The sequence below is a fragment of the Oncorhynchus clarkii genome, chromosome 2 (assembly GCF_045791955.1).
Source record: "Oncorhynchus clarkii lewisi isolate Uvic-CL-2024 chromosome 2, UVic_Ocla_1.0, whole genome shotgun sequence".
Lineage (NCBI taxonomy): Eukaryota > Metazoa > Chordata > Actinopteri > Salmoniformes > Salmonidae > Oncorhynchus > Oncorhynchus clarkii.
In genome coordinates, this window is record NC_092148.1 from 28,402,841 (window position 1) to 28,474,929 (window position 72,089).

Here is a 72,089-nt window from a genome sequence, read left to right on the forward strand (position 1 = left end):
ACTGCAATTTGTTTACACTTGATTGTCAACAGAGATGAGTGATGCACCATTCTAGAACATCTAGAACACATCTATTACAATAGAATACTTTGTTTCCCAGCTTGGGTGTACCATTTGGTAAAAAATCGATACTTACAAGTACAATTATTACATAAAAGCACAACTCAGAACGTGTACGAAAGATACAGTAGTAGGTCTAAATAAACAATTTGTATAACACAATTTCTGTAATTTATCTTTGCCATGTCTCATCGAGTCAAGCATATCGTGTTTTCCTCGTTCTATGTTCATTAAGCCATAACACAAAAGGATGGTTATGTCACTGTACTCAACGTCACCCCATTCAATTGTATTGCCGGTGCATTCATTCTTGTGAAACCAAACTAGCAAGTTGTGCTGAAATTCAGGACATGCATACAGCACGAAGAGGGTGGACGTGCGCTAAACTAACTCATAAAGTCTGCCGACCGTACTATTCATTACTGCAAGCATCTGTGTACATCACTTCCTGTACTAATTCTACATGTGAAGTGTGGCTGAAGAAGCTGCATTTCAACTTCGAAACGCAACCCTGGTGCAACTCGAATTGTGAAAGTGATGTTTAACAATGCCGTTGCCTGGAATAAATTAGTAAAGGAACCATTGCGCTATCCCCGAACAACAGGATTGGATTGGTAAACACAATTTCCTGCATTTAGTTGGTAAGCTGGCCACAGTTTATGTGTATCTAGCTAATAATGCTAACTAGATAGCCAGCTAACGTTACGTTAACAAATCATACCAGTGTATGAAATAAGTTAGCTAGTCGTTAGCAAGCTAGCAAAGTAGAATGAAATGGAGTTAGCGTTAGTTTGCCGTATTTTACAGCTTGTTTCTCCGTCACAGTTGCTAGTTGGTGCGTAGCTAACGTTGTCTATCTAAAATGTTAAGTATTTATTGTGGCCGCTTTAACAATAGTTGTTTAGGCAAGGCTCGAGCCCAGGTAAGTTAGCTACACCAGAAATGGTGGAGTCTTTGGTTACATCATCATGACTCGTACAAAATCTAAAGTAAGACTTGAATGGTCTAATAATGTAAAAACTGATTAGTTTACTGGACACCATAGTGTATGTGTGTCTCTCTCTGTCTGTAGGCTACATGCTATTGTTGCATCTGTTCATGTCCGTGACCAAGCAAGGCATTCTTATTCCAAGGGAATAGCTGGGTGATTTTATTTATTTAACCAGGCAAGTCATTTAAGAACAAGTTCTTATTTACAATAACGTATTTGCTAAATCCGTCATGGTCAGATTTTAAAGAATGTTTTATTTAATTAAACACACTTTAAGTTAAGACTAAAACATGTCTGGATTTTAAGTCAACTGAAAACTATATACATATGTGCATAAGCCATTTGCTACCTCTTAGAAGAATATTTTGTGTAAACATTTTTTTAAGTATTTTGTCATTACCACCGCGACAAGCAAATTATATTAAGGTTTTTTCAAAAGTGTGTGTGCGTGCTTGGTTACTATGTAACGTTATATGAATAGTTACAAGCGGAGCACATGGAGGGAAATTCACATTTTGATGCCGGGAAATGATAGAAAAATAGAGGTAAATATGACTTGAGAATATATTTTTTATTGAGTGTCATTACCAAGTAGTCTATAATTTAGGCAAATGATGTAGTCCTTTTTATTTTATGTATTTAGGATACATTGTATGCTAGCTATTCAACTGGAGTTAGCATGCTAGAATCCCTGCTATTTATGTAAAAATGTCATTACCACCACATAATGAACTGTGATGTTCAGGAAAGAATGTGGTGGTAATGACAAGGTATTAGTTCATACATTTTTACTAACCTTAAGACCTGAAAAGACACATGATCATAATTTAAGTTGAAATTGGACACGTTTGCTAAATTAGACCATTATATTTTGTATTGTGTTAGGATGATTGAGGGATTTTGATGTCTTTATGTGACTTAATATGGTTATTACTGACTAATTATTTATTCCATGCGATGTCCCCTAAATCAACCAAGGAGAGGACAAGGACATACACTATATATACACAAAAGTATGTGGACATCCCTTAAAAATAGTGGATTCTGCTATGTCAGCCACACCTGTTGCTGAAAGGTGTATAAAATTGAGCACACAGCAATGCAATCTCCATGGACAAACATTGACAGTAGAATGGCCCTTACTGAAGAGCTCAACAACTTTCAATGTGGCACAGTCAAAGGATGCAACCATTTCCAACAGTTCAGTTCATCATATTTATGCCCAGCTATAGCAGCACCGGGCAACTGTAAGTGCTGTTATTGTGAAGTGGAAAGATCAAGGAGCGACAACGGCTCAACCGCAAAGTGGTAGGTCACACAATTTCACAGAATGGGACCGCTGATTGCCGAAGCTTGTAAAAATTGTCTGTCCTCGGTTGTAACACTCATTACTGGGTTCCATACTGCCTCTGGAAGCAATGTCAGCACAAGAACTGTTTGTCGGGAGCTTGATGAAATGGGTTTCCGTGGCAGAGCAGCCCCGCACAATCATAAGATCACCATGCACAATGCCAAGCGCTGGCTGGAGTGGTGTAAAGCTCGCCGCCATTGGACACTGGAGCAGTGGAAACACGTTCTCTGGAGTGATGAATCATGCTTCACCTTCTGGCATTCCGACAGACGAATCTGGCGGATGCTTGAAACGATACCTGCCCCATGCATAGTGCCAACTTCAAAGTTTGGTGGAGGAGGAATAATGGCCTTGGGCTGTTTTTCATGGATCGGGCTAGACCCCTTAGTTCCAGTGAAGGGAAATCTTAACGCTCCAGCATACAATGACATTCTAGACAATTTTGTGCTTCCAACATTGTGGCAACAGTTTGGAGAAGGCCCTTTCCTGTTTCAGCATGACAATACCCCCGTGCACAAAGCGAGGTCCATATAGAAAGGGTTTGTCGAGATTGGTGTGGAAGAACTTGACTAGTCTTCAGAGCCCTGACCTCAACCCCCATCAAACACCTTTTGGGATGAATCGGAACGAATGGTCTGTTCTATATCTTCAACAAAATTAAACATGTACAACTGTGACATTGAAAATGTTTAATGGTATTTTTCATGAAATGCCACTTCCACCAGTGTCATTACTGTTACAGTACATATGAGGCAAAGATGTATTAATTAGAATTGATATAGATTACTTTTGCCATATGTGAACCTTATATGCTTGTTAAGATAATTCCTAAAATAATGTAAAATATTACGATTTTAATGTGGTAAATGCATCTTTCTGAGTATCATCAAGGCCTATATGGACATTTAGACATGACAATGATAAATAAATACATGTAATCAACTTCTAAATGGTGAAAAACTTTTAATTTTCTTTAACTAAAATAGCACATTTTTTGATGTGCTGGTAATGACATTAACCCTCGGGTATTTGTGGAAACCAATAAAAATGTTTATTCTTTAAATGGTATGGTCTCAGCCACTACTAGATCTTGTTTCCAGACAGTGAAGAAAATATTCAGAGATAAAAAGCAGTTAGTTTAAAAAAAACAAACATTTAACATCCAAAAGTGCCCGTATTTACAAAATCAACCAGCTATGATGGAATACTTGTATACTCAAGGTTTAGGAGTGTCCTGTGTACAGTTAGATCCATCTAGCAGCCCCTCTGCAAACAGGATTAGGAGGGAGTGAATGTAACTTAAACAACAGTGGTTTGTGTAATCAAGTCTTTTTGCGTTCTATATTTGCCCAGCCATGGCCGTTCGCCATCTGTTGAAGGTGTACACCTGTTCTGTAATCCGTTTGCTTTGGGCAGCATCATTTGAGCTGGGCAAACCTTCCTCCCTACTCTCCTCTCTGTTACCAGAGTGAGGAAAAATAGCCACAAAGACCTCGTCACAAGAGCTGGCAGGTTGACTGAGTGGATTCTGGCTCTAACATTAGACCACAGTGTTTATGGGATAAGAGCCTGCCTGACCTTACCAACGCAGACGTCTGCTGAACAGCTAGATCCTATTTTCTGTCACAGGGTTTCCAAACTTGGTCCTGCCCTAGCACTACACAGCTGATTTCAAATAACCAATGCATCACTCATTGATTATTTGAATCAGCTGTGTAGTGGCAAAACCCAAAACGTGCACCTATGGGGGACCCCAAGACCGAGTTTTTGAAATCCTGTTCTGGTGCGTTCAGTTCGCTTGAACGTTTGCTATGTCGCATAACTGTTTTTACTGAACGACACGTTTCCCCAAAACGTTCTTGAACAGACATTGAGGTACGTTTGCTCCAGTTTTGGAGGGTGTGACTTGAAGCAATAAGTTATGTATTTAAAGGGCAGTGGCCATGCTGACAGAGTTCCTGAACCCACAACCCAACCCCTCCCTGTTTTTCAACAGGTTGTTCAGTACAGCACCGTTTATGATCAATTTAATGTTCCAGAACGTAAAAAACTTACTGAGCTCTGTTCTGTACAGACATGCATGCAATGTGATACTTGGATGTGTCTCTCTGTTTGTGGATGAGACTGCAATGACATGCTTCACCCATTTGGGCTTTGATGCCTACAGTTTGATGCTAAACATGCAAAAACAGGATTTTAACAACATACAAACATTGTTTACACAAGCAGCCAACCAGTGTGATCATTCAATTAATTTCAACAGGTATAGGACACTTTTTTTTTTTAAAACGACCCTTCAGTATTTTGGCAACAAAGCCCTTCATCTACTTCCCCAGAGTCAGATGAACTCATGGAGACCATTTTTATGTCTCTGCATCCAGTATTTATTTTTTTACCTTTTTATTTAACTAGGCAAGAACAAATTCTTATTTTCAATGACGGCCTAGGCTCAGGGATTTGAACTTGCAACCTTTCGGTTACTAGTCCAACGCTCTAACCACTAGGCTACCCTGCCACCCAGTATGAAGGAAGTTGGAGGTAGTTTTGTGAGCTAATGCTAACTAGCGAAAGCGCAATGACAAAGTCTATGGTATCTTCTAGTATGCTAGCAGTTACCATAGACTTCCAGTCATTGCACTAACCCTAGTTAGCAATTGTGCTAATGCTAGTTAGCAACTTTCCAACTGAAAACAGAGCCATAGAAATGGTATCCACAAATTCATGGGACTCTGTGGAAGTAGATAAAAGGCTTGGCTGCCAAAATCCTGATGTATCCCTTTAAGGTACTTGCCCATTAGCCAAGTAAGGAGTAGGCTATTGGCTGCCTGTCAGATATGATCACTTGCATGCAGAAATGAAATATTCTGTATTTTATGAAAGAACCACACATTTTTATGTTGTGTGACAGTTTATACTGAAAACCACCTTCCCAATGGAACAACCACAGAGCAGGTTCAACTTGCACGACTACTCAGTTCACTTGCCCCAGGTGACAAGGCAACCTGTTATGTCAGTTCCTGTTGATACTTGTGGCTGTTTCATTAGTGTTAGCCTTCCTATTTGTTGGATCCATTGCTGACCCTGTTCCCTTTCTGTCCAACCAGGGCAAGACGTTACATTTTGCCCCAACACAATCTAACAATGATGTTGAATCTGTCCCAGGCTGCCATCTATTTGTTTTCTGCCCAGAACTTTGGAATGATAGTAGCGGTGGAAAGGCAACACATTCGCCGTTCATGTGTCTGTGTGACTCTTAGTGCTGTTTTTGTTATATGTTTACGTGGTTATCCTCAGTTTTTTCTGGTTGGTCCCTATGGTTGTCATTGCTTAGCCTCTGAGCCGTGCAGCTTGTCATCACGGTTGCAATGAGGGCTGTCCCAGAGGTGTGTGGTGTGCTCGAGCCACAAATTAACTCTGCACTATGGAAACTACTCAAACTAGTAACTACCCAAGCAGCAGCAAACGGTGAAGGAGAACCAGAAGAAGCTATAGAGATTTTTTTCTTCTCTTCAGCAGTGAGCCTGTCCCAGTGGACTCAAACCTGAGGGAGCAGCTAAAGAGACATGTACCAGCTGCACTGACAATGAATGGCCAGTGTGTTGCCGTGGGTTGCTATGACAAGGGCGCTAGCCCTCATTAATATGCTGACACTTTTTCACACTGTGTATGCTAATGTTTTAATTGCCTGGACCTGTTTAGTTGGAAGAGCTAGCTACTGTAACTTTGGATTTTAATTTTTTTAGAATGTAGGCTTGGCCTTTATAAATGAAGTGGTTATCCAAGTATAAACATTTTTCCCTCGTCTTGGCAGTCAAGTAAAGATAATGCTGTTGTCACAAAGCACATTTTCTGGTGCATATTGATGCTAAGGGCAGTGCAAACTAAGCTCGTCTGGCTCAAGCCTCTTCTTATGTTGATACCACAGACTCTGGGAAGGAGCCTAAGTTTTCTCATGTCCTAGGCTAGCCTATATCACAATGGTCATATCACATCCTCAGGAGTCAAGAACCATCCTCGAGGATTTCAGTTGATCAGTTTAGTAATTGAATCCGGATAGCTTGTTGTGTCGTCACCTTACACCTGAGAGTGGTAGTGAGCCGACGGTGGAGAGCTGTTTCGTCTACTCTTTCCCCTCACATGTTTTCTGTTAGCTTTGTTCAGACCAGTAACTTCATCAGACAGGCTTGACAGGTATAGTATTTGTGGCAGTTTGCTTGGTAATGGAACGCTGGCGGCAGGTGATATGTTGGTAAGGTTCTTTTGACAATCTGAGGTGAAACGTTGCAGAAGTCTACATGACTCTCAGTGGAGCCTATCTTCATTGTGTAGAACTGAATGGTTCTGAATAGAGTGCAAGGATTTGATGGCCTTTTCTGCCCAAGTTCCAAAGCTATATTGGAGCAGATTTGCAGACTACAGAGAACACAAGGTTAAAGCTGGAGAGCACAATCTTGCACAGCTGATGTATGAATGTATCGATAGATGGATGGCTATAGTACGCATTCCCCTAATCAGCCAAAAATGGCATCTCTCCTCACCCTTCTCTTTGTGTCTGGCATCCCGCTCTGCTCCGGCGGGTTAAGGCTTTGATTCACAGGCGGCAGACTCTAACGCAAGGCCTATCAACTGTTTCTACCCCATCCTCTTCCTCCCACTCTTACACCCCCGCTGCTGCTCTGCAGCTCTCCTTTGGGACAGATGCACACCAGATGTTTTCAAGTACTTGGCTACATATTTCCACTTTCCTCCACTCTCTTCTCCTCTCCTAATGCTCTGCCTTGTCTTTGTTTTTTGCTGGAGGGGGGTGGCGCGTCGTCCTATATTTCCCAGCAGTCTGTTGAGCTGGCTGACTGCTCCCCTCCCCGGGACTGCCTGTCTCTCAGTGGGTCCCCTGTGCCGGACCGGCTGGCTGCCTGGCTATGGGCCACGCATGCGCGGGATCCTGAATAACCAGCCACACTGACAGATTTCTATATACATTTTGCATACTTTTCGCTCTCCCTTTGCCCCCCTTTCCCACCTCCCCATTTCTCTCTCTTCCCTCGGCCCCCTCGCTGACTACTATTCTCGCATCCATTCCAGTGTGTGCGAGTATGCATGTGTACATACAGTATACATGTAATATTTATGGCTCCAGGCAGAAAAGGATTGTCCCATATCTGACCTGTAATCTTTCATAGCTGCCATCACTCAGCCTAAAGCGTGTGCTGCACAGTCTGAAGAGGGGCGATGTGAGTAGGTGAAAGAACACCGGAGGGAAGATGTTTGTTTTGGCTGACTCGGGCCTGCATGAGCTTGTCATGCCAGTTCTACCTCTTTGACTATCAAATGTCGAGACTCGAGAGGGAATGTAGCCTGGATTGAACTCTGGTGAGACAAGGGGAAAAAACGAAACTAGCCACTTGCCATGGGCCTGCTCTCTGCTTCCTCTCTCCCTCTCCTCTTGTCATTCTCAGATTCCCTCACATAACATCACATCACAAGGAACAGGGGCATCTAAATCAAGTCACTGGCTCTTTTTATATGCATGCTAAGAAGGCAAGGCCCTGGCTTTGTCAAGAGAGGTGCCATCTGCCAAGTTGTTCTTCTACACTATATCCCAGGCAGCAACCCTACATCCCATTTCAAGTCGGTACAGCCCCCGAGAGCCTTAACCGGGCTGGAATGATACTATACAGACCCTGTTGATCAGCTGATTTTATTCATGTAAACACCTGTGAAACTGCAGTAGACATTGGACATACGGTGGTATAGTATGTATTTAAACCATAGTAAAGTCATGTTTGTTCTAAGGATATACCCACTACACCTATATGGTTGCTGTCTATATGATGCTGCTGGCCACTTATTTGAGAGGACTGACCTGAGAAGTTCAACCTTCCATCTGCTCATATTTCCAGTTGCAAAAACAATAACTCTTCTTCCTCTCCTCACTCCCCCTTTCTAGCTCTCTTCTTCCTGTCCAGTATCTCCTCATTTTGCAGACTCCTTTTGTGCTCGCACTCTCTTGTCTTTCCATTTCTCTCTGTGTTTTAATAAACTTGTTTCCTCTGAGTATGAGGTGACTTGACTGTGGGTTAAAACCTCTTACTTCTACCCCTTCCTTTTTCGAAAATTCTGTTAAAAATCGCGCAACTTTTCAGCGTCCTGCTACTCATGCCAGGAATATAGTATATGCATATGATTAGTATGTGTGGATAGAAAACACTCTGAAGTTTATAAAACTGGTTAAATCACGGCTGTGACTATAACAGATCGTGTGTTTCATTGAAAAACGCAAGAAAAACTGCTCTCTGAAAGCAAAAAATAATTTCCATAAGTCACTTCCACCAGTTGTTAAAAGAGAACAGAATTTAATGGGAATCTGCCTGCAATTCATACAAATTCCGCACGATGGCGCCATTGTCCTAATTTTCAATTGAATTAATTGTTGGAAAATCCTTCCGTCTGACCTCCATTTTCCCAGTCTTCACCCGGATGCAGTTGAGGGAGAGATCAGATGGCATTGTTTTTGAAGTGAAGACCTATTGAAGAGACATCGCCCTGTAATCATTTTGATAGATTATAAACGTTTACTAATACCTAAAGTTGGATTACAAAAGGATTTCGAAGTGTTTTGTGAAAGTTTATCGTCGACTTTTTTAATTTTAAAAAATTACGCAGCGTTTAAAAACGATGATTTTTTCTGAATGACACAACTTCCATACAAAGCTATTTTGGGTATATATGGACCGATTTAAACGAAAAAAAGACCCAATAGTGATGTTTATGGGGCATATAGGAGTGCCAAGAAAGAAGCTCGTCTAAGGTAATGAATGTTTTATATTTTATTTCTGCGTTTTGGGTAGCGCCGGCTATCGCAAAATCTGTTGTTTACGTGTCGAGCTGGCATTTTGGGGGGTGCATGCTATCAGATAATAGCTTCTGATGCTTTCGCCGAAAAGCATTTTAAAAATCTGACTTGCTGGCTAGGTTCACAACGAGTGTAGCTTTAATTCAATACCCTGCTTGTGAATTTTGATCAAAGATTGAGTTGTAACGAGTACATTTAGCATTTAGCGTAGCGCATTTGCATTTCCAGGGGCATACTTGGGACGTCTGCGTGTCAAGTATTCTCAAGAAGTTAAACAATCTATAGTTTTGGCAAGTCGGGTTAAGGACATCTACTTTGTGCATGACACAAGTCATTTTTCCAACAATTGTTTAAGGAGTATTGAAGCTGAAAAGGCGGTAAGGGGGCGAGCTGTTGAAACTGATGTGCTCACAGTTGCAGATCACACACACTCCCATATCAGGGTTTCCGTTATGAAAATGTGGCGCCGGACATTTTGACCAGCAGCACGTTAATTTACCAGAAATTTGAGAAATGTACCAAACCCATATGCATTAGCCTGATTAGGGTGACCACCCACGGTGCTCAGAATGACAATCATATTTAGAATATGGTAATATTAATAATAATCTTAACAGGGAATATTAATTGAGGATGCAAGGACATGTGTCCTTACTGTGCAATTTGAAGATGTTAGAATAACTGTCCACATTTACTTTTCCTCAGCCAATAAGATGAGAAACGAACAAAAATCACTGGCGTATGCATAGGCAGAGCATGAGTTTCAAGTTTGGAGAAGCACATTTTCACCATCAAAATGTAACATTATAATAAAGCATTCCATGCGTCATCGCATTTGCAGACTTATGTAAGATAGCCTACTATTCGTAATGTGACTGGATAGTCATTTAGGCTAATAATATAACTGACTGCTCAATGTGTGGCTGAGCGCGTATGGTGTAGAGAGAGGCCTTAGTTATATCGGATCAGTTTTTTTTTTTTCTTTGCATGGGAAACCTATTTCATGCACTTGATATGACTGGAGACATTAGCAGAAATATATCAGAGCAAAAAAAAAAGTAATCTCACTGTCAACTGCGTTTAATTTTCAGCAAACTTAACATGTGTAAATATTTGTATGAACATAAGATTCAACAACTGAGAGACAAACTGAACAAGTTCCACAGACATGTGACTAATAGAAATTGAATAATGTGTCCCTGAACAAAGGGGAAGGGGGGGGGGGGTCAAAATCAAAAGTAACAGTCAGTATCTGGTGTGGCCACCAGCTGCATTAAGTACTGCAGTGCATCTCCTCCTCATGGACTGCACCAGATTTGCCGGTTCTTGCTGTGACATGTTACCCCACTCTTCCACCAAGGCACCTAGCCCTCACCCTCCGATCCAACAGGTCCCAGATGTGCTCAATGGGATTGAGATCCGGGCTCTCCGCTGGCCATGGCAGAACACTGACATTCCTGTCTTACAGGAAAGCACGCACAGAACGAGCAGTATGGCTGATGGCATTGTCATGTCAGGATGAGCCTGCAAGGAAGGGTACCACATGAGGGAGGCGGATGTCTTCCCTGTAACGCACAGCGTTGAGATTGAGCTTGTTGTCATTGCAGGCAGTCTGATGATGCTGTGACACACCTCCCCAAACTATGAAGGACCCTCCACCTCCAAATCACTCCAGAGTACAGGCCTCGGTGTAACGCTCATTCCTTCGACGATAAACGCGAATCCGACCATCACCCCTGGTAAGACAACTGTGACTCGTCAGTGAAGAGCACTTTTTGCCAGTCCTGTCTGGTCCAGCGACGGTGGATTCGTGCCCATATGCGATGTTGTTGCCGGTGATGTCTGGTGAGGACCTGCCTTACAACAGGCCTACAAGTCCTCAGTCCAGCATCTCACAGCCTATTACGGACAGTCTGAGCCCTGATGGAGGGATTGTGCGTTCCTGGTGTAACTCGGGCAGTTGTTGCCATCCTTTACGTGTCCCGCAGGTGCGATGTTCGGATGTACCGATCCTGTGCAGGTGTTACGCGTGGTCTGCCAATTCGAGGATGATTAGCTGTCCGTCCGGTCTCCCTGTAGCTCTGTCTTAGGCGTCTCACAGTACGGACATGGCAATTTATTGCCCTGGCCACATCTGCAGTTCTCATGCCTCCTTGCAGCATGCCTAAGGCATGTTCATGCGGATGAGCAGGGACCCTGGGCATCTTTCTTTTGGTGTTTTTCAGAGTCAGTAGGAAGGCCTCTTTCGTGTCCTAAGTTTTTAATAATTGTGACCTTATTTGCCTACCCTCTGAAAGCTGGTCTTGTCTTAATGACCGTTCCACAGGTGCATGTTCATCAATTGTTTATGGTTCACTGAACACGCATGGGAAACAGCGTTTAAACCCTTTTACAATGAAGATCTGTGAAGTTATTTGGATTTTTACGAATTATTTGAAAGACAGAGTCCTGGGGAATTTTTTTTATAATGTTATATATATATATATATATATATATATATATATATATATACTGCTCAAAAAAATAAAGGGAACACTTAAACAACACCATATAACTCCAAGTCAATCACACTTCTGTGAAATCAAACTGTCCACTTAGGAAGAAACACTGATTGACAATAAATTTCACATGCTGTTGTGCAAATGGAATAGACAACAGGTGGAAATTATAGGCAATTAGCAAGACACCTTCAATAAGGGAGTGGTTCTGCAGGTGGGGACCACAGACCACTTCTCAGTTCCTATGCTTCCTGACTGATGTTTTGGTCACTTTCGAATGCTGGCGGTGCCTTCACTAGTAGTAGCATGAGACGGAATCTACAACAACACACAAGTGGCTCAGGTAGTGCAGCTCATCCAGGATGGCACATCAATGCGAGCTGTGGCAAGAAGGTTTGCTGTGTCTGTCAGCGTAGTGTCCAGAGCTTGGAGGCGCTACCAGGAGACAGGCCAGTACATCAGGAGACGTGGAGGAGGCCGTAGGAGGGCAACAACCCAGCAGCAGCTCCTCTTTGTGCAAGGAGGAGCACTGCCAGAGCCCTGCAAAATGACCTCCAGCAGGCCACAAATGTGCATGTGTCTGCTCAAACGGTCAGAAACAGACTCCATGAGGGTGGTATGAGTGCCTGACGTCCACAGGTGGGGGTTGTGCTTACAGCCCAACACCGTGCAGGACGTTTGGCATTTGCCAGAGAACACCAAGATTGGCAAATTTGCCACTGGCGCCCTGTGCTCTTCACAGATGAAAGCGGGTTCACACTGAGCACATGTGACGGACGTGACAGAGTCTGGAGACGCCGTGGAGAACGTTCTGCTGCCTGCAACATCCTCCAGCATGACCGGTTTGGTGGTGGGTCAGTCATGGTGTGGGGTGGCATTTATTTGGGGGGGCCTCCATGTGCTCGCCAGAGGTAGCCTGACTGCCATTAGGTCCCGAGATGAGATCCTCAGACCCCTTGTGAGACCATATGCTGGTGCGATTGGCCCTGGGTTCCTCCTAATGCAAGACAATGCTAGACCTCATGTGGCTGGAGTGTGTCAGCAGTTCCTGCAAGAGGAAGGCATTGATGCTATGGACTGGCCCGCCCGTTCCCCAGACCTGAATCCAATTGAGCACATCTGGGACATCATGTCTCGCTCCATCCACCAACGCCACGTTGCACCACAGACTGTCCAGGAGTTGGCGAATGCTTTAGTCCAGGTCTGGGAGGGGATCCCTCAGGCCACCTCATCAGGAGCATGCACAGGCGTTGTAGGGAGGTCATACAGGCACGTGGAGGCCACACACACTACTGAGCCTCATTTTGACTTGTTTTAAGGACATTACATCAAAGTTGGATCAGCCTGTAGTGTGGTTTTCCACTTTTAATTTTGAGTGTGACTCCAAATCCAGACCTCCATGGGTTGATACATTTGATTTCCATTGATCATTTTTGTGTGATTTTGTTGTCAGCACATTCAACTATGTAAAGGAAAGAAGTATTTAATAAGAATATTTCATTCATTCAGATCTAGGATGTGTTATTTTAGTGTTCCCTTTATTTTTTTGAGCAGTGTATAAATATGACATCCATCTAAACTGGAAGATTTACCAAAAACTTAAGTGGCAGTGACCCAACAATGAGAGTGAATATGCACACTCACCAGGGATATGGCTGATGCTCTCTGCTGGTCCCAATAAGATTAGGCTATGGGTCTATTGTTGTTCGCTCAACTAAAAAACAGCTTAGTCTTTTCATTGTTTATACAGCATTAGCCATTTGCTTTCCACACTATTTTCCCTCAATTTGTATTTGAAATATTGTGATATCCCTGGCTGGGCCTTTCACTGACTGTCGCAACTCAACAATTATTTTTCCTTTGAGTTAGCACATTTTTCATACTTTTTTGAAACTCCGCATTGTTGGTTAAGGGCACGTGAGTAATCATTTCAAGATGAAGTCCTACACCTGCTGTATTTGTCGCAGATGATGAAACATTTGATCTGAAATTATCTATTTGGTATTTGCAGCACGCACTGCCAAAATTGGGCGGGCTGGCCCTCCTTCCGACTGTAGGCAATGCGATTTTAAAACAACCTACAAATTGTTTTTTAAGGCTCGGTTCAGCTAATGATCCTCTGTGGCCAAATCGTACTTTAGTAGCCTATTTAGAATTATTTTATTTCTGAAGAGGAGTACGGTAATAAGGCTACATAATTTTGGCAATTAAATTTATTTATTTAAGGAAAGCTTAGCTTCCCCTAGACTTATGGATGTGCTGCCTTTTGATATAGGCTCAATCTACCATCCACCATAGTACAAAAGTTGACCTATTTCATTGGTCAGCTTGTCGAAAGAAATAGCCCAAACAGACTCTGGGACAGTTGTGGGGTGATGGATCCTAAATCCTAGGCTACATAGAACAATGTTAAAAAGTAATGAATCTGATGCAACGGATGAGAACGTTTAGTTTTAAAAATTTGATAAACCTATTTTTTTCCCCCCTTTAACATTATTAGTGCAGCAATGCACACAAGACGACGTGCGATTGTGCATTTGGCTACCAGACAATGAAACATGGTTGATGACCAATAGCACATGAGAGAAATAGGCTACTAATTTCAATGGCATGTGGATGTCTGTATAAAATAAATGCCTCCACGGATATGGTCAGATTTTGTCTATGCTACTTTAAAGCAAGCTAAAACATGCCTCATATGTAGTAAAACGTTCAGGATTTAAGCAATTACGGTGCATTCGGAAAGGATTCAGACCCCTTTACACTTTTACACATTTTATGATATTACAGCCTTATTCATTTTTTTTTATTGTTTCCCCCCCAATCTACACACAATACCCCATAATGACAAAGCAAAAACATAACAAATTAAAAAAATTGCAAATGTGTTACATTACTGAAATATGACAACTACATCAGACCCTTTACTCAGTACTTTGTTGAAGCACCTTTTGGCAGTGATTAGTCTTGGGTATGACACTACACACTTGGCACACCTGTATTTGGGGAGTTTCTCCCATTCTTCTCTGCAGATCTTCTCAAGCTCTGTCAGGTTGGATGGAGAGCATCACTGTACAGCTAAATTATTTTCAGGTTTCTCCAGGATGTTTGATCGGGTTCAAGTCCGGGCTCTGGCTGGACATTCAGAGACTTGTCCCGAAGCCACTCCTGCGTTGTCTTGGCTGTGTGCTTAGGGTCGTTGTCCTGTTGGAAGGTGAACCTTCGCCCACTCTTTCATCAAGGATCGCTCTGTACTTTGCTCTGTTCATCTGTCCCTCGACGCTGACTAGTCTCCCAGTCCCTGCTGCTGAAAAACATCCCCACATCATGCTGCCACCACCATGCTTCACCGTAGGAATGGTGCCAGGTTTCCTCCAGATGTGACGCTTGGCTTTCAGCCCAAAGAGTTTAATCTTGGTTTCATCAGACCAGAGAATCTTGCTTATCATGGTCTGCAAGTCTTTTAGATGCCTTTTGGCAAACTCCAAGCGGGCTGTCATTTGCCCTTTTTCACTGCTTCGTGGCTTCTGTCTGGCCACTCTACCATAAAGGCCTGATTGGTGGAGTTCTTCAGAGGAGCTCTGTCAGTGACCATTGGGTTCTTGGCCACCTACCTGACCATGGCCCTTCTCCCCTGATTGCTCGGTTTGTTCGGGCGGCCATTTCTAGGAAGTGTTTCTTGGTGATTCCAAACTTCTTCCATTTAAGAATGATGGAGGCCACAGTGTTCTTGGGGACCTTCAATGCTGCAGAATTTTTTTGACCTGTGGATGGACAAATCCTTCGACCTCATGGCTTAGGTTTTGCACTGACAACTGAGACCTGTGTGCATGTGTGCCTTTCCAAATCATGTCCAATCAATTGAATTTACCACAGGTGGAAACAATGGAAACAGGATGCACCTGAGCTCAATTTCGAGTCTCAAAGTAAAGGGTCTGAATACTGATGTAAATAAGTTATTATATATTTTGCAAACATTTTTAAAATCCTGTTTTCACTGTCATTTATGGGGTATTGTGTGTGAAATTAGGGGGGAAAAATTTCAATTTTTTTTATAATGCTGTAATAGAATTTGGAAAAAGTCGAGGGGTCTGAACTTTCCGAATGCATACATTCTCATACATTTTCAAAATACATACTTCCTCCAGCTCATTGCAAAGTGGTGTGTGATGCGCTGATGAAGCCTGCCTTCCGTTGCCTATGCATTTGAATGGGAAGCGAGCTTCAATTACCAGTTGATAATCTTTTTTTTTTTAAGTGCAAATGTTTTAGAACACCCACTCATTCAAGAGTTTTTGTATTTTATTTTTACTATTTTCTAATTGTGTATATTAACAGTAGTGAATAATAGTGAAGACATCAACTATGAAATGGCACATATGGAATCATGTAGTAGCCAAAAAATATATACATATATTTGATGTTCTTCAAATAGCCACCCTGTGCCTTGACAACTTTATACACTCTGGGCATTCTCTCAACCAGCTTGATGAGGTAGTCCCCTGAAATGCATTTCAGTTAACAGGGTGGAATTTATTTCCTTAATTTCCTTATTTCCTTAATGCATTTGAGCCAATCAGTTGTTGTGACCAAGGTTTGGGGGTGTATACAGAAGATGGCCCTATTTGGTAAAAGACCAAGTTCATATCATGCCAACAGCTCATAAAAGCAAAGAGAAATGACAGTCCATCGTTACTTTAAGACATGAAGGTCAGTCAATACGGACAATTTCAAGAACTTCAAGAAGTGCAGTCGCAAAAACCAAGCGCTATGATGAAACTGGCTCTCATGAGGACCGCCACAGGAATGGAAGACCAAGAGTTACCTCTGCTGCAGAGGATACGTTCATTAGATTTACCAGCCTCAGAAATTGCAGCCCTAATAAATGCTTCAGAGTTCAAGTAACACACACCTCAACATCAACTGTTCAGAGGAGACTGCTTGAAACAGGCCTTCATGGTTGAATTGCAGCTAAGAGACCATTACTAAAGGATACCAATAAGAAAGAGACTTGCTTGGGCCAAGACACATGATCAATGGACATTAGACCGGTGGAAATCTGTCCTTTTGGTCTGATGAGTCCAAATTGGAGATTTTTTGTTTCCAACTGCCGTGTCTGGTACTGTACTTACTCTGACACTGGAGGTTTCAACCGCCATGTCTTTGTGAGACGTGGTGGGGGTGAACGGATGATCTCTGCATGTGTGGTTTCCACCGTGAACCATGGAGGTGGAGGTGTGGTGGTGCTTTGCTGGTGACAGTCTGATTTATTTAGAATTCAAGGCACATTTAACCAGCATGGCTACCACAGTATTCTGCAGTGATATGCCATCCCATCTGGTTTGAGCTATCATTTGTTTTTCAACAGGACAATGACACATGACACAAAACACGCCTCCCAGGCTGCAAGGGCTATTTTATCAAGGAGAGTGATGGAGTGCTTCATCAGATGACCTGGCATTCACAATTTCCCTACCTAAACCAAATTGAGATGGTTTGGGATTGAGTCGGACTACAGAGTGAAGGAAAAGCAGCCAAAAAGTGCTCAGCATATGTGGGAACTCCTTGAAGAATGTTGTGAAGCTGGTTGAGAGAATGCCAAGAGTGTGCAAAGCTGTTACCAAGGCAAAAGGTGGCTACTTTGAAGAATCTCAAATATAAAATAGATTTAGATTCGTTTAACACTTTTTTTTTTGGTTACTACATGATTCTATATGTGTTCATAGTTTTGATGTCTTCACTATTATTCTACAATGTACATAAAAAAATTCAGTAATTTCATTTATCAGTGTTTAAATTTTTTTTTATTTTTTATTACGGCCAAAAGCCAGCTATCAGAAACCCTGCTACATATATCATTATTATATACACACACACACACACACACACACACACACTCTTGTCCGTTGACTCTCATCCTGTTTTCTGTATCTCTCTACCATTCTGCCAATCCCCGGGCTCTCCATGTGGGATTAGGATTAGAGTTAGTCTGAGGCTGGCGTCTTTAATGAGCACTAATTGATCCATGAGTGCCGACGTGTCGGGTATTCTCCAACGGCCATTGCAAGGACGGAGGATTACGTGAGCACAAGTAGCAGGACCGTTTAACGACCCACGAGCGTTCTATGGTCTGTCTGAGGAGGTAGTAGTAGTACCTAGCGCTAGAACGACCACTGCTTTTGAACTTGATTCCCTTCAGTTTCTATGAGCTTGTTTCTTTCCGCTCCTCGGTTGCTTTCAGTGGTCTGTCGACGAAGGCGTCCGTATTGGAGCCCCTGTTATATGCCTGAATCCTCCTGGCTCTGTTTAGCTGAAAACAAACAAACGGTTTTGTTCCGGCTGTGCATCATTTGTGGTAAACAGTTAGTTTAGTTGGGAAAGATGCTAGCAGCAAGAATGGATTGTTTATAGGATTTAAATCGTAACAACTTCTTAACCACCTACCTCTCTCATTGTCTTTCAGAGCACCATTCTCGTGATTTGGTCCGAGCCCCTGTCTGTCAGGCCCAGTGGACCCCTTCCCCTTGGAAGTGCCTTTCAGCCCAGTGTGTCAGTCAGAATGGGACAATAGCCGCAGTCGCCATCGGACCTCCCCCTTTCTCTCTTTGCTCTCTGTCTGCCCCGTCCCCACACCCTTCCCTTAACACTCGCACATATATATATACACATACACACACACACAGACCCAGCCAGCCCCTGACCATTCCTCCCACTGTACTGGTTTTGGTCCACTCCCTCTTCCTACCGCTCTAGGCAGCCAGCCTTGTCAAGCCAAACGAAACCATAATCCTCTGTAAAATATAGGGAGCTGTATAGGCCTCTATCCTCCCTTTGTTGTTGGTGGCTTTTGTTTAGAGGGCCCCCATGAGAGTAGCGGCTAGAGAACACAAGGCAGCACAACAGCACCCAGTCAGCCGTTTTACTGGAAACAAACGAGCTGTGGTGGTGGTTGGGACACTGATGGAATTCTAATAGCATGATGTTGGGCTGGCATAGCCACCACACGCCATCAATGAACCAGAGGGCCACCAGCAGACTTTGGAGATTGACACATCTCAACTTGTGGTGGGACAAGAGGTTGAAATAAAAACATTTTTATTCCGGATATTTTTTTGCCTCCTTTTTTTGCTTCTCCAGTGATCAGCTAAACCAAAGTGCCTTTCTTGGTTTCTCACTGTGCTTTTACAAATAAACTTGATCTAACTTCATATTACACTCCGATATCTGAAAATAATATCTATAAGAAACATTTCAAGGATTTTGCACTTTTCATTCATACACCTTCATACCCATTGCCTGTTGCACTTGTCATGTCATACAGTTGCACAGTACCGACAGTGCACACTTGTTTACAGTAAAAAACTAGTGTAGGTTGCCAAGACTAACGAAGCCAAACATATCACCAAACCGCTCTCCCAAGGTCCTTTGTTGTGACACAGCCGGTGACATGGCGACGTGGCTACAGTCAAAATGGCGCTACCTGTTCATGTTTCTGGGTGTCCAGCTGGTTGTCATGGCGCTGCTGTCCCGTGAGGGCTACCACAAGCGAGTGTCATACTTCATCAGGATTTTCCGCAAGCTGGAGACCACTGCGACGGGGACGTTCGGTGCCGGCTCTCTCCACGCAAGCAATCACACGGGCGGTGATGTCTACGCCAACTTGTCCCTCCTGGCCAAGGCCCACCACGGCCGGGGCGAGGAAATGCCCTACTGCCCCAAGACGTCTCCCCTGATAGGTGAGTTCACACACAAGTCCTAGAACTGGCAGCCCCATCTTATTTCTCTGAGTTCACCAGCCACTGTCTTCAGTTATCCAGCCCTCCCCCTGTATCTCTTACTTCATTCCCTCTTCAGAATGAAACTGAAAAGGGAATGTTTTTTTATTTTTTATAATGTACGCCGGAATTTCCAAATAATTCCACACATGCCACTGTCCTTGCTAGTTAGCTACTGATCTGACCAGGTTGGATGGGTAGCGGGCTTGCCAAATCCTGGTTGGAGAATTCTGTATTTCCTGCTTATTCTGTTGTGATTCCGGGAGGCCTTCAACTAGGATTTCTGGGATACTTACCAGAATTTTGAGTAGACATGATATGGTGGAACCTTGGCTTCACCTATACAGTCAGGTTTGGATCAATGTTCAATGATGGCCCCGGATAAGAGAAGGAAGGATGTGATTTGACTTTGAGATCAATCAAACTGAGCTGAGACTTGGTGGCGGCTGACCCAACAGGAGAGTTTGTTGTACGCTTCCACTAGAGGGACTGAATATACTTGTGTTCAAATGGTCAGTTTACCTTGTGTCCAACTTCCTACTTTTTTTCATTGAAAAAAAAGTGACAAACTTCAAAGCACATAGGCTACATAGCCTACGCTCGCTCCCCTACGTATTTATTTGGACAGTGAAGCTAAAACGTTCTTTGTCTCTACTGCAGCATTTTGGATTGGAGATGCAATGTTTTTGAGAGACGACAGAACGGCATGGATAAAAGGGTGCACGCTGCATTCTGTGCTGTCACCTCATGTAAAAGTTTTGCTCTCGAGTCCAAAAAACCCTGTTAGAACGAGCATACTAGCATGGACAACCTACTGATTTTTAATTAATTGGTGTGTGTTATGATATAGGTATAGCAATAAAATGCTGTTATGACATCTGGCTTCCTCTCACCCCGTTTCTCTTTTCAGGTGGACCAATCCACGTCATCTTCCCCTCCGGGTTGACACTGGCCCAAGTGGCGCGGAAGAATCCTTTGGTGGTCCGCGGGGGGCGCTACAGGCCGCCTGACTGTGAGGCGCGGCACCGCACCGCCATAATAATTCCCCACAGAAACCGGGAGCACCACCTGAAGTTCCTCCTCTACTACCTTCACCCATTCCTACAGCGACAGCAGCTCAACTACGGCATCTACGTCATCCACCAGGTGAAATGCATATGTGCAGCCACACACACTTTCAGAAGGTTCATTTTTAAAGGGGCAGTCTTCAGTTGCTACATACATTTTTAGGTGTATAAATGAAGATGTACCCATTTTGATTCTTGAACAATATAACTTATACCTCATGAGCTTAGTTCAACTGTCACACTCCATGAGAACCCAAAATATAAGCTTGTTATACGCCAATGTTTGTAAACAAAGTAAATGTAAACAAACACTGTTTAGCCTGAAAACATGGTTAAAATTATGTCATGAATGGTCAGTCCTTGCATCCGTACCTCTATGAATTGGAGTGGTTACACACTTCTCCAGCCCCATCCTTCAGCCTTTTACCAAAATGGGTTTGTGAAAAACTATTGTTTCAACTGCTGATTGCTGTTTTTAAAATATTAATGTTATCAATTGATTGTGCAATCTGTAACACAGCCTATCCATATGAAGATGTTCTTTACACTTCCTACAATTGACCAAAAAACATATTCAATTGGCCTACCTTCTAGCTGTAGTGGTGAGGCCAAGTATACATTCAGCCTAGATCAAAACCACCCTCTGGTGTCCTAACCATGGAATATCACACAGCCTTGTGGTTGAAAGATGCTCACCTGAAGGCTTAATCTTCTTAACAACTTTGCTTACACATTAAACACGCACTTTGTCTTACCCTCACACTGTTAGTCAAGTTGTCACTGCCTGCTTGTTGTTTACCTGCAACATATGAAACCTCTACCACGTTAGAGCCAGGTTAATTTTGAGACGCTAAGGCATTTGTCATTAGAAAGATGTTACAGCATCATGCCTAAAGCATTTATTCATGACTCTGCATGTGTGCAGTATTTTTGCATAACCAGTGCCAGATTGAAGGCTAGTAGCAGTTCAAGCATCTGCATGTCTTCAGCTGTCATAGTTTCTCTCTCACACACACACACACACACACACATACTGAACCACAGGGACAAATACTACTCATTCTATTGACCTCAGTGATGCTCTCAAATGTCATATTTTACCATGGATTAGGTGTAATCCTCTTGAGATGTTTTAAATCCTAATTTTGTGAATATTATTCAACCATTTGAGTATGCTGTACTATTGTATCAATTTTACAGGTGATCCGTTGTACTGTAAATGATCAGACTATTGATTTCATTGTATGTAGATGACACAATTCATTTCCATGTTGAATAGTTGCAGGTGACTAGGGTCTGGTTTCAATTATGGACTCTTCTGGCATAGAGGAACTAGTAATTCAATGCCTGTCGATAAGGGAAAATATATATACTTCCGGACACTGCCCCAACAAATCACGGGGCAGACATGCCAGAGCGCTGTATATCATTAGTGGATCATTTCACTGCTCTCAGGGCAGGTCTGCCGGATTTGACAAGAGGAAGTGACTTTTCATAGCAGGTTAGGAGCATTATTAACGTAGCAGGTTAGCTAAAACGTAAAAATTGTCCCTGACGTGACTTGAAAATATGTAGCTACAACCAGCACTGAGACCAGTCTTGGTTTCCACTAATGCGATTCAAAACCAAAGTTTGCAGGCAAAACCTTTGCAGTGGTTTTATTCAAGCAGATAAAGTAGTAACCTAGGCAGTGACGTAGTTCCTCTATGCCAACAGAGACATTGTAACCAGACCTGTGTTGCCTAGGGTCGGCTTTACGAGACCACTAACAGAGAGTAAACTGTATTAAAAAAAAAACATTATTGTTGTATGGACACTATGTCATTGTGTTGTCATGTATGGAACCACCGTCGTCAGTGTTTACCCTATATTCATTTTGCAGCGGGGTCCCAAAATATGATTTATGCACCAAATGGTCAAAAGTATGTGGAGACCCCTTCAATGTGAATTTGCCTATTTCAGCCACACCCATTGCTGACAGATGAAATAATATCGAGCACACAGCCATGCAATCTCCATAGACAAACATTGGCAGTAGAATTGCCTGTACTGAAGAGCACAGTGACTTTCAATGTGGCACTGTCATAGGATGCCACCTTTCCAACAAATCAGTTAATCTATAGAGCAGTGGAAACGTGTTCTCTGGAGTGATGAATCACTCTTCACCATCTGGCAGTATGATGGACGAATCTGGGTTTGGCGGATGCTACCTGACCCCTAATGCATAGTGCCAACTGTAAAGTTTGGTGGAGGAGGAATAATGGTCTGGGGATGTTTTTCATGGTTTGGGCTAGGCCCCTTAGTTCCAGTGAAGGGAATTCTTAATTGGCAACCGTTTGGGGAAGGCCTTTTCCTGTTTCAGCATGACAATGCCCCTGTGCAAAAAAAACAAGGTCCATACAGAGATGGTTTGTTGAAATCAGTGTGGAAGAACTTGACTGGCCTGCACAGAGCCCTGACCTCAAACCCATCAAACACCTTTGGAATTAATTGGAATGTTGACTGCGAGCCAGGCCTTAATCGCCCAATATCAGTGCCTGACCTAACTAATTATCTTGTGGCTGAATGGAAGGAAGTCCCCGCAGTAATGTTCCAACATCTAGAGGAAAGCCTTCCCAGAAGAGTGGAGGCTGTTATAGCAGCAAAGGGATGACTAACTCTATATTAATGCCCATGATTTTGGAATGTTTGACAAGCAGGTGTCCACATACTTTTTGCCATGTATATCTTTATCTAGCTATCGTTCTGCTGAGACGAGCTTTTAAATGGATAGTCATTAGCTCAATGACTGGAAGTCTATGGGAACAGCTAGCATGTCATTGCGCTACCACTTGCAGCAATGCACCCTGCTACCCTTGCCACCGCTGCTAAAAAAAAATCATAGGGGAAATACTGAACGTTCATATTGAATTATTTATTCAATAATAAATTATATACAAATAATTTGTTATTTGTATAGAAACCATGTCAAGATTGAATATTTTTCGGTTGTTGCTGGCGCAAGGGTCTCTAAAAATAAATAACTGTCTGTTGTCCCTCTTTAGGCTGGTAATTACACATTTAACCGGGCCAAGCTGATGAACGTTGGGTTCCGAGAGGCCATGCGGGAGGAGGACTGGGACTGCCTGTTCTTCCATGATGTGGACCTCATCCCTGAGGACGACCGCAACACCTACATGTGCGATGCCAACCCCAAGCACACCGCCATCGCCATGGACAAGTTTGGATACAAGTCAGTCTATTCTCTTTATTTTGGCTTCTTTTTCCCCTCATGGTTTATTAGTTCCTCTTTTCACTGTAAGTCTCTCTTGGATTTTCACAAGTTTATTCAACACAATGTATTCCATTTTAATTGTGAATACTCTAGTTCTTTCATTGTGTGGCTTCACTAATTTCTGATTTCACTTGTTCCTTATCTGATCCTTCATTTTTATTTGAATCTGCTGTCATTCTCCTAGGCTGCCATACAAGATGTATTTCGGAGGGGTGTCAGCGTTGTCTCCACTGCACTACCTGAAGATGAACGGCTTCCCCAACAACTACTGGGGCTGGGGAGGAGAGGACGATGACATTGGAGTCAGGTGAGAGGGGGTCCTTGGGAGTTTTGGGGGTGGAACATTGAGCCAATTCATTGAGCTATGGACCCATTGTGGTTTGTTCTGTCTAACAAAAGGATAACATTTAAAGACACTGAATAACCCTATTATTTATAATTGATAATAACTCAATTATATTTCCTTTCCGATCCCTCTCTCCCATTCTCAGAGTATCTCTAGGAGGGATGTTCATCTCTCGTCCATCGGTGAAGGTGGGCAGATACAAGATGATCAAACACAAGCTGGACAAGGGAAACGACGTGAACCCCAGGAGGTATGGTACAGGACTGACACACACGTGTGTGCATTGCATGTATGTGTTTATATATGGCTGGGGTCCATTCAGTAGGGTGACAAGTTCAGATTATTTTAAATAGAATGTGCTGCCTATCTGTAAATTTCCATCTGCTACCTCTGAATGTTGTCCTCTGTCGAATAAGACCTAGGTCTGTTGAATAAACCCATAGTCCATCACTAACCTCTCCCTGCCTCCCCATAGGTTCAACATGCTGGCCAAGACGCGTCAGACGTGGAAGCTGGACGGCATGAACACGGTGGAGTATGAGGTGCTGTCACGTGACTACTTCCCCCTCTACACCAACATCACTGTGCACATCGGCACAGAGGCAGGCCTGCATGCCACGGCTCCGTCCCCCAAGATCCTTGCCAAAGCCCCAGCAAAGCCGCCGGTCGAAGCTCCCGCCAAACCTCCAACCAAGCTCCAACAGAAACACTGACTTGGACCAACTTTACCCACTCCGCTCCCATCCTCCACCCTCCTGCCGCCGACTCTCCCCTCCTAACTTATGCCTGGGAGCAGGGATGTGACAGAGGGGCCCTTGGCCCTTAAAGCGCTCCTTTCTTTGCCTTCACCCTTCAACTGAACCTCATATCAATGCCTACAGGTGGCAGGTAGCCTAGTAGTTAGAGCGTTGGGCCAGTAACCGAAAGGTTGCTAGATCGAATCCCCGAGCTGACAAGGTAAAAATATGTTGTTCTGCCCCTGAACAAGGCAGTTAACCCACTGTTCCTAGGCTGTCATTGAAAATAAGAATTAGTTCTTAACTGACTTCGTCGGGAGAGGTGGGTGGCTCCCCCTATTTGACTAGAGGCCATGCCTTTTCCTTCTGTTCCTTCCTCTGATCTGATCAGCATTCTCAACTGAAACTTTATCAATAGTATAGCAGAGACTTTGAACTTGAAGCCCAATGCTCTCCACTGCCTAGATAGAATCTGTGGGCCGAGGCTTTGTCTGTCTGAATGAATTACTGTAGCATTCTCCACCCTAGTTCTGATTTTCCAGCTATATCTCACCACTCCACTGACTTTGACTCTATGAAAGGGACTTATGGTAGAGGAGAGGAAAAAAGACGGACTCTATGAGTTTATAACGCTGCCGAAAACCCCCGTTGCCTTAGAAAACCTGTCTTGTTCTATTTTTCCTTTTTAGTAGAACTTCAGGTCGAGAGTTATGAATGAAACCGGTTTGTAGTGATAGATAGCGAGATTAGGGGATAGAATAAATAAATGAAAAAAACATTTTATGCTACTGATATTGCAATAGCATATGGGTCTTTCTGCCAATTAGGTGCCTTTTTTGAGTAGTATGAAACTTGATTTCACCCAATTTTAACAATCTGCCATAAAGAGCACATGTTCAAAACACGTTTTCCCATCTTGAGGTTAAATGAAATAAATGACCATAGTAAGTGCCAAATAAAGTAACAGGGTTGACCGTAACAGTCCCCTTGTGACAGAGGAAATGGAAGCTTGTTGTGTGTGTGCAACAGAGGGGCAATTTAATGCAAATTAAATTGTTCAAACATTTCTAGCCTGTCTATTTATGGGTAACACCAGAAATTTGCCAAAAAGAGTAGAACCAGCTCACCTGCTTGTACGCTATGATTTGACTAGAGAAATATTTACAAAGGAATTTCACCATATTAAAACGAGAGTTCAGTTTTTTTTTTTTTACTTTTAAATGAATCACTAATCACATAAAATAATGAACTCTTCAGAAATTACTTTGTCAAAGCAACAAAATAACTAGGGCTTTCAAATTAAGTGGGTTAAAATCTTCCTAGAAGTCACAGGATGCTTAGAGGGAAATGTCAAAATGCTGAATTTTGGCAGTTTAAATGGTCTTTATTCATATTAAATCAGATTTATAAAAGGTTCCATGTGGTCAGTATTAAAGGGCACTTCACTTAATATAACAGGCGTTTAATATTTGTAACTGGCACTAATTTCGGAACGACCCATATGTAACTGATTTTACAGTTTAATATTATACGAAGTGAAGCTGCTCTCCTGAATATTGACAGGGGTATGTGCTGTTTGCAGTTAGCATGGTAGTCACCCCCTGGGCCCAATCGTCATAAATCGTCTGAGTAGGAGTGCAGATCTAGGATCAGGTTCTCTGTGTTAATTTCAAATTCATTATGACCTTAAAGGCAACCATGATCCTAGATCAGAACACCTAGTCTGAGGCACATGCACAATACAGGCCCTGAATATCAGGCTGATTTATTGAAGGATTTTCTCACAGTAGGTTCACAGTTCGGGCACAGCTTTTTGGTATGGTTGGGTTTCATTTTATCGCTACAATCAGAATGTGTCTTTTCTCCAGTTATCTCCTTCAATCCCTAGATTGCATTGATGTGGGGTTGCATTTTGCCTTGTGTCAAATAGAATAGTTGCGGGTGAAATGGTCAATGCACTGCCTTCAGGTGGGCTGGCTATATTCACATCAGAATGGTGGTTTGTCTATTCCATTTGTGTTTTATGTTATTGTTCATTACCTTATGGAGCTTTTATGTTGGTTTCCTATGATTGTCAATGTAGCTTAAAACTGAGGGATTCAAGTCCTAGTGGACTCTCCATAGTCAGAGACTTGGGATCTATCTCCATACTCTAAATTGGCTGAAAGGTTTGAAAACCAGGAACTTTGTCCATGGATGACCAGAAACCACTATAACTAATTAGGTCTATAAACGGAATCAGGCACTGGTAAGTGACATGAGAACTGATGCCTGTAGACTGTGTAGTACACTCATTGGTTGTACTGATTCTGCTGAACCACTGATTTAAAGATTGATATAGGTACACTGGGTTAGCATTTACAGCATTACCCCACTAGCCATTCTTTCATTTTGTGCTGTCTAAAATCTGTCACCCCTAGAATTCCCCAGTGCAATGTCCTCCTCACTGCATGGCTTGTCCTCTGACTTTCCTCTTTGCACACCGTCTCAACCCCCTGACCAATATGATTGTTTAATCTAGATCCCTACTGGGAATTGAACCTCTGTGTGTGCATCACATAGAGGACTCATGCCACTTGGCTGAAACCAAAGATGGCTTAGAGAGAAAGCATTGGACGCCTGATAGTTGTGCTGGCGGATGCATGCTGACATGGGAATAGATGGGATTCCACTTACTCCGGGTATGCTGAGTTTTGTGTGTGTGCTACTATCTGATCTAGGAATCTCGTGGATGACCTTCTTCACTATGTAGGCTGTCTTTACCTTTTCTACTCCATATGAAGCCTGATTATGCATGACACACAGACCCTGTATTAGATGAGTGGGATGTACAGAGAACCACACACAGACCACTGACATGACTTCACATTTGAGTCTCCTGAAGCATGCTACAGTGTATGCTTGTGTAGTGATTCGTAAGACGTATGCTACATGCACCATGTACCTTTTTAACACTTCATGCAGTGGTTTATTATGTCATATCATGTCTATTTGTACTCTTCAGTTTGCTTCAGTTGATGTATAGCTTGACTTTCACTCCATTATGATGTGGATACGCTGTCCAGGGTGACGGCGCCAGGAGATGGAGCTCACCGCAGGGCATTGGAAATGTAACAAGGACAATGTGATACTGTATTTCTGATTTAATTCCTCCTCTCTGAATGAAGTCTGCACAGTCCAGAGTGGCCTTATACAACGATTAATAAACAAAAAGATTAGTCAAACACTGGTGAAGTGGATAAACTGAGTGTGTTACCATTTCTGTTGCTGAACATGGCTCTGGTTAACTGTCTTGCAGCAAGAGGCCATTTTGTACACTATTGTAAATAGTCTGGCTAACACAGCTCTCGGTCACAGCTCTTCGCTGTGTAGTCACGTGGGTCGCGTTAGCCAGGCTAGTTGTAAAGAGGATATAACACAATCTATTTGTGGAAAGTGACTTAAGAGTAACAACTTCTTGTCATAAATTATACAAAACAAATGCTTTTTACAAGGGCAACAGGGTTAGAGATCCATGATGTACAGAGTCAAATGTATGACATGGTGCTAAAGATGCAACTGTTTTAAGAGGAATAAGATTCCCAGAACAGATAGTTTTTTTCACTCCAATTGCCTCTGTACACTGTCACCTAACCAGATGTGCAACATTGTAGCCATACTGTAACATGATGTAGCATTAGAAGAAGTGATAGTACTTTCAAGATCATCCCTAAATCCTTACACAACCTTAACTCACTCCAACGTTTCCTGCTTGCCAATGCAAGAAAGCATTTATTGTTGAATTATTTTCTTTTGTCTACTGTAGTGGTAAATTGTCACTTTTGGACACGTATAGTTTCACTGGACATTAGAATGATTAGATTCCTTAATCCCACCTCCCAAATATAATATTCGCCCCCTCTCCATAAACATGTCAGATTAAGGGGAGTGGCCCACCCTCTGGAGAAGCAGTCAAATCACTATTTCACAAACACTCATAACCTTCTTATGACTTGTTAAACATCACATCCTCAAACTTCACTACCCTCCCTCCTTTAGTCGTCACCTCGTTCTGCTCTAACTGAACAGCGTTGCATATATCCAGATTATATACCTGTCCCAAACAGTAGCCCCCCCCTAAAATATAAACACATACCTAGATAGGTGTTGTCATGGATACTGATACAAAGGGTGGCTCAGAATCGCTTTGTTCAAGCCAGTCCTTAGCTTCTGCCACTTGTCAAGAATTATCCACCACTGCTCACTGATAGGCTACATTCTAATCTGGGGGAGGCAACAGGGCAAGGGGTTGGTTTGAGACTCATCCTTTGTTCCCACCCCTAGACACCTCTTTTAGATCTAAAAGGATAATATGGATGTGTACACGATATGGTCATGGCTCCAGGAAGGTGGCGTTTCCCATCTTATTAGCTATCCATACATAGGGAAAAGGTCTGCTTCTGGTCAGGGATCTGTAAGGACTGAATGGGTACACAGTGGATTGGATACTCACACGCACAAGTGGTTTGATCAACATTTAAATAGATGAATTGATTATCGTATGGCATGAATATGTATTGATCCTTCTCCAAGATAATGAATGAGGACCTTTCACCAAAAATAAGCAGGATGAAACAAAAACTGAAACTAACAGTAACATCCCTCCCCTATTCTGTTGGCAATTGTAAAGTCACTGGATAACAAACTGGATGAGCTCATTTCGAGTTTCCTATCAACGGGACCTGAAAACGGTAATATCCTATATTTCTCAGAGTCGTGGCTGAACGAGGACATGGACAATACACATCTCGCTGGTTTTTCATCGTCAAGACCAGAGAGCAGACCCGGGCAAGATGGCAGGAGGCTGGGTAGTGTCTCTGTTAACAACAGCTGGTTCGCGATCTGTAATGTTATGAAAGTCAAGTTTTTGCTCGCCTGAGTTAGAATACCTCATGATAATCTGCAGATCATACTTTTTAAGAAGCGACCCACATGTACAAATTCTACAGTTTGCTATAGAAGACTATAGTACTTACGATAGAATACGATAATAAACTAATATACAGTACAATACTATACTACACACTGTAGTATCCCTCAATCATGTGTAGTACTTACTATAGAATGCTGTAGAATACTATATCAAATACTTCAGTACTTACTATAAAAGCACTGTATTCAATTCTATAGTAATGTCTGCAAAAACACTGCAGTCTGCAAAATCACTACACTTTTTCAACTACAGTATTTCATTTGCATATACACTGCCAATTCCCCTCCCCCATATCGCAATTTGTGCCACCCATATGTGAGAAACTAACATACCAAGTAGAGATTGTGTTCCCTACAGTTTATATAAAAGAGCAGAAGTGCTGAACAATCTGTTTAGACCCCAGTCCTACCTAGATACAGATTATAGAAAAGGTGTTTTTACTATTTCTGCTGAAGGTTTCCTGAAGCAGAAAGCCTCCACTTCTACAGTGCCTTGGGAAAGAATTCAGACCCCTTGACTTTTTCCACATTTTGTTACGTTACGGCCTTATTCTAAAATGTATTTTTATTTAAAATCCTCAGCAGTGTTCACACAATACCCCATAATGACAAAGTGTAAACAGGTTTTTTAACGTTTTTACAAAAAACGATACATACAGTTGAAGTCGGAAGTTTACATACAACTTAGCCAAATACATTTAAGCTCAGTTTTTCACAATTCCTGACATTCAGTCCAATTAAAAATTCCCTGTCTTAGGTCAGTTAGGATCACCACTTTATTTTAAGAATGTGAAATGTCAGAATAATAGTAGAGTTATTTATTTCAGCTTTTATTTCTTTCATCACATTCCAAGTGGGTCAGAAGTTTACATATACTCAATTAGTATTTGGTAGCATTGCCTTTAAATTGTTTAACTTGGGTCAAACGTTTTGGGTAGCTTTCCACAAGCTCCCCACAATAAGTTGGGTGAATTTTGGCCAATTCCTCCTGACAGAGCAGGTTTGTAGGCCTCCTTGCTCGCACACGCTTTTTCAGTTCTCCCCACGGATTTTCTATGGGTTTGAGGTCAGGGCTTTGTGATGGCCTCTCCAAGACCTTGACTTTGTTGTCCTTAAGCCATTTTGCCACAACTTTGATGGCATCTATTCTGTGAAGTGCACCAGTCCCACAACATGATGCTGCCACCCCCGTGCTTCATGATTGGGATGGTGTTCTTCGGCAAACATAACGATGGTCATTATGGCCAAACAGTTCTATTTTTGTTTCATCAGACCAGAGGACATTTTTCCAGAAAGTACGAGCTTTTTTTATGGCGGTTTTGGAGCAGTGGCTTCTTCCTTGCTGAGCGGCCTTTCAGGTTATGTCGATTTAGGACTAATTTTACTGTGGATATAGCTACTTTTGTACCTGTTTCCTCCAGCATCTTCACAGGTCATTTGCTGTTGTTCTGGGATTGATTTTCCACCATAATTTGCAAATACATTCATAAAAAATCCTACAATGTGATTTTCTGGATTTTTTCCCCCTCATTTTGTCTGTCATAGTTGAAGTGTACCTATGATGAAAATTACAGGCCTCTCTCATCTTTTTAAGTGGGAGAACTTGCACAATTGGTGGCTGACTAAATACTTTTTGCCCCACTGTATGTATGTGTATATGACTAAAAGTATGTGGACACCTGTCATCGAACTTCTCATTCCATAATCATGGGCATTAATATGGAGTTGGTCCCCCTTTTGCTGCTATAACATCTTTCACAACAGCCTCAACTCTTATGGGAAGGCTTTCCTCTAGATGTTATAACATTGCTGTGGGCACTTCCTTTCAATCAGCCACAAGAGCATTAGTGAGATGGGCACTGATGTTGGACAATTAGACCTGGCTGGCAGTCTGCGTTCAATTCATTCCAAAGGTATTCGATGGGTTTGAGGTCAGGGTTCTGTGCAGGCCAGTCAAGTTCTTCCACACCGATCGCAACAAACCATTTCTGTATGGACTTCACTTTGTGCACGGGGGCATTGTGATGCTGAAACAGAAAAGGGCCTTCCACAAACTGTTGCCAGAAAGTTGGAAGCACAGAATCGTCTAGAATGTCATTGTATGCTGTAGCGTTAAGATTTCCCTTCACTGAAAATAAGGGGCGTAGCCCAAACCATGAAAAACAGCCCCAGACTATTATTCCACCTCCACCAAACTGTACATTTGGCACTAAACATTGGGGCAGGTAGCGTTTTCCTGGCATCCATCAAACCCAGGTTTGTCAGTGAAGCTGATGCTAAGCTACAGGACTATATCGCTAGCATAGACTGGAATATGTTCCAGGATTCATAAGATAACATTGAGGAATTTACCACATCAATCACCAGGTTCATTAATAAGTGTGTCAATGACATCATCCCCACAGTGACTGTACATACAAACCCCAAAGCAAAAATAGATTACAAGCAACATCCGCACTGAGCTAAAGGCACTAATCCGGACGCTTATAAGAAATCCCGCTATGACCTCCGATGAGCCACCAAACAGGTAAAGCGTCAATTTAGGACTAAGATCGAATCCTACTATGCCAGATCTGACGTTAGACAGATGCCCACAGATCCTCAAAATGTTCTACAACTGAAACACTGAGTGCATCTTGACACTGGAAGGCGCTACAGAGGGCGGTGAGTACGGCCCAGTACCAGACTGGGGCTGAGCTCCCTGCCAGCCATACCAGACGGTGTCAGAGGAATGCCCCAAAAATTGTAAGACTCCAGCCACCCAAGCCATAGACTGCTCTCTCTGTTACTGCAAGCTAGTGGTACCAGTATACCAAGTCTGGAACCAACAGGACCCTGAACAGCTTCTAACCCCAAGCCCAAAGACTGCTAAACAAGACTGCTTAATAGCTAATCAAATGGCTACCCAGACTACTTGCATTGACCCCTTTTGCACTAACTCTCTTGCATTGATTCTATGCAAACACACGCTGGACTCTACCCACACAATCACACATACTTACACTACCACCCCAACACACACAAACACACTAAACACGCCCACACATGCATACTGATGACACACACACACATAAATAACAAAAGACCAAGTCCATATTATGGCAAGAACTAGCTCAATAAGCAAAGAGAACCAACAGTCCATCATTACTTTAAGACATGAAGGTAAGTCAATACGGAACATTTGAACATTTCTTCAAGTGCAGTCGCAAAAACCATCAGGAACTATGATGAAACCGGCTCTCACGAGGACCACCACAGGAATGGAAGACTCCGTTACCTCTGCTGCAGAGGATAAGATAAATTCATCAGAGTTAACTGCACCTCAGAACTTGCAGCCCAAATAAATGATTCACAGAGTTCAAGTAACAGACACATCTTAACATCAACTGTTCAGAGGAGACTACTTGAACCAGGCCTTCATGGTCGAATTGGTGCAAAGAAACCACTACTATATGACACCAATAAGAAAAATAGACTTTATTTGGCCAAGAAACACGAGCAATGGACATTAGACCGGTGGAAATCTGTCCTTTGGTCTAATGAGTCCAAATATGAGATTTTTGTTTCCAACTGCCGTGTCTGGTACTGTACTTACTCTGACACTTCAACACATACACACACACACACACATATGCACACTCACACATAATACATACACACATTTGCCACACACACTTACACACTCTATCCTGTTGCCTAGTCACTTTACACCTACCTATATGTACTTATCTACCTCAATTTCCTCGTACCCCTGCACATCGCCTCGGAACTGGTACGCAATGTAAATATCCAAGCTATCATTGCTCATTTTGTATTTATTTCCCGTGTTAATGTCTTTTTTCTATAATCATTTTAATTGTTTTATTGTATTCTGAATTGTTGGGAAGGGCTCGTAAGTAAGACTTTCACTGTTAGTCTACACCTGTTGTTTATGACAATTTAAAATTCATTTCGTTAGATTTGTATTAGATGAGTGGAATGTATAGAAAACCACACATAGACCACTATGAATTCACATTTGAAAATGCTGAAGCATGCTATAGTGTTTGTGTACTAATTAATTAGACATACGCTATACACACCAGTGGAGGCTCTTCAGAGGAAGGAGAGGACCATCCTCCTCAGTGAATTTCAGAAAATGTTTAATTGTGGAACATTAAAGTTGTTATTTTTAGATAAAAGTTTACTAAATATATTCACGCCACCAAATAATTGATTAAAACACTGTTTGAGAATGAAGGCCTACAGTAGCCTCAACAGCACTCTCTGGGGTAGCACCATGGTATAGTTTCCGTCCTCCTCTGTACATTGACTTCAATACAAAACCTAGGAGGCTCATGGTTTTTAGCCCCTTCCAAAGATGACAACTTCTGGAGGACGTTCTCCAACATATCAGAGCTCTTGCAGAATAAACTGACTTGTCCACCCAATCAAAGGATCAGAGAATAAGTATAGTACTGAATCTATAAGCTACAGCTAGCACTGCAGTGCATACAATGTGGTGAGTAGTTGACACAGAGAGAGAATGACAATAGTTGAACAGTTAACAAAATAATTTTGTCAAAAATGAAGGAAAAGCAAGAGAGAGTAATATATATTTTTCCCACTTTCACTTACTTAGCTAGTGAATACAGCTAGCTAGTTTAGCCTACTAAAACACCCGTGTCAAACAGAGAGGAATGCTATGTTAGTTAGCTGGCTATGGCTATCCAACACTGGATTGATTTATTGTCACCGGGCCCATCGGTGTAACTACTAAACTGCTTGCTGTACTGCATGATTGTAGTGGGTTTCTAACACGTTAGTTCTAGTAGCTACGTTGACGATGATGTTAGCTAATATGGTGACACAACGATGTAGGCTGTGTATAGTGGTTAGTGATTATGGTATGAAGGTTTAACTTGGAAATATTATTTTGCCTGGTCACAATGAAGTCCACAAGCAAAGGAAAAAGTTGAGAGGAAGAGAGTGCGTAGATGCGAGATAGAATCATACAATGAGCAAAGTGATCATGCCGTTTGTATGTGGCGGATATGAAAGTGAACCGTGTTTGCTGGTGATCAGGGGTGTATTCATTTCACCGATTCTTAAAAGGAAGCAAATGGAACAATGTGAATATGTGAATAAAAATACCTGAATTTGTCCATTAGAAACTCTCGTTAGAAACTGTTTGGACTTATGATTACACCCTCGATCACCTAGATGCATGCAAGAGTGTGCAAGGTGGTATTGAATGTGTCACTTTCTGTCACCTTGATTAAACAAAATGTTCTCTCGGCCTGTGTGCACCTATATTGTAAACTATTATTCGTAGTCTAAGTTGTAGCAACCTCATGATGGCTATAGGGAATATTTGATTATCATGTAGTAGCCTAAACCTATTGATATTACATTGAGCTAGGTGAATGGAATATGAATGACTTCAATATGCTGTAATAGAAATAAAAATAACGACTTCCCTGATCTAAAACGGCACGACCACCACTGATATGCACCATGTACCCTTTAACAGTTCATGCAGTGACTTATAATCAAATCATGATATTGTGTTATCATGTCTGTATGTGTGCTCTTTAGTTTGCTTTAGTTGATGTATAACTTGACTTTCACTTCATTGTGATGTGGATATACTGTCCAGGGTGCCTGCACCAGAAGATAGAGCTCACCGCAATGCATTGTCAAGGACAATGTGATACTGTATTTCTGATTTAAATTATCCTCTCTCAATGAAGTCTGCACAGTCTAGACTGGCCTCAATACAGTGATTAATACAAAAAAAATGATTACTCAAACACCTGTGTTGAAGTTCCTTCTGACGGGATGAAGTGGATGAACTGTGAGTGGGATACCGAAATTCCTTTTTGATACTGTCGCAAAGCTAACTAAAAAGCAGCATTCCCCAAGAGAGGATGGCTTTCACTTTAGCAGTGATAAATTCATGAACTTCTTTGAGGAAAAGATCATGATTATTAGAAAGCAAATTACAGACTCCTCTTTAAATCTGCGTATTCCTTCAAAGCTCAGTTGTCCTGAGTCTGCACAACTCTGCCAGGACCTAGGATCAAGAGAGACGCTCAAGTGTTTTAGTACTATATCTCTTGACACAATGATGAAAATAATCATGGCCTCTAAACCTTCAAGCTGCATACTGGACCCTATTCCAACTAAACTACTGAAAGAGCTGCTTCCTGTGCTTGGCCCTCCTATGTTGAACATAATAAACGGCTCTCTATCCACCGGATGTGTACCAAACTCACCAAAAGTGGCAGTAATAAAGCCTCTCTTGAAAAAGCCAAACCTTGACCCAGAAAATATAAAAAACTATCGGCCTCTATCAAATCTTCCACTCCTCTCAAAAATTTTAGAAAAGGCTGTTGCGCAGCAACTCACTGCCTTCCTGAAGACAAACAATGTATATGAAATGCTTCAGTCTGGTTTTAGACCCAATCATAGCACTGAGACTGCACTTGTGAAGGTGGCAAATTACCTTTTAATGGCATCAGACCGAGGCTCTGCATCTGTCCTCGTGTTCCTAGACCTTGGTGCTGCTTTTGATACCATCGATCACCACATTCTTTTGGAGAGATTGGAAACCCAAATTGGTCTACACGGACAAGTTCTGGCCTGGTTTAGATCTTATCTGTCGGAAAGATATCAGTTTGTCTCTGTGAATGGTTTGTCCTCTGACAAATCAACTTACATTTCGGTGTTCCTCAAGGTTCCGTTTTAGGACCACTATTGTTTTCACTATATATTTTACCTCTTGGGGATGTCATTCGAAAACATAATGTTAACTTTCACTGCTATGCGGATGACACACAGCTGTACATTTCAATGAAACATGGTGAAGCCCCAAAATTGCCCTCGCTAGAAGCATGTGTTTCAGACATAAGAAAGTGGATGGCTGCAAACTTTCTACTTTTAAACTCGGACAAAACAGAGATGCTTGTTCTAGGTCCCAAGAAACAAATATATCTTCTGTTGAATCTGACAATTAATCTTAATGGTTGTACAGTCATCTCAAATAAAACTGTGAAGGACCTCTGCGTTACTCTGGACCCTGATCTCTCTTTTGAAGAACATATCAAGACCATTTCAAGGACAGCTTTTTTCCATCTACGTAACATTGCAAAATCAGAAACTTTCTGTCCAAAAATGATGCAGAAAAATTAATCCATGCTTTTGTCACTTCTAGGTTAGACTACTGCAATGCTCTACTTTCTGGCTACCCGGATAAAGCACTAAATAAACTTCAGTTAGTGCTAAATACAGCTGCTAGAATCCTGACTAGAACCAACAAATTTGATCATATTACTCCAGTGCTAGCCTCCCCACACTGGCTTCCTGTCAAAGCAAGGGCTGATTTCAAGGTTTTACTGCTAACCTACAAAGCATTACATGGGCTTGCTCCTACCTATCTCTCTGATTTGGTCCTGCCGTACATACCTACACATACGCTACGGTCACAAGACGCAGGCCTCCTAATTGTCCCTAGAATTTCTAAACAAACAGCTGGAGGCAGGGCTTTCTCCTATAGAGCTCCATTTTTATGGAACGGTCTGCCTACCCATGTCAGAGACGCAAATTCGGTCTCAACCTTTAAGTCTTTACCGAAGACTCATCTCTTCAGTGGGTCATATGATTGAGTGTAGTCTGGCCCAGGAGAAGGAAGGTGAACGGAAAGGCTCTGGAGCAACGAACCGCCCTTGCGGTCTCTGCCTGTCCGGTTGCCCTCTTTCCACTGGGATTCTCTGCCTCTAACCCTATTACAGGGGCTGAGTCACTGGCTTACTGGGGCTCTCTCATACCGTCCCTGGGAGGGGTGCGTCACCTGAGTGGGTTGAGTCACTGATGTGATCATCCTGTCTGGGTTGGCGCCCCCCCCCCCCCTTGGGTTGTGCCGTGGCGGAGATCTTTGTGGGCTATACTCAGCCTTGTCTCAGGATGGTAAGTTGGTGGTTGAAAATATCCCTCTAGTGGTGTGGGGGCTGTGCTTGGCAAAGTGGGTGGGGTTATATCCTTCCTGTTTGGCCCTGTCCAGGGGCGTCCTCGGATGGGGCCACAGTGTCTCTTGACCCGTCCTGTCTCAGCCTCCAGTATTTATGCTGCAGTAGTTTATGTGTCGGGGGGCTAGGGTCAGTTTGTTATATCTGAAGTACTTCTCCTGTCCTATTCGGTGTCCTGTGTGAATTTAAGTGTGCTCTCTCTAATTCTCTCTTTCTCTCTTTCTTTCTCTCTCTCGGAGGACCTGAGCCCTAGGACCATGCCTCAGGACTACCTGACATGATGACTCCTTGCTGTCCCCAGTCCACCTGGCCGTGCTGCTGCTCCAGTTTCAACTGTTCTGCCTTATTATTATTGGACCATGCTGGTCATTTATGAACATTTGAACATCTTGGCCATGTTCTGTTATAATCTCCACCTGGCACAGCCAGAAGAGGACTGGCCACCCCACATAGCCTGGTTCCTCTCTAGGTTTCTTCCTAGGTTTTGGCCTTTCTAGGGAGTTTAGCCACCGTGCTTCTACACCTGCATTGCTTGCTGTTTGGGGTTTTAGGCTGGGTTTATGTACAGCACTTTGAGATATCAGCTGATGTACGAAGGGCTATATAAATACATTTGATTTGATACACTGTCTGGAGCTGAACACAGCTTTGGTTGACAAAGTCTTGAAAAGAGGCCATTTTGTACACTTTGTTGTTGTGGTGGTGGTTCATTTCTTTACTATCAAATGAGAAGAGACAAACTTATCACACAAGTCAGAGGTATACTTAAGCTAAATCTTTAACCACTTATAAATAAGGGAGCAGGTCAATACAACACACACACATAAAGTGAATAGATTGAGTGCTTTACGATAATGATGAGTGGTCGACGAATCACCCTCAGATGATTCGTTGAGAGCTCCGAGACAAAAGTAGAAAGATATTTTATAGCCAAGATACACCCCTTTCAACCTACATGACGAACAACAGATATATAGAATGGGTCACAATGTTAAGATCTGTATGAAAGATACCTATAATACATAGCAGTCAGTATCTGCTGTGTCAACAGTTTTCATTGTATAAAGAGTCTGGCCCTCTGACTCCAAACTCCAAACTGGAACCATCTCTCCCTGTAAATCTCCTGTCAGTGTTATCTCCCAGAGGTACATCCTCAGTAGAACACACACACACACAATAGTTAAGAACCCTCTCTTCTGTTGCATAAAACAGCCATTTGATGCAATAAAAGCATTATAACATAATCTTGCAAGTTTTCCACCATATTGTAAAGAGGATATAACACAGCATATATTTGTGAAAATATGACTTTAATTCTTAATTGTAAGCTAAATGTAAGATCTCTTGTCTTAGAAGATACAAAAATGTTTTTTACTATGTTCACAGTCAAATGAATGATATCAAGCTAAAGATAAAACTGATTTGCAAGAGGGATGAGATTTCAGAAACATTCACAGATTAGAGTTATTGACTCCAGTTTCCTCTGCAAACTGGTACCTAACCAGATGTGCAACATTGTAGCAATACTGTAAAGTGATATAGTCCTTCAACATCATTCTTGAATCCTTACTCAACCTCAGGTTTCCTTCTTAATAGTGCAATACAACTTTTATTGTTGTTGCTCTGGAGAAGCAGAGTCAAATCAACTCCCTACTATTTCACAAACTGTCAATAACCTACTTACGACTTCTTGTTAAACTTCACATCCTCAAACTTGACTATCCTCCCTCCTTCAGTCTCCACCTCCTTTTGCTCCCAAGTCTCCACTTCCCCATTCCTTTGCTCATAACGGCGGATTCGCACCCCGCCTGTTGTTGGGAGTGGGCATGGGAGACCCTTCAAGGCCTCTTCGTAGAGAAGCTGTTTCATGACATTTTGATTGGGTTGAGCTATGCCTGATCGAACCAGAGTATTACCATGGTCTACCTTTTGGAAGGGGAGTTGGTGAGTTCTTGACCTCAGGCTTTGGCAAGGCTGCTCGCTCCCATCTTGACAGGGAAGGTGAACGCTGTACGGGTTGTGGTTGCAGTGTTCTCTTCACCTCAAACTTCAACTCAGTCTTTGGCAAGGCTGCACGCTCCCATCTCGATGGAGAAGGTGCTCGCACAGGAGCTCGCACTAGCGTCTTGACCTCAGGCTTTGGAGAAGCTGTACGCTCCCATCTCGATGGAGAAGGTGCTCGTGCAGGAGCTCGCACTAGCGTCTTGACCTCAGGCTTTGGAGAAGCTGTACGCTCCCATCTCGATGGAGAAGGTGCTCGCGCAGGATCTCGCACTAGCGTCTTGACCTCAGGCTTTGGAGAAGCTGTACGCTCCCATCTCGATGGAGAAGGCGCTCGCGCAGGAGGCCCCACTAGCGTCTTGGCCTCAGACCTTGGTAAAGCATTGCGCTCAAATCTCGATGGAGATGGTGAACGCTGTACAGGAGCTTGAGGACGTGGCAAGGTGTCTTTTACCTGAGTGTGAGGAAAGGGTATCAGAAGATGTCCTCTTTTTTCCCCCCCGGTGTTGCCGGCACCGCTATCTATCCCTGCCCTTTGTATCTCCGGCATGATTCCGGCCATGGTGGCCCGCACTGTGGGGTCTCTCTGCACCATCCTACAGACAGCGTTACAGTACTGCTGGCCTTGGAGACTGAGGGTCTCCTGGATCTTAGTTGGACAGACACTGGGGGTGTACAGCCTGACTCTGGCATAAAGTTCGGTAATGATTTTACCCATAGCCCACACGTCCGAGCGCTGATCTCTCTGGCCCCTCCTCTGCAGGACCTCAGGTGGAGAGTAGGCCTCATTGCCCATATCCATGGCAGAATTTAGGCCATTGCGGAAGAATTTGGCAAGTCCCATATCAATGATCACAGCTCTGTGAGAATCATGCTCTACCTGGAAGAGATCATTTGAGAGGGGTGGAGAAATATAGTTTTATATCTAGTCTATTTATTTACAGTGATAATGTGATAGTGATAAACAACAGATGGACAACTGCTTCTAAAGTCTTGCATCATTAATGACGAACATCAGAACAACAAAAACAACTTTATTGCCTTTCTCACCATGATGTTCTCGGGCTTGAGGTCCTGATGGACGATGTCTTTGCTGTGTAGGTGAAGCAGTCCTTCACACATGCCTGTGATGATGGTGGCCTTTATAGATGGAGTCAACTGTGGGGAATAAAGGCTTTGATTATCAACCGATGAGCTAACTTGCACATAGAAATGTTTTCATAAAGTTGGGAAGGCCCCCTGAAAATCCTGTTGGCATAGATACTTGTTCAATCAGATATTTCAGACAAACGTTTTGCTCTGTGAACTTTCATCAACACTGTCGCATGCATGTTTGGTGGCAGCAGTGGGATCCATAGACCTACCTGTATTTTAGATTTTTGTGATTTGAAGATGGTTGTCTCCAGTTCCTCTCCAAAGATGAACTCCATGGGGATGATCCACTTTGAGTCCTTGAGTGTTGGATTACCCAGAAGCTTCACTATGTTAGGATGAATTGCCTTTCTGGTGTCCCAGGTCACAGTGTGAAAGAAAACGGAGAGAAAGGGTTATGAGAGGCATTGGACTACAGCAAAACCAAGCACTTCTGTAATTAACTTTTCATCAGCACCCTCGTCAACACCATCTCTGACGTCATCACCTTTTAGCAACATACCATGATAGCACATTGTCTGTCACACTCACTTGTATACTTGACACTCTCTCTCCAGATCTCTCCTATTGATTAAGTGTTGTGGCACCTTCTTGATTGCAGCCCAGGTGTCATTGTACTTCTCCTTGTATACCTTCCCAAAGCTGCCAGCAGCAAGAGTTTTGGTGGAGTACGCCATCTAGGGGTTTGGTGGGGAGTGGGCAGTGAGGTCAAGATCCAATAGAAATGTTAAATATTGTGACCAAAAACAACAAAAGCATTCACTTCTGCACAACATTTTATCGTATTACTGTTGTTAGGGTAAGTAGCGGTAAGTACACCCAACAGAGTCACTTCTCTCAAAGTTACAAAGAGAGAATTCCAAACAGAAAAGGATAATGAAGTGGGAGAGAAGGGTGTGCATGTTGACTACAAATTAAAGCAAACAGTGCTGAAACTGTAGAACAGAGGAATTCTACGGACAGTTTATCATATAGTAAGGTGGAAATTCTGTTGAAAATCATACTGGTATTCTAATCCATTAAAAACAACCAACTCTGAGGCATTCCTAAATCCCTGCTAGCACTATTTATGCCAGCACAGTCAAATGTTGTCAAACTACACAGGAACAAAAAAGTCACTGCTGTGTATGTGTCGTTGGCGTAGTATCAATACAGTGCCTTCGGAAAGTATTTAGACCCCTTGACTTTTTCCACATTTTGTTACATTACAGCCTTATTCCAAAATGGATTAAACAAATACAAATCCTCAGCAATCTGCACACAATACCCCATAATGACAAAGTGAAAACAGGTTTGGAGAAATCTTTGCAAATGTATAAAAAATAAATACCTTATTTACATAAGTATTCAGACCCTTTGCTATGAGACTTGAAATTGAGCTCAGGTGCATCCTGTTTTCATCAATCATCCTTGAGATGTTTCTACAACTTGATTGGAGTCCACCTGTGGTAAATTAAATTGATTGGACATGATTTGGAAATGTACACACCTGACTATATAAGTTGGCATTGCATGTCAGAGCAAAAACCAAACCATGAGGTCAAAGGGATTGTCCGTAGAACTCAGAGACAGGCATGTTTTGAGGCACAGATCTGTGGAAGGGTACCAAAACATTCCTAAAGCATTGAAGGTCCCAAAGAACACAGCGGCCTCCATCATTCTTAAATGGAAGACGTTTGGAACCACCAAGACTCGCCACCCGGCCAAACTGAGCAACTGGGGGAGAAGGGCCTTGGTCAGAGAGGTGACCAAGAACCTGATGGTCACTCTGACAGAGCTCCAGAGTTCCTCTGTGGAGATGGGAGAATCTTCCAGAAGGACAACCATCTCTGCAACAGGCCTTTATGGTAGAGTGGCCAGACGGAGGCCACTCCTCAGAAAAAGGCACTTGACAGCCCGCATGGAGTTTGCCAAAAGGCAACCTAAAGACTCTCAGACCATGAGAAACAAGATTTTCTGGTCTGATGAAACCATGATTGAACTCTTTGGCCTGAATGCCAAGCGAGGAAACCTGACACCATCCCTACAGTGAAGCATGATGGTGGTAGCATCATGCTGTGGGGATGTTATTCAAGGGCAGGGACTGGGTGACTAGTCAGGATCGAGGGAAAGATGAACAGAGCAAAGTAAAGAGAGATCCTTGATGAAAACCTACTCCAGAGCACTCAGGACCTCAGACAGGGGTGAAGGTTCACTTTCCAACAGAACAATGACCCTAAGCACGCAGCCAAGACAAAGCAAGAATGGTTTCGGTACAACTCTCTGAATGTCCTTGAGTGGTCCAGCCAGAACCAGGACTTGAACCTGATCGAACATCTCTGGAGAGAACTAAAAATAGCTGTGCAGCAACACTCTGCATACAACCTGACAGAGCCTGAGAGGATCTGCAGAGAAGAATGGGAAAAACTCCCCAAATACAGGTGTGCCAAGCTTGTAGCGTCATACCCAAGAATACTCGAGGCTGTAATCGCTGCCAAACGTGCTTCAACAAAGTACTGACTAAAGGGTCTGAATACTTACACTACCATTCAAAATGTTGGGGTCAATTAGAAATGTTCTTGTTTTTGAAAGAAAAGCTGCATTTTTTTGTCCATTGAAATAACATTAAGTTGACCAGAAATACAGTGTAGACATTGTTAATGTTGTAAATGACTATTGTAGCTGGAAACAGCTGATTTGCTATTTTCTATATCTACATAGGTGTGCAGAGGCCCATTATCAGCATCCATCACTCCTGTGTTCCAATGGCACTTTGTGTTAGCTAATCCAAGTTTAGCATTTTAAAAGGCTAATTGATCATTAGAAAACCCTTTTTCAATTATGTTAGCATAGCTGAAAACTGTTGTCCTGATTAAAGAAGCAATAAAACTGGCCTTCTTTAGACTAGTTGAGTATCAGCATTTGTGGGGTCGATTACAGGATCAAAATGTCCAGAAACAAATAACTTTCTTCTGAAACTCATCAGTTTATTCTTGTTCTGAAAAATGAAGGCTATTCCATGCGAGAAATTGCCAAGAAACTGAAGATCTCGTACAACGATGTGTACTACTCCCTTCACAGAACAGCGCAAACTGACTCTAACCAGAATAGAAAGAGGAGTGGGAGGCCCCTGTGCACAACTGAGCAAGAGGACAAGTACATTAGAGTATCTAGTTTGAGAAACAGATGATTCACAAGTCCCCAACTGGCAGCTTCATTAAATAGTACACGCAAAACACCAGTCTCAACGTCAACAGTGAAGAGGCAACTCCGGGATGCTGACCTTCTATTATTTGTGGCTGAATGGCAGCAAGTCTACGCAGCAATGTTTCAACATCTAGTGGAAAGCCTTCCCAGAAGAGTGGAGGTTGTTATAGCAGCAAAGGGGGTACTAACTCCATGTTAATGCCCATGATTTTGGAATGAGATGTTCTACGAGCACGATACTTTTGATCATGTTGTGTACCTTTCAGTGACCATTTGTGGCCTGCCATCAGATATAATGTGGCCCCTACTTCTGTTCTCAACACTACAATGATTTTTTTTTTTAAATCATGTTGGGAATGTCAACATATTACAATAATGAATTCAGAGCTTATGCTACAGTATTCAAACAAAAAGGTAATTGTTCAACTATGAACATGCAGAATATGAAAATGCCATTTATTTCCTGCAATGTGCAGTTTTCCTAACATTAGCTTTTACAGAAATGGCCACATTTGGCAAATTACATTGACACCTCTAAAATAGAGCAATAACTTCAACCCTCTTTACATGACATACATTTCATTCAGTGGAGGCTGCTGAGGGGAAGACGGCTCATAATAATGGCTTGAATGGAGTGAATGGAATGACATGTGTTTGATGTACTTGATACCCTTCCCCCATTCCACTCCAGCCATAACCACAAACCTGTCCTCCCCAATTAAGATGCCACTAACCTGAGTTCATTGGATACTGATACAACACACAAAATCTCCTTTGTTCTATTTTTCAAAAGCAAAGTTGATTAACTTCTTCCTTGTTATACATAGGAAGTAAATATCCTAAACCTAACCAGCTAGACAGTGTTATCCGCATGCTAAAACTGGGGAGAGAGGGAGGAGAGAATTCACTTTCTGTTTCGTCTGCTGTTGGCTTGATAGCGTTTACGCAAATGTTTTTCCACATGTTATTGCTGAAATAAGATTGCAATTGTGTCAATATGTTGTGAATATTTTGGAGGAAAAAAAAACTGCCGTTTTCCATAACTAAGTGAAATGAAGTGCCACATGGTGTGTTTCAGGTTACCATGTACAGTAGGCTACAGGCAATATGTTCCTCTACTGTGTGAGTCATGACAATTACAATTTTTATATGCGGGTTGCATAAACTGAAACTAATAAATCATTTTTCAAGTAGGAACCCATTTATTTTAGTTAAATTAATATGCAGCACCAACTACATTAATGTCAGATAAGGTCCATTATCTGCTACCTGGAATTTAAGATCAAATCCTATTAAATTATCCTTATCTCTGTCAGTTTAGTTCAGGTTTAGGCTGCTGTCTTGCTGTGTCAGGTGTAAACATAAAATTACCTCTCCTCTGTGCGACCACTAAAGTAATCATGCTCCTTTCTCGGGAAATGACAGAGAATGTGGTCAGTCTGTCATACACAGAGAAAGTGTGCGAGGCATATACTATTGTTGCAGTGGCGATTTTAGCATGTAAATCTTGGTGGGGCAAACTCCCCCAAATTATTTTAGATGGATGCCAGCAAAACCACTACACAACTAAACAATACATGAATTGGACTATAACGGTGACAAACGGTGCCCACAAACTGTTAGGGCCTACATAAAGTTGTCCCAACTGCAGTCCCAACACCTTACCACCGCTACACATGGCTATCAGCGGAGCCTTGACTAGCAGAGAAACAGTTAATTCAACCTCATTCACTGCCTTTTAAAAAACATACCTGATATGGATGACTTGCTTAAACAAATATGGTTTCTACTGACAATTGAGATGCACACGCTATGGCATAATAGGATGAAGAGTAGATAAGAGGCAGTCCGTACTTTAGATTAAGACATTAATGAGCGAGCCTGGCCGGACGTTGTCAATATAACTATTTGTTCAGCACTTTTGAAATGTACAGCACCAGATTTCAGAACATGGACCATTCTTACAGTATTCTCCCTGTACACCAAGTCAGAACCGTAGGATAAATAAAGGGGGCATATAAGCAGACAATGAAAGCTCTTACAATGTTCAATGATAACATTTATCAAAAAACAGGTTAAAGGCCACATGTGCACCACCAAGTCAGAACATTAGGCTAAATTATGAGGGGAACAGGGACCAAATTATTAGGGTAAGGCACATGGGCTACTAACAGCTTACTACACAACATACACTTAGTATTGCTTTCTTAGCTACAGTATACATATCTCCCTGGCATATAACATAATTTATGTAGCAGCATACAAGACATTTTTGAATTTACGTTCTTGTGCTAACTTGAAGTGGAAGGTGGCACGGCGGTCCTTCGTGGGTAAATTTTGTCATAAACTTTGTCATCAAAGTCTGGCATTCTACGGATTTCAAGGCAACTGGGGAAAAAATGTTGAATCATGCCGTTAGTGATCTTCAGGTTGAAGCTTGATTTCCCGACGTGGAAATCCGAGTTGGATGACCGTTCAAAACTAATTTTCTCAGTCGGAGCTCATTTTTTTCAGATTTCCCAGTTGTCTTGATCTCTGGATTGACAGCATGGCCAATGTTGAATGTTTATCCTTTTAAGCTTGGAAAATAAGCCATTAAACCCAGACTTGGACTACACATCCACTCCACTGAATAGAAGGCTAGTGATTGATTTGCAATGCTTGCAGTTAGCTACTGATTCCTTCCAAACTACTCAATGTTGAATTTGCGATTTCAAAGTTGTTGTGTAATGTTTATGTCCAATGGCCAATAAGCACCGATACGTTTTATCTATAATGTCTCTTCATAATTGATACATAATGATGACTGCTAGCTTTGAAAGTATGATGTTGACATGATCAGTCCAAAGCTACTGTAGATATAACGGGATTTGATGTAATTTTATCTGTGGCCAATGACCTTATAAGAATATTTTGAAGATAAATACACAACGCAGAGGATGAGAGGACTAAAACTAGAGTACTAATGGTCAATAGGGAATTGTAAATAGGAGTTGGGTTTCAGTTCAACAGCTGTTTAGAATCTGTGGAATGCCACTCCTGAACTCAGAGCTACGTGTGCGACGTTCTGTACATTGAGTCTGGGGCAGGATACTTGTTATTTGGCTATTGTCCCAGTTGTACTGCAAGGACTTCTGATTGGTCAACGCCAGGCCAGGGTGGTGGTGGTGGAGGGGGGGGGGGGGGGGGGGGGTTATAAATGGCATCATGTTCCTTTGTTCTGTGGAGAAAAGCTGAGGACAAGGGAGACTGAACATCTATCACTCAACATAACATCTATGATTTGTCCTTCTCAAATAAACCAATTTTTCTCCCCCTGATTTGCTTTGGAGTTTGTGTTATTGAAGAATAACATCAACTGCTAACAACCTTGACCCTTCTTGGATGGCCACTTCTAATATAACTCTATGGCAGCACCCAAGGGGCTTGAATTTTCGAGCTCTCCCCGTAGATTTTGCGGTAACGTAGTGTACCCATGAGTGACAGAACACTGAGCCAATCACGACGCAACTAGAGAACATTACCAACCCGTACTCGCCTTATTTTCCGCTAGCTGCCCCACCACCACTGAAAGCACTGAGCTAAGCTGAAACACCTGCATTTTGGAGCTACCTTACTCAAGAAAGCAAAAAAGAGACCATGTTTGTATGTGGCTTTATTAACTCAGTGATTATTTAATTTTTTACATTGTTTGCAAACTGATATGTGACATGTATTAATGCCCAAATAACATGCAAAACAGGTAATTTTGCTAAACAGGTGGGGCACAAAACGGTACGGCTCTGCGGTAAGTACACCCTACAGAGTCAATTATCACAAAGTTACAAAGACAAAGAGAGAATTCGAAACAAAAGATGATAATGAAGTGGGTGAGAAGGGTGTGTCTGTTGACTACAAACTAAAGCAAACAGTGTTGCCAACTGTAGATCAGAAGAATTGCACATACAGTTTCTCACATAGTAAGGTGGACGTTCTGTTGAAAATCTAACCTGGTATTCTAAACCATTCAAAACCAACCAACTCTAATTGAGGAATTCCCAGATCCCTGATAGTACAGTACCCTATTTATGCCAGCACAGTCAAATGTTGTCAAACTACAAAGTCACAAAAAAGTCACATGCTGTGTTGTGAGTCAACCATTTGTCATTCATTGGCATAGTGTCACGTTCGTTATAATGATTGGACCAAGGCACAGCATGCTTAGAGTTCCACATATTTTAATAAACGGAAACGGAAACCGAAACTCAAACAAAAACAATAAAGCACAAACAAAACGTGAAGCTACTGGTGTGCACACAGGCAACTAACTGTAGACAAGATCCCACAAACACAATGAGGAGAATGGCTACCTAAATATGATCCCCAATCAGAGACGATAAACAGCTGTCTCTGATTGGGAACCATACCAGGCCAACATAAAACATTAATCACCGAGATGACCCACCCTAGTCACTATCACGCCCCAACCAACAGAGAATAAACAGCTCTCTATGGTCAGGGCGTGACACATAGTATCAATATAGATTAGACACAGAGACACAGAAAGATACAGAGCAATAGTCACAGCAAGAAAAAGCAAGAGTAGGAATTCGAAATGTAAAAGTCAGAGATGATGAATAGGAGCAAAGCTGTCTGAGGGAGAGACATTAGTATATCAAGAGAGGTAGATACCTTTCAGTGACCATTCGTGGCCTGCCATCAGATATAATTTGTCCCCTAATTCCCAATACTAAAATTATATGAAAATATTTGATGTTGGGAATGACAACACATTAGAATAATAAACACTGCCTCTAACAAAGAATATTTCTAGTTTAAACCCATGTGGCTATATTAGTTAAATGAATATACAGCACCAGATGTCCATTATCTGCTACCTGGACTTTAAGATCAAATTCTATTAAAATATCCTTACCTCAACCTCTGTCAGTTTAGTTCAGGAACGGCTGCTGTCTTGGTGCGTCAGGTTTAAACATAAGAGAATACAGATGTCTGTGTTTTTTACGTCTCCTCTGCCCCACCCCTAAAGTAGTCATGCCCATTTCTTTGGAAATTACGGAGAATGTGGTGTGTCATTCATAGAGAAAATGTGCCAGGCGCATGTTTGTATAGGAAGCATGGGGAGTGAGTATGTCTGTTTTGTACCGACAAAACTGTGGTTATATGTAGAAGCCAGACAACAACGTTCAAATTAAGCCTCTATAATCGATAAATTGAGTGGCACAGCGGTCTAAGGCACTGCATCTCAGTGCTAGAGACGTCACTACAGACACCCTGGTTTGAATCCAGGCTGTATAACAACCGGCTGTGATTGGGAGTCCCATAAGGCGGCGCACAATTGGCCCGGGTTTGGCCGGTGTAGGCCGTCACTGTAAATAAGATTTTGTCCTTAACTGACATGCCTAGTTAAATAAAGGTTCAATTAAAAAATGTATTATAATAATTCTCCCAGAGCAAAAGACAAGGAGCAACATGGAGATGCAAATGAGAGTAATAAACAGTTAAAGGATATCCAGGAAAACATAGCTAAAATGCTCTCAATGCTCACCAAAACAAATTAACTGCTACAATCTGTTGTCAAGCTTTGGAACTATCCAAGTCAACATGGGGGAAAGGAGATCAAAATCCAAGGCCAGTCCGTTTGATTCTTCCAAGACCTATCTGCTAGGCTGAGAAAAAAACCCACAAGCGATACATTCTGTTTCAACAGTCAAGGAGGAAAAGGAGGAAGAGGGAATCAAATCTCAACCCCCGCTTCCCGGCAGTACTGTAGGTATGGAAGGGAACGCAAAGGATGGAATTCACAAGCGCAGATGAAGCCCTAATCAAGCTACAAGAAACCTTCCCAGTTGGAAGGGAGCACCCTGCTCTGAGAAGAAGTCGTAGGAAATAACGATGAGCGCATCAGGCTACATACAGTGATGTTTTAGACCAGCTTATTGTAAATTGAGACAATATCATTTTCTCCTCCCCCAAATTCAATCTATACTTTACTTTCCCCAAATAACTGTTCTTCTCTATGAAGTAACGATAGAAGTAGCCAATGCCATGGACTACATGGACACTGAAAAGACAATTCAAAGGGGGAAATATAGCATGTGTCAATAACTGTTCTATGGATGTGTGTGAGGGAGTGTGTGTGTGTGTGTTTGTGTATATGAATGGACGGATGAGGGAAGAGTGTGGGATGGTGAATATGAATATGTGTAGGAGGATGGGAGAGAATGGGTGTGTGGATGCATTAGGTATAAATTGGGCAGGAATTAATGCGAAAGCATGGGAAGTTGAGAAAAGCTTGGCTTGGGTGGGGTAAAGGGGAGAGAAAACAGGGAGGGGAGGTGGAGAGGGATGGGTTTGGCTTGGTAGCGGGAGAAGGAAGGATTTAATTATACTACAGTGTAATTGTATACATTTTTGTGACTTTCAAAATGAAAAAGAGTTCTGAACAGATTAGGAGAGGATGTCGAGTCATTATTATTCCTTGTTTGGCATGATAGCTAAGATTCAATGGTGGTTATTGGTGAGAGTGGAGAGGGGCTCTATCAAGGGGATTGTGATGGAGTGACTGGGAGGGCATCAGACACTTCTCTGAGGCGTGTGTGTGGGGCCTCCACTCTTCTCACTTCAGTCTCTCGGTGGACCCACTCTCCCCAAGTAGACCCTCACCAGCCACTATATTTTAATTAAACTTACAAGGTAATGCAAACTGACCACAAAACTTAAGTGGCAGTTTTTCTCCAATGTACAGTGCATTCGGATTCAGTATTCAGACCCCTTGACTTTTCCCAAATTATGTTAAATTACTGCCTTATTCTAAAATTGATTAAATAGTTTCCCCCTCATCAATCTTCACACAATACCCCATAATGACCAAGCAAAAACAGGTTTTTAGACTTTCTTCCAAATTTTTGCAGCCTCCAAGCTTCCTTGTATGACTCTACAAGCTTGGCACACCTGTATTTGGAAAGTTTTTCTAATTCTTCTTTGCAAATCTTCTCGTGCTCTGTCAGGTTGGATGGGGAGCATTGCTGCACATGTATTTTAGATCTGGTTAAAGTCCTGGCTTTGGCTGGGCCACTCAAGTACATTCAGAGACTTGTCCCGAAGCCACTCCTGCGTTGTCTTTGCTGTGTGCTTAGGGTCGTTGTTCCGTTGGAAGGTAAACCTTCGACCCAGTCTGAGGTCCTGAGAGCTTTAGAGCAGGTTTTCATCAAGGATCTCTCTGTATTTTGCTCTGTTCATCTTTGCCTCGATCCTGACTAGTCTCCCAATCCCTGCTTCTGAAAAACATCCCCACAGCATGATGCTGCCACCACCATGCTTCGACGTAGGGATGGTGTCAGGTTTCCTCCAGACGTGACGCTTGGCAATCAGGCCAAAAAGTTCAATCTTGGTTTCATCAGACCAGATAATCTTGTTTCTCATGGTCGAGAGTCTTTAGGTGCGTTTTGGCAAACTCCAAGCGGGTTGTCATGTGACTATTACTGAAAAGTGGCTTCCGTCTGGCCACTCTACCATAAAGAGCAGTGGTTCCCAAACTTTCTTCAGTCCCGTACCCCTTCAAATATTCAACCTCCAGCTGCGTACCCTCTCTAGCACCAGAGTCAGCACACTCTCAAATGTTTTTGCCATCATTGTAAGCCTGCCACACACACAATATACAATACATTTATTAAACATAAGAATGAGTGTGAGTTTTTGTCACAACCTGGCTCGTGGGAAGTGACAAAGATCTCTTATAGGACCAGAGCACAAATAATAATATAATAATAATCAATAATTTTGCTCTTTATTTAGCCCTCTAACATATAAAACTTTATTTGTTCATTGAAAATTGTGATGAACTCACCACAGGTTAATGAGAAGGGTGTGCTTGAAAGGATGCACATAACTCTGCAATCTTGGGTTGTATTGGAGAGAACCTCAGTCTTAAATCATTTCCCACACTCATTCTGTGCCTGTATTTAGTTTTCATGCTAGTGAGGGCGGAGAATCCACTCTCACATAGGTACGTGATTGCAAAGGGCATCAGTGTCTTAACAGCGTGTTTTACCAAAGCAGGATACACTGAGCGTAACCCAATCCAGAAAACCAATTTAAAATTTTCACAGAACCGCTTGTTGCAATTTCGATGAGGCTCTCTTGTTCAGATATCGGTAAGTGGGCTGGAAGCAGGGCAGGAAAGGGATAACAAATCCAGTTGTTTGAGTTAACCGTTTGGGGAAAGTACTTGCGTAATTGCGCATCCAACTCACTCAGGTGCTTCGCTATATCACATTTGACATTGCCCGTAAGCTTGAGTTCATTTGCACACAAAAAAATCATACAATGATGGAAAGACCTGTGCGTTGTTCTTGTTATTGCAGACCGAGAAGAGCTCCAACTTCTTAATCATAGCCTAAATTTTTTCCCGCACATTGAATATAGTTGCAGAGAGTCCCTGTAATCCTAGATTCAGATCATTTTGGCGAGAAAAAACATCACCCAGATAGGTCAGTTGTGTGAGAAACTCGTCATCATGCAAGCGGTCAGACAAGTGAAAATTATGGTCAGCAAAGAAAACTTTAAGCTTGTCTCTCAATTAAAAAAACATGTCAATACTTTGCCACTTGATTAACAGAAAACTTCTATATGTTGTGAAAGTGTTAAATGGTCGCTACCCATATCATTGCATATTGCAGAAAATACACGAGAGTTCAGGGGCCTTGCTTTAACAAAGTTAACCATTTTCACTGTAGTGTCCAAAATGTCTTTCAAGCTGTCAGGCATTCCCTTGGCAGTAAGACCATCTCGGTGGATGCTGCAGTGTACCCAAGTGGTGTGGGGACAACTGTTTGCACACAGTTTACTACTCCAGTATGTCTCTCTGTCACGGCTTTTGTAAAGTGTTAATACAGGACTAAGATCGCATTCTACTTTGCCGGCTCTGATGCTCGACGGATGTGGCCGGGCTTGCAAACTGTCACAGAATACAAAGGGGAAACCCAGTCACGAGCTGCCCAGCGACGGAAAGCCTACCAGAGGAGCGAAATGCCTTCTAATGCTTGCTTCGAGGCAAGCAACACTGAACCATGCATGAGAGTACTAGCTCTTCTGTGTGATCTCGCTCTCCGTAGCCTATAAGAGTAAGACCATTAACCTTTCTAGCGCAGGCGTTCCGCTAGCAGAACCCCTCGACAACATTCCGCTGAAAAGGCAGTGAGCGAAATTCAAAAATGTTTTTTCAAAAATTTAACTTTCACACATTAACAAGATGAGGTGAAGGTTGGCCTTGAAATTCATCCACAGGTACACCTCCAATTGACTCAAATGATGTAAGTTAGCCTATCAGAGGCTTCTAAAGCCATTACATCATTTTCTGGAATTTCCAAGCTGTTTAAAGGCCCAGTCAACTTAGTGTATGTAAACGTCTGACCCACTGGAATTGTGTGATAAGTGAAATAATCTTTAAGTGCTATATCCAGGCAACCCTTAGCCGTAGTATATTGGCCATATAACACACCCCATCGGGGCTTTTTGCTTAAATATACTGTATCTACAGCACCAGAGTTGCTCCTGAAAACACTGTTGCCTTAGAAACCCTGTCTTGTTCTATTTGTCCTTTCACTTTACTTTTGATTAAACTTCATGTCGAGATTTATGAATGGAACCGGTTTCTAGTGATAGCAAGACTAGTTGATAGAATAAATACATGAAAAACCTCTTTCAGCCACTGATAATGCAGTAGCATATGGGTCGTTCCACCAATTACAGTGGCTTCAGAAAGTATTCATACCCCTTGATTTATTCCACATTTTTGTGTTACAGCCTGAATTTAAAATTGATTCAATTGAGATTTGTTACTGGCCTACACACAATACCCCATGTCAAAGTGGAATTATGTTTTTTGAAATGTTTACAAATTAATTAAAAATTAAAAGCTGAAATGTCTTGAGTCAATAAGAATTCAACCCCTTTGTTATGGCAAGCCTAATTAGCATCAAATAACGTGAGAGAGAAACATTGGATGTCTGATAGCTGTGCATGTGGTTGCATGCTGACAATAGGGATAGATGGGCTTCCACTGACTGCAGGTATGTTGAGTTTTGTGTGTGTGCGCTACTATCTGATCTAGGAATCTCGTGGATGACCTTCTTCACTATGTAGGCTGTCTTTACCTTTTCTACTCCATATGAAGCCTGATTATGCATGACACAGAGACCCTGTATTCGATGTACAGAGAACCACACACAGACCACTACAGCAGGACTTCACATTCGAGTTTCCTGAAGCATGCTAAAGCGTATGCTTGTGTAGTGATTCGTAAGACGTATGCTACATGTACTGTAAAGTATGTACCTTTTATCCCTTCATGCCATGGTTTATTATCATATCGTGATATCGTATTATCATGTCTGTATGTGCGATCTTTGGCTTCAGTCGATGTTGAACTTGACTTTCACTCCATTATGATGTGGATATAATGTCCAGGGTGCCTGTGCCAGAGGATGGAGCTCACTGACAATGTGATACTTCTGATTTAATTTCTATTCTCTCAATGAAGCCTGCACAGTGCAGAGTGACTTTATACAATGATTGATTAACAAAATGATTACTCAAACACCATTGAAGTTCCTTCTGACGGGATGAAGTGGATGAACTGTGTGGGACACTGTTTCTGTTGCTGAACACAGCTCTGGTTAACAGTCTTGCAAAAGGTTATTTTGAACACTGTTGTTGTAAAGAGGATAACACAGTCATTTTCATAAATATATGCTTTTATTCTTAAGAGTAAAACAAATGTAACAACTTTTTGTCTTAGATGATACAAAACACATGCCTTTTATTATAGTACCAGTCAAAAGTTTGGACAACTTACTCATTCAATGGTTTTTACCTTTTTTAAAAAACTATTTTCTAGAATAACAGCGAAGACATCAAAACTATGAAATAACACATATGGAATCATGTAGGAACCAAAAAAGTGTTAAACAAATCAAAATCAATTTTTTATTTGAGATTCTTCAAAGTAGCTGCACTTTGCCTTGATGACAGCTTTTCACACTTGGCATTCTCTCAACCAGCTTCATGAGGTAGTCACTTGGAAAGCATTTCAGTTAACAGGTGTGCCTTGTTAAAAGGCAGGAAAGAAATTCCACAAATTAATGTGTTTGAGCAGTTGTGTTGTGACACGGTAGGTGTGGTATATTTGGTAAAATGACCAAGTCCATATTACGGAAGGAACAGTTCAAATAAGCAAAGAGAAAGGACAGTCCATCATTACTTTAAGACATAAAGGTCAGTCAATTCGGAACATTTCAAGAACTTAGAAAGGTTCTTCATGTGCAGTCAGTCGCAAAAACCATCAAGCGCAATGATGAAACTGGCTCGCAGGAAAGGAAGACTCAGAGTTCTCTGCTGCAGAGGATAAGTTCATCAGAGTTATCTGCACCTCAGATTGCAGCCCAAATAAATGCTTCACAGAGTTCAAGTAACAGACACATCTCAACATCAACTGTTCAGAGGAGACTGTGTGAATCAGGCCTTCATGGTCAAATTCCTGCAAAGAAACCATTACTAAAGAACACCAATAAGAAGAAGGGACTTGCTTGGGCCAAGAAACACGAGCAATGGACATTAGACTGGTGGAAATCTGTCCTTGGTCTAATGAGTCCAAATTTTAGATTTTTGGTTCCAACCGTCATGTCTTTGTAAGACGCAGAGTAGGTGAATGGATGATCTCTGCATGTGTAGTTCCCACCGTGAAGCATGGAGGAGGAGGTGTGATGGTGCTTTGCTGGTGACACGGTCTGTGATTTATTTGGAATTCAAGGCACACTTAACCCGCATGGCTACCACAGCATTCTGCAGCAATACACCACCCCATCTGGTTAGCAATTAGCGGGACTATCATTTGTTTTTCAACAGGACAATGACCCGACACACCTCCAGGCTGTGTAAGGACTATTTGACCAAGAAGGAGGAGAGCGATGGAGTGCTACATCAGATGACCTGGTCTCCACAATCACCCGACCTCAACCAAATTGAGATGGATTGGGATGAGTTGGACCGCAGAGTGAAGGTAAAGCAACCAACAAGTGCCCAGCATGTGTGGGAACTCCTTCAAGACTGTTGGAAAAGCATTCCAGGTGAAGCTGGTTGAGAGAATGCCAAAGCTGTCATCAAGGCAAAGGGTGGCTACTTTGAAGAATCTCAAATATAAAATAGATTTTGATATGTGTAACACTTTTTTGGTTATTACATGATTCTATATGTGTTATTTCAAAGTATTGATGTCTTCACTATTATTCCTCAATGTAGAAAATAGTAAATAGAAAAGATAAACCCTTGAATGAGTTGGAGTGCCCAAACTTTTGACTGGTACTGTATGTATACAGTCAAATGTATGATATAGAACTAAAGAGTCAACTGATTTGCTACAATGATGAGATTCCCAAAACAAAAAGTTTTCAAAAACATTCACAGATAGTTATTTGACTCCAGGTGCCTTTGTACACTGTCACCTAACCAGTTGTGCAACATTGTAGCCATACTGTAACATGATGTAGCATTAGAAGAAGTGATAGTACATTCAAGATCATCCCTAAATCCTTACTCAACCTTAACTCACTCAAAGGTTTCCTTCTTACCAGTGCAAGAAAACTTTTGTTGTTAATAGTCTTTTTTTTTTGGGGGGGGGGGGGGGGGGGGTCTCACGTTGTGGGATATTGTGCCACTTTGTTTTTAGGCACAGTACATCTGGTATAGTTTCACTGGAAGTTCGAATTCTTCCATTAGTTTATCCAATCTCCCAAATATACTCTTCCCCTTCTCCATACAAATGTCAGTCTTTTACAATGAAGGATATAAGGGGAGTGACCAGAGTCAAATCAACTCCCAACTATTTCAGAAGCAGAGTCAAATCAACTCGCAACTATTTCACAACCTCTCAATAACCTACTTATGACTTGTTGTTAAACATCACATCCTCAAACTTGACTATCCTCCCTCCTTCAGTCTCCACCTCCTTTTGCTCCCAAGTCTCCACTTCCCCATTCCTTTGCTCATAACGGCGGATTCGCACCTTGCCCGTTGTTGGGAGTGGGCATGGGAGACCCTTCAAGGCCTCTTCGTAGAGAAGCTGTTTCATGACATCTTGACTGGGTTGAACCATGCCTAATGGAACCAGTGCATTACCCTGGTCTACCTTTGGAAGGGGAGATGATGAGTTCTTGACTTCAGGATTTGGAGAGGCTGCACGCTCCCATCTTGACGGGGAAGATGAACGCTGTACAGGTTGTGGTTGCAGTGTCGCCTTAACCTCAGTCTTTGGCAAGGCTGCGCGCTCCCACCTTGACGGGGAAGGTGAACGCTGTACGGGTTGTGGTTGCAGTGTTGTCTTGACCTCAGTCTTGACCTCAGTCTTTGGCAAGGCTGCACGCTCCCACCTTGACGGGGAAGGTGAACGCTGTACGGGTTGTGGTTGCAGTGTTGTCTTGACCTCAGTCTTGACCTCAGTCTTTGGCAAGGCTGCACGCTCCCACCTTGACGGGGAAGGTGAACGCTGTACGGGTTGTGGTTGCAGTGTTGTCTTGACCTCAGTCTTGACCTCAGTCTTTGGCAAGGCTGCACGCTCCCATATTGATGGAGAAGGTGCTCGCACAGGAGCTCGCACTAGCGTCTTGACCTCAGGCCTTGGTGAGGCTGCGCACTCAGCTCTTGATAGAGGGAGTGATTGCTGTACAGGAGCTTGAGGACGTGGCGATGTGACTTTTATCTCAGTGTGAGGAAAGGGTGTCGGAAGATGTCCTCTTTGTTGTTCCTCGGTGTTGCCACCTCCCACTGCCTTTCGTATCTCTGGCATGATCCCGGCCATGGTGGCTCGCACTGTGGGGTCACTCTGCACCATCCTACAGACAGCGTTACAGTACTGCTGTCCTTGGAGACTGAGGATCTCATGGATCTTAGCTGGACAGACACTGGGGGTGTGCAGCCTGACTCTGGCACAGAGTTCAGCAATGATTTTACCCATAGCCCACACGTCCGAACGCTGGTCTCGGTGGCCCCGCCTCTGCAGGACCTCAGGTGGAGAGTAGGCCTCGTTGCCCATATCCACGGCAGAATTTAGGCCATTGCGGAAGAATTTGGCCAGTCCCATATCAATGATCACAGCTCTGTGAGTGTCATGCTCTACCTGGAAGAGATCATTTGAAAGGGATGGAAAAATATAGTTTTATATCTAATCGAAGCATTCCGCGTGATAATGCTAAATAATTTAGCGTCCTTTAATCCCAATAACAGATGAACTACTGCTTCGGAAGTCTTGCATAATTAATGAAGAACATTAAAACAACAAAAACTATTTTAATGCCCGTCTCACCATGATGTTCTCAGGCTTGAGGTCCTGATGGACGATATCTTTGCTGTGTAGGTGAAGCAGTCCTTCACACATGCCTGTGATGATGGTGGCCTTTATAGATGGAGTTAGCTGTGGGAGATCAAAGGCTTTCATTACCAACTGATGAGTTAACTTGCACTTTTTTGTAATAATGTTTGGAACACCCCCTGAAAATCCTGTAGGCTTAGATATTTATTTCTCAAATATATTTAGATATGAGTTTTTCTGTGAACTTTCATCAACACTGTTACATGTGTGTTTGGTGGCAGCAGTGGGATCCATAGACCTACCTGTATTTTAGATTTTTGTGATTTGAAGATGGTTGTCTCCAGTTCCTCTCCAAAGATAAACTCCATGGGGATGATCCACTTAGAGTCCTTGAGTGTTGGATTACCCAGAAGCTTCACTATGTTAGGATGAATCGCTTTACTGGAGTCCCAGATCACAGACAAAGTGTGAAAGAAAATGGGGAGAAAGAGTTGAGGGCATTGGAGTCTACAGACAGCACAACTAATCACTTCTGTAGTGACCTTCATCAGCACCATCTCTCCTATAGCAAAGCAAAATCCAAGAAGAGACCATCTTTTCCCCCTTTGTTTCTTCTAGACACATTATATCTCTTTAACACAAAAATGAGAGAATTTTCTTACATTTCAAAATGTCTACTTAACCTCTACAGGATCGGTTGGTCCCCGCGGATGGTTGAGCTAATGTAGGCTAATGCGATTAGCATAAGGTTGTAAGTAACAAGAACATTTCCCAGGACATAGACATATCTAATATTGGCAGAAAGCTTAAATTCTTGTTATTCTAACGGAACAGTCCAATTTACAGCAGCTGTTACAGTGAAAGAATACCATGCTATAGTTTGAGGAGAGTGCACAGTTGGGAACTTATTAATAAACCATTTAGGCACATTTGGGCAGTCTTGGTACCAAATGTTGAACAGAAATGAAATGGTTCATTGGATCAGTCTAAAACGTTGCACATACATTGCTGCCATGTATTGTGCTGGAATAATACATAATGGACTTTCTCTCGCATGCTTTTTTCTTTGTATTATCTTTTACCAGATCTAATGTGTTTAATTCTCCTATATTAATTTCAGATTTCCACAAACTTTAAAGTGTTTCCTTTCAAATGGTATCAAGAATATGCATATCCTTGCTTCAGGCCCTGAGCTACAGGCAGTTAGATTTGGGTATGTCATTTTAGGTGAAAATTGAAAAAAGAGGCGGATCCTTAAGAGCTTTTAAGAGAAACAACCACATACACTATATAAACACAAAAGTATATGGACACTCCTTCAAATTAGTGGATTTGGTCATGTCAGCTACACCCGATGCTGACAGGTGTATAAAATTGAGCACACAGCCATGCAATCTCAATAGACACTCTTTGGTAGTAGAATGGCCTTACTGAAGAGCTCAGTGACTTTGAACGTGGCACCGTCATAGGATGCCACCTTTCCAACAAGTCAGTTGGTAAGATTTCTGCCCTGCTAGAGCAGCCCCGTGCAAATGTAAGTGCTGTAATTGTTAAGTGGAAATAACAACGGCTCAGCCAGGAAGTGGTAGGCCTAACAAACCTAACAAAAATTGCTGAGTGCTGAAGCGCGTAGCCTGTAAAAATCGTCTGTCCTCGGTTGCAACACTCTCTACCGAGTTCCAAACTGCCTCTGGAAGCAATAGAAGCAACATCAGCACAATAACTTGTTTGTCAGGAGCTTCATGAAATGGGTTTCCATGGACGGGCAGCTGCACAAAAGCCTAAGATCACCATGCGCAATGCCAAGCGTCGGCCTGAGTGGTTGGACTCGCTGGAGCAGTGTAAACGTGTTCTCTGGAGTGATGAATCACGCTTCACCATCTGGCAGTTCTATGGACAAATCTGGTTTTGGCGGATGCCAAGAGAGCACTACCTGCCCCAAATGCATAGTGCCATCTGTAAAATTAGGTGGAAGAGGAATAATGGTCTGGGGCTGTTTTTCATGGTTTGGGCTAGGCCCCTTAGTTCCAGTGAAGGGAAATATTAACTCTGCAGCATAGAATGACATTCTAGACAATTCTGTGCTTCTAACTTTGTGGCAACAGTTTGGGGAAGGCCCTTTCTTTTTTTCAGCATGACAATGCCCCAATGCACAAAGCGAGGACCATACAGAAATGGTTCATCATCTTGTGGAAAGGCATTCCAGAAGAGTGGAGGCTGTTATAGCAGCATGGGGGGGGACCAACTCCATAATAATGCCCATGATTTTGGAATCAGATTTCTGACGAGCAGTCAAGCTGTCAGCAAGGAAAGAGTAGTTACTTTGAAGAATCTCAAATCTAAAATACATTTTGATTTCTTTAACACCTTTTTGCTTACTACATGATTTCATTTGTTATTTCATGGTTTTGATGTCTTCACCCTTATTCTACAATGTAGAAAATAGTAAAAATAAAGAAAAACCCTTGAATGAGTAGGAGTGTCCAAACTTTTGACTGGTATTGTCTATCTTTTTTTCTATTCATTATGATCACAATATTAAATGTGGCAACTTTTGTTTAATCTAAACCCTCTTTCTGTCATTGTGTTTCTGTCAGACATTCTAGACACAGCGCTGGGCCTTTTGACCGGCTGAGGCTACCCTCCCCAGGACATGTTGCCCTCATCCTCCTCTGCTGTCTCCTCCTCAGTGGGGGCATACAAAGATCCCCTTTATCTGGAGGACCCCCATGCACCTTCTGAAGACCCCTATCACAGGGGTCACCCACCTACTGCACCCTTCCGTCCTAACAAGCCCCCGCTCTACCCCGCATATCCTAACGCTGGAGGGGCTGGACAGCACATGGCACAGCACCCTGCAATGCCTTCTCCACCCCTTGCACCCCAGTCCGACAGAGACAGAGAGTGGGACAGCGACTCATGTGAGATTGTCTCTAGAAGGTGATCTTACCAGGAGGCCAAGTATTCCCGCCACTCAGAGCGAGAGAGAGGGGAAAGGGTCTACAGATGAGTCAGCTTGGGCTACAGAGACCACGGCAGACCCTGTAACCACTACTCACACAACCACAGCAGCTACCACAGGCATCTATTTGTGCTATTTGTGAATAGTGTGAAGTAAAATTCAGAGTTCTATTGATACGAGATGTGAATATTAGTGGCAAAAAGGCTTTGCAGTGGTATCGTGATACTTTCACATACATTGTTTTGTGGGTAATATTTTGGCATCGGGACAACCCCAATAGTGATGTGGCAAAAAATATATACAGTTACATATCAGGATATTATCTTTGACACTATATTGAATCGTTATGAAAAAAAACCTGCACAAAAAGGGATTACATTTGTTTTCAGCATTTATTTCTATGACGGATCAAAACTTCTCTTCTCATGGCTCACTCGTCTCACTGTAGCAGACGTATGGTCATGTTTGGAACATTGAATCACAATAAAATCACAGTATGGAATTGAAATATATAAAGAATAGTGAGAATCGCAAAACATATCGTATCGTCACCAAAGTATCACGATAATATTGTATTGTCCCTGGCAATTCCCAGCCCTAAACCCTAATACATTATGTAATTTCATATGGGTTAAGCTGCATTTCAGTTGAACTCCAGGTCCATTTTGACACATGTAAGATTTTTGCAATCATTTTCAGTATTTTGAATAGAGTTTCACTAGGTGTGGAGGTGGTACAGTTTGTACCAGTTATGCGCTGGTATGTGCTGACTGACAGCTTTTTAGGCAGCTCCCCCAGGCATTTGCAGGGAGTTTTACACTTTGGCTTTGTCTAAATGGGGTGTTGAAACGTTTGTGGTTTACCCAATAAATTACTGGGAGCCTGTATATAGTGTTTAACTCTCTTTATATTTTAATAGCATGCAGTTTACTTGCCCGTTAATCAGCACCTATATCAACTTTTTTGGTGGGAGTGTGCGCCAGCTCATATTTTTTTGTGTAGGGTTAAAGACAGCGCTTTCAATTTCACACCAATTTTTTGGACTATTTTGTTATTTTACAAGCAATACGACTTTGTATTAAAAGCAATCTAACCTCTTCCCAGTCACTAAACATTAAACATTAAAAGTAGTTAACATTTAAAGAATGTGTTGTTGTGAAACTTGAATGTGTTTAATGCATGCACATTTATAGAATGTATACAGTTAAAGTCGGAAGTTTACATACACTTAGACGGAACCCAAACCGGCTGCGAGTCTGCGCTATCGTGCATAAATGTATTTTGTCCCCCTACACCAAACGCGATCACGACATGCAGGTTAAAATATCAAAACGAGCCTCCCGGGTGGCGCAGTGGTTAAGGGCGCTGTACTGCAGCGCCAGCTGTGCCATCAGAGACTCTGGGTTCGCGCCCAGGCTCTGTCGTCGCGGCTGGCTTCCGGGTTGGATGCGCGCTGTGTTAAGAAGCAGTGCGGCTTGGTTGGGTTGTGTTTCGGAGGACGCATGGCTTTCGACCTTCCTCTCTCCTGAGCCCGTAAGGGAGTTGTAGCGATGAGACAAGCTAGTAGCTACTAAAAAAAAATAATAAAAAAAAAAACACGAAATTGGGGTAAAGAACAGGGTAAAAGAAAAAAAAATATATATATATACTGACTGTTACAAGTATAAATTATTTCAATTTAGCAAACCAGATGGCACCGTTTTCTTGTATTTTTTATTTACAGAAAGTCACCTGCACAACATTCAGACATCATTTACAAACAGATCATGTTAGGGAGTCCGCCAGATCAGAGGTAGTAGGGATGGGTGCGTAAATCCCTTCATTCAAAATATAACGAGCACTTTTGGGTGTCAAGGAAAATGTATGGAGTAAAAAGTACAATATTTTCTTAAGGAATGTAGTTAAGTAAAAGTAGTCAAAAATATAAATAGTAAAGTACAGATACCCCAAAAAACTACTTAAGTAGTACTGTGAAGTGTTTTTACTTAAGTACTTTACATCACTGTGTATATGTCTCCTTGATGCTCAAAAAGGCTTTTCTGGCGCAATAAATGAGACATGTGGAGACAATGATAAGATCTCATCTATTTCTCATGCTTCTCAAATTGAAGTCTCAATTCAAGCTCAGTTGTCTTCTGAACATTTCAAGAATTAATTATCTTAGGAGAAACAGTTCAGATATAAGGGATCACTAAATTATACAAAATTGAGATCTCCCATTTTTCTTCAGAGATGAAAAAAAGACCACTGATCAAAATGCTTTCCCTCTAGGCTGATATCATTTAGCAACATACCATGATAGCACATTGTCTGTCATACTCACTTGTATACTTGACACTCTCTCTCCAGGTCTCTCCTATTGATTAAGTGTTGTGGCACCTTCTTGATTGCAGCCCAGGTGTCATTGTACTTCTCCTTGTATACCTTCCCAAACGAGCCAGCAGCAAGAGTTTTGGTGGAGTACGCCATCTAGGGGTTTGGTGGGGAGTGGGCAGTGAGGTCAAGATGAGAAGTGAGAAAAATGTTGACCAAAAAACGACAAAAGCATTCACCTCTACATAACATTTGTTATAGTACTGTTGTTAGGGTAAGTAACTGTAAGTACACCCTACAGAGTCAATTCTCTCAAAGTTACAAAGACAAAGAGAGAATTCCAAGTAAGATTATAATGGAGTGGGAGAGAAGGATGTGTCTGTTGACTAGGAACTAAAGCAAGCAGTGTTGCAACCGTCCAAAATAGTAGGCTGTTTGAGTATGTGAAAAAGTAAAGTTTAATAGTAAGCAACATTTTGAAAATCGATTATACTTTAAATGCCTAGATGTCATACTCATTTGGGCTTTGACAAATCAATTAGATATGGGCATGGTGGAAAAAGAACCCAAATGTCATACTTGAGTAAAAGTAAAGATAACTTAATTTAATAGAAAATGTCTCTAGTAAAAGTGAAAGTTACACAGTGAAATACTACTTCAGCAAAAGTCTAAAAGTATTTGGTTTTAAATTTACTTGTTTCAAAAGTAAATACCAATGCTAAAATATACTTAAGTATCAAAAGTTTGAGTATAAATCATTTCAAATGGCTGATATTAAGCAAACCAGTACAATTTTCCTGTATTTATTTTATGGATAGCCAGGAGCACACTCCAACACTTATACATACTTGGAAAACAAAGCATATGTGTTTAGTGAGTCCACCAGATCAGAGGCAGTAGGGATGACCAGGATGTTCTGTTCCTGTCTTGCCAAGCATTGAAAATGTAACGAGTACTTTTGGGTGTCAGGGAACATGCATGGAGTAAAAAGTACATTGTTTTCTTTAGGAATCTAGTGTAAGTAAAAGTTGTCAAAAATAGAAATAGTAAAATAAAGTAAAAATACCGCAAATAACTACTTAAGTAGTACTTTAAAGTATTTTTTTTACTTACTTAGGCTACTTTACACCACTGGATATGGGAATGCCCAAGCGAAATCAACAAATAGTGAGGAAATAGCGCAGTCGCGCATGAGGCATTGTCAGTATTACAAAATATGTTTTAATATGTGCATTTTTGAAAATCAAGTATGGTTTATATACAATCCACACTTTTCCACAATGCATTGGAAGAGGTGGGCTGCCAGTGATAGGTCCTAGTTCTCTTCAAGTAGCCAAACAACAAAACTAGGATACGTAATTGTGAAGATGCCAAAAAGCAAAGCCTCTGTGGTAGTGTTCAAATGTAGGCAAAGTAGTTTTTGTTCTCCTTAAAATGATCACTGTATTGCAGCGTAGGTTAAATCTTTGAAAACAGAAGCTTTATTTTTTATTAATTTTTAAATCCAAAAAGTGGATTTCTGTTTTCTTACTGAAAAGTTTACATTTTTCTCTTGGCCTTCCTCAGAGCTCTTTCTGAATGTGTCTGCACCGGAGACTCAGCATGATGTCATTATTGATGTCATCGTTAAATCAGGCCTTTTGATTTTGAACATATGGATTGTTTTAGTTTTGTAGGCTAGTCTACCTATTTATTTACTTTGTGGATCAAGCCTTAGCAGTCCTTCTGATCTTGTTCCCAATGATACGTGCTTTTGTTTATTATGTTGCTGTCCAGTGATTCTGAATTTGCGATGCACCTGACTGTCCACGTTTTTCTGTGCAATAGCCTTTTGATTTGAACATTTGAAATGTTTTGCTGTGTGTACTAGGTTACTTGGTTTCACTAATAAATATGTTGAAATGGAACCAAATTATATTTTTCTGTCTTCAGTCCTTTCTAAATAGGATAGATGCTATATGGGCTACGGGGTCGAATGTGATAGTCTGCCTATAACTAGCTGAGGAGGCTTATAACTCCATTCCTATTCAGAGTTTACAGAAATTAATCAAATTGGAAATAAGCTATTATATAAAATAGCTATTATCAGGCTGGTTAAAGCATGCATGTCTGTTGAATTTGGAAAAACCCCACCCCAGCCCACCTACTCAGCCAATCAGGAGTCACTACTACACTGTGGCGGTGGCATATGGCATACTTTTTACTAAATGGTATGTACTAAATAGTATGCAACGATGAGTACAAAGTATGCAGTTTAAGCACAGCTGAAGTCAGAAATTTACATACACCTTAGCCAAATACATTTACACTCAGTTTTTCACAATTCTTGACATTTAATCATAGTAAAAATTCCCTGTCTTAGGTCAGGATCACCACTTTACTTAAAGAATGTGAAATGTCAGAATAATAGTAGAGAGAACGATTTATTTCAGCTTTTATTTCTTTCATCACCTTCCCAGGAGGTCAGAAGTTTACATACACTCAATTAGTATTTGGTAGCATTGCCTTTAAATTGTTTGACTTGGGTCAAACATTTCAGGTAGCCTTCCACAAGCTTCCTAAAATACGTTTGGTGAATTTTGGCCCATTCCTCCTGACAGAGCTGGTGTAACTGAGTTAGGTTTGTAGGCCTCCTTGCTCGCACACGCTTTTTCAGTTCTGCCCACAAATGTTCTATAGGATTGAGGTCAGGGCTTTGTGATGGCCACTCCAATACCTTGACTTTGTTGTCGTTAAGCCATTTTGCCACAACTTTGAAAGTATGCTTGGTGTCATTGTCCATTTGGAAGACCCATTTGCGACCAAGCTTTAACTTCCTGACTGATGTCTTGAGATGTTGCTTCAATATATCCACCTCATTTCCCTCCCTCATGATGCCATCTATTTTGTGAAGTGCACCAGTCCCTCCTGCAGTAAAGCCCCCCCCACAACATGATGCTGCCACCTCCATGCTTCACAGTTGGGATGGTGTTCTTCGTCTTGCAAGCCTACCCCTTTTTCCTCCAAACATAACAATGGTCATTATGGCCAAACAGTTCTATTTTTGTTTCATCAGACCAGAGGACATTTCTCCAAAAAGTACGATCTTTGTCCCCATGTGCAGTTGCAAACCGTAGTCTGTCTTTTTTATGGCGGTTTTGGAGCAGTGGCTTCTTCCTTGCTGAGTGGCCTTTCAGGTTATGTCAATATAGAAATGTTTTACTGTGGATATAGATACTTTTGTACCCGTTTCCTCCAGCATCTTCACAAGGTCCTTTGCTGTTGCTCTGGGATTGATTTGAAGTTTTCGCACCAAAGTACGTTCATATCTAGGAGACAGAATGCATCTCCTTCCAGAGTGATATGACGGCTGTGTGGTCCTATGGTGTTTATACTTGCGTACTATTGTTTGTACAGATGAATTGTGGTACCTTCAGGTTGTTGGAAATGTGTAGACTTGTGGAGGTCTACACATTTTTTTCTGACGTCTTGGCTGATTTCTTTTGATTTTCCCATGATGTCAAGCAAAGAGGCACTTAGGTTAAAGGTCAGCCTTGAAATACATCCACAGGTACACCTCCAATTGACTCAAATGATGTCAATTAGCCTATCAGAGGCTTCTAAAGCCATGATGACGTTTTCTGGACTTTTCCAAGCTGTTTAAAGGTACAGTCAACTTAGTGTATGTAAACCTCTGACCCACTGGAATTGTGATACAGTGATTGGTAAGTGAAATAATCTGTCTGTAAACAATTGTTGGAAAAATTACTTGTGTCATGCACAAAGTAGATGTCCTAACCGACTTGCCAAAACTATAATTTGTTAACAAGAAATTTGTGGAGTGGTTGAAAAATTAGTTTATGACTCCAACCTAAGTGTATGTAAACTTCCGACCTCAACTGTATGTAGTATGGGTATCTGGACAATTTCAGTTTCTCATATAGTAAAGTGGAAATTCGGTTAATTCTAAACTGGTATTCTAATCCATTCAAAACCAACCAACTATAATTGAGGCACTCCCAGATAGAGCAGTACCCTATTTATGCCAGCTGGGTAAAATTGTCAAACATGTTATTTCATACTCTACACAGGAACAAAAAGTCACATCCTGTGTTGTGTGCCATCCATTTGTCATTGGCATAGTAACAATATACACTGAGTGTACAAAACTGCTCTTTTCATGACAGACTGACCAGGTGAAAGCTATGATCTCGAGGTCGACTGCTAAATCCACTTCAAATCAGTGTAGATAAAGGGGAAGAGACAGGTTAAAGATTTTTTTTTTTTAGCATTGACACAAATGAAACATGGATTGTGTATGTGTGCCATTCAGAGGGTGAATGGGCAAGATAAAATATGAAAGTGCCTTTGAAAGGGGTATGTTAGTAGGTGCCAGGTGCACCGGTTTGAGTGGTGTCAAGAACTGCAATGCTGCTGGGTTTTTCACACTCAACAGTTTCCCGTGTGTATCAAGAATGGTCCACCACCCAAAGGACATCCACACATGTGGAAAGTATTGGAGTCAACATGGGACAGCATCCCTGTGGAACGCATTTGACACATTGTAGAGTCCATGCCCCGACGAATAGAGGCTGTTCTGAGGGCAAAAGGGGGTGAAAATCAGTAGGAAGGTGTTCCTAATGTTTTGTACACTCAGTGTAGATTATGATGTATAGGAGCAAAGCTGTCTGAGGGACAGTTAGTTACCATTTGTGGCCTGCCATGAAATACAGTATATTGTGGTCCCTATTTCTGTTCCCAACAGTACAATTATTTGAAAAGATCTTATCTTGGGAGTGCAGCTCTCCTGACATTGCCTTTACACAAATGGCCACATAGGGCAAATAATGCTGACACCTCTAGAAACCGGATATAGATGTGCTTTTAATGCCTCATGATAGGCAATAACATTTGCAATCCTCTCTAGTAGATACTTACATTTAATTGGACATTGATACAACACGCAAAATCACAATTTCCTTTGTTCTACTTTACAAAAGCAAAGTTGATTAACCTAATGCTTGTTATAAATGGGAAGTTAATCAAATACAGTTTATTTCATCTTAAAATAAAAGGATCCTTACCTATAACGTCTGTTTAGCTCAGGAATGGCTGCTGTCTTGCTGTGTCAGGTCTAAACATGAGACAACACAGTTGTCTGTGTTTTTTTACCTCTCCTCTGCCCAACCCCTAAAGTAGTCACGCCCCTTTATCTGGTGTCATGCTGTGATGAAACTGTAGGACAGCTTGCAAGGAAAGACATGTCCAAATAATGAACTAATTGCTCGTACCTGTTCCTGCTTGCTAAACTCTGCCCGGGACTCTGAGAAACTGATATAAGGCAGAGCCGAGAGCGCATGAAGGTCTTGGCGGCTCTTTAACCCTTGCAAGTTTCCGCAGTTTAAGTTTCGAGCTTCTTATGCCACGTGCACAAGTACAGTAAAATGCCTTTCTTGCAAGCTCCAAACCCAGCAATGTAGTAATCAATATCAATGTAGCACAAAAACATTTAATATGGTAGAAAAACACACAATAAATAAAAATAAGAAATGAAAACAACTGGAGAAAGTAAGAAGCTATATACAGTTGAAGTCGGAAGTTTACATACACTTAGGTTGGAGTCATAAAAACTTGTTTTTCAACCACTCCACAAATTTCTTGTTAACAAGCTATAGTTTTGGCAAGTCAGTTAGGACATCTACTTTGTGCATGACACAAGTCATTTTTCCAACAATTGTTTACAGAAAGATTATTTCACTTATCATTCACTGTATCACAATTCCAGTGGGTCAGAAGTTTACATACTCTTAAGTTGACTGTGCCTTTAAACAGCTTAGAAAATTCCAGAAAATGATGTCATGGCTTTAGAAGCTTCTGACATAATTTAAGTCAATTGGAGGTGTACCTGTGGATGTATTTCAAGGCCTACCTTCAAACTTGCCTCTTTGCTTGACATCATGGGGAAATCAAAAGAAATCACCCAAAAATGTGTAGACCACCACAAGTCTGGTTCATCCTTGGGAGCAATTTCCACACGCCTGAAGGTACCACGTTCATCTGTACAAACAATAGTACGCAAGTATAAACACCATGCGACCACACAGCCGTCATACCGCTCAGGGAGGAGACGCAGTCGGTCTCCTAGAGATGAACATACTTTGGTGCGAAAACTGCAAATCAATCCCAGAACAACAGCAAATGACCTTGTGAAGATGCTGGAGGAAACAGGTACAGAAGTATCTGTATCCACAGTAAAACGAGTCCAAAATCGACATATCCTGAAAGGCCGCTCAGCAAGTAAGAAACCACTGCTCCAAAACCGCCATAAAAAAGCCAGACTACGGTTTACAACTGCACATAGGGACAAAGATCGTACTTTTTTGTAGAAATGTCCTCTGGTCTGATAAAACATAAATAGAACAAAAATAGAACTTTCACATTCTTAAAATAAAGTGGTGATCTTAACTGCCTTAAGACAGGGAATTTTTACTGGGATTAAATGTCAGGAATTGTGAAAAACTGAGTTTAAATGTTTTTGGCTAAGGTGTATGTAAACTTCAGACTTCAACTATACATGGGTAGTTTCTATACCATACTTACAATGTGCAGGAATACTGGAGTGATAGAGGTAGATATGTATAGGGGTAAGGTGACTAGGCATCAGGATATATACTAAAACAGAGTAGCAGCAGCGTAAATTAGGATTGGATGTGAGTGTGTGCATGTTGGTAGATGCAGTATTTTATTAGAGGAGCAGCGAACCTCCACTGTGGGGACAACGTCGCCGATGCATTTACTTATGAAGCCGGTGACAGAGGTGGTTAGCTTGTCGTTGTTATCTGCGGAGTCTCAGAACATATTCCAATCAGCGCAGTCCATAATCTCTGTTTCTGATTACCATTTCTCAACGGAGCGAGTCACAATCGGATTTGCCAAAGGTCAGTGCTATCCAACGTCCTTGGAACGTCCCTACCCTAAACCCTCACCTTAACCATAACCCGTAATCTTTTTAAATTTCAACTTCAAATGGGGTAGGAATGTCCCAAGGATCCCAGATAATTATTTGAGCCCTATTCAGATCATACATGTCATCACTAGATACCTAGCGCTTGCCCGCTTCATAGCAAGCTGCTCTATCCGCACTGCATGATTGGTGAAGTAATTGAATGTTCAAGTTAAATGTAAAAATCAGATTTCAAAGGTTTGAAATGGTTCTGTTCAGAACAAAATGATTGGAAAATAATTTTTGGTTCCAACACCTGCATAAGACAGAAGGTTACTGAAAGGGATACTTCAAGATTTTGGCAATAAAGCCCTTTATCTACTTACCCAGAGTCAGATGAACTGTGGATACATTTTTATAGTATGCTAGTAGATACTATAGACTTCAAGTCATTGTGCTGATGCTAGTTAGCATTGGCTCACGAAACTACCTCCAAATTCCTTCATACGGGATGCAGAGACATACAAATGGTATCCTTGAGTTCATCTGACTCTGGGGAAGTAGATAATGGGCTTCTTTGCCAAAATCCCATAGTTTCCCTTTAAGGCAAGATGAGTGGGCGTATAATGCGAATGTCTAGAAACCCAATTGATGCCCATTAGCATTTTAGCAACTACTTACTACTTTTTAGCTACTTTGCAACTATTTAGAATGTTAGCTAACCCTTTCCCTAACCATTTAACCTAACTCCTAAACCTAACCTTTAACTCTAGCCACCTAGCTAATGTTAGCGTTAGCCACCTAACTAACGTTAGCCAAAACCAATTCTAAATTTGGATCATATCATACGAATTGACATTCGTAACATGTCATACAAAATGTATGGATTAATTTGTGGATGTAAATCATCCCATATGAAACGTAACATATCAAACGAATTGACATTCGTAACATGTCATACAAAATGTATGAATTAATTTGTGGATGTAAATCATCCCATATGAAACGTAACATATCATACTAATTGGAGTGTCCTGGATTTATGTTTCATCAAATTGATTTATAAAGGCCTTTTTACTTCAGGAGTTGTCACTAAGTGCATTTACAGGAACCCAGCCAAAACCGAAAAAGAGCAAGCAATGCAGATGTAGAAGCACGGTGCTAGGAAAAACTCCCTAGAAAAGGTAGGAACCAAGGAAGAAGCCTAGAGAGGAACCAGGCTCTGAAGGATGGCCATTCCTCTTCTGGCTGTGCCGGGT

At 41.9% G+C, this 72,089-nt stretch overlaps 3 protein-coding genes across 3 annotated transcripts; 1 reads left to right on the top strand and 2 right to left on the bottom strand.

Moving 5' to 3' along the window:
- Positions 1-453: 453 nt before the first annotated feature.
- Positions 454-28,176, top strand: LOC139366144 (beta-1,4-galactosyltransferase 3). Its single transcript, XM_071103296.1, has 7 exons — positions 454-701; positions 18,217-19,489; positions 20,439-20,674; positions 23,640-23,827; positions 24,054-24,176; positions 24,361-24,465; positions 24,691-28,176. The coding sequence occupies exons 2-7, from the start codon at positions 19,201-19,203 to the stop codon at positions 24,926-24,928; spliced, it is 1,179 nt and encodes a 392-aa protein (XP_070959397.1). The 5' UTR covers positions 454-701; positions 18,217-19,200; the 3' UTR covers positions 24,929-28,176.
- Positions 28,177-39,437: 11,261 nt separating this feature from the next.
- On the bottom strand, positions 39,438-49,134 carry LOC139380732 (serine/threonine-protein kinase dyf-5-like). Its single transcript, XM_071123712.1, has 6 exons — positions 48,940-49,134; positions 41,614-41,759; positions 41,295-41,433; positions 40,981-41,088; positions 39,856-40,810; positions 39,438-39,824 (listed from the first exon to the last, which is right to left on the bottom strand). Exons 2-6 carry the CDS (start codon positions 41,757-41,759, stop codon positions 39,610-39,612), a joined length of 1,563 nt encoding a protein of 520 aa, XP_070979813.1. The 5' UTR covers positions 48,940-49,134; the 3' UTR covers positions 39,438-39,609.
- Positions 49,135-56,532: 7,398 nt separating this feature from the next.
- Positions 56,533-64,064, bottom strand: LOC139380739 (serine/threonine-protein kinase Nek8-like). The gene is made up of 4 exons (XM_071123723.1): positions 63,919-64,064; positions 58,936-59,074; positions 58,628-58,735; positions 56,533-58,441 (listed from the first exon to the last, which is right to left on the bottom strand). Exons 1-4 carry the CDS (start codon positions 64,062-64,064, stop codon positions 57,209-57,211), a joined length of 1,626 nt encoding a protein of 541 aa, XP_070979824.1. The 3' UTR covers positions 56,533-57,208.
- Between the last annotated feature and the right edge of the window lie 8,025 nt (positions 64,065-72,089).

Bases quoted from the DNA above. Each gene is read 5' to 3' on its own strand.
- LOC139380732 (XM_071123712.1), bottom strand. From the start codon at position 41,759: ATGGCGTACTCCACCAAAACTCTTGCTGCTGGCAGCTTTGGGAAGGTA. The intron at 41,089-41,294 runs GTAGGTCTATGG...TATTCCCCACAG, and splicing joins CACAAAAATCTAAAATACAG to TTGACTCCATCTATAAAGGC. The intron at 40,811-40,980 runs GTGAGAAAGGCA...GATCTCTTCCAG, and splicing joins TCAAGCCCGAGAACATCATG to GTAGAGCATGATTCTCACAG.
- LOC139380739 (XM_071123723.1), bottom strand. From the start codon at position 64,064: ATGGCGTACTCCACCAAAACTCTTGCTGCTGGCTCGTTTGGGAAGGTA. The intron at 58,736-58,935 runs GTAGGTCTATGG...GATCTCCCACAG, and splicing joins CACAAAAATCTAAAATACAG to CTAACTCCATCTATAAAGGC. The intron at 58,442-58,627 runs GTGAGACGGGCA...GATCTCTTCCAG, and splicing joins TCAAGCCTGAGAACATCATG to GTAGAGCATGACACTCACAG.
- LOC139366144 (XM_071103296.1), top strand. From the start codon at position 19,201: ATGGCGACGTGGCTACAGTCAAAATGGCGCTACCTGTTCATGTTTCTG. The intron at 19,490-20,438 runs GTGAGTTCACAC...TTCTCTTTTCAG, and splicing joins CAAGACGTCTCCCCTGATAG to GTGGACCAATCCACGTCATC. The intron at 23,828-24,053 runs GTCAGTCTATTC...TCATTCTCCTAG, and splicing joins ATGGACAAGTTTGGATACAA to GCTGCCATACAAGATGTATT.